General features: G+C 39.5%; 1 protein-coding gene and 1 long non-coding RNA gene across 3 annotated transcripts; one reads left to right on the top strand and one right to left on the bottom strand.

Moving 5' to 3' along the window:
* Positions 1 to 27,555: 27,555 nt before the first annotated feature.
* INHBA (inhibin subunit beta A) lies at positions 27,556 to 48,709 on the bottom strand. Of its 2 annotated transcripts, none has more exons than XM_009568479.2 (3): positions 48,630 to 48,709; positions 45,438 to 45,954; positions 27,556 to 34,398 (listed from the first exon to the last, which is right to left on the bottom strand). In XM_009568479.2, the coding sequence occupies exons 2-3, from the start codon at positions 45,823 to 45,825 to the stop codon at positions 33,512 to 33,514; spliced, it is 1,275 nt and encodes a 424-aa protein (XP_009566774.1). In that variant the 5' UTR covers positions 45,826 to 45,954; positions 48,630 to 48,709; the 3' UTR covers positions 27,556 to 33,511. The 2 variants fall into 2 exon arrangements, with proteins under 2 accessions (XP_009566774.1, XP_053916208.1); XM_054060233.1 differs by lacking the exon at positions 48,630 to 48,709 and adding an exon at positions 48,513 to 48,627.
* A 1,698-nt stretch (positions 48,710 to 50,407) lies between these two features.
* Positions 50,408 to 55,005, top strand: LOC128851427 (uncharacterized). The gene is made up of 3 exons (XR_008448808.1): positions 50,408 to 50,627; positions 51,159 to 51,267; positions 53,960 to 55,005. It is a non-coding gene; the product is annotated as an uncharacterized LOC128851427 (long non-coding RNA).
* The last annotated feature ends 17,084 nt before the right edge of the window (positions 55,006 to 72,089 follow it).

Genomic DNA, 72,089 nt, shown 5'->3' with positions numbered 1-72,089 from the left:
GATCAATTTGAGACCAAAAATTGTTTCACAAGCTCACCTCAAAATGTTAAAGCTGCCTTTGCCCTCACAAGGGTATTTTGAGGATTAATGTCCTGTCAGCACTTTGAAAATGTAAAGTGCTAAGTATATATTATTATAACCCTTTACATTTATTACTTTTATTGATGGTCTCGTGGTTTCCATGACGCTATGTTGATTTGCACGGGATTTTCCTGCAGTGTGCATTTCATCTCATGAAGAGTAAAAAAACAAATAGTTCCTTCTAGGCCTTGTGCCTCGTTGGATATCCTCCAGTTACTGGGGGACTTGTTTATGACCCACTATCTCTGTGCCATGAAAGCCTTACTGCAATACATTATGCAGCTGTTGTTTTTCAACTTTGTTTTCTCAACTGTATAAGCCTCTGCTGCTACTGAGACCAGTATGCAGCTCCTAACTGACTCCTAAGGGGTGCCTCAGTGAAAAGCAAACTCTTACCACCCACTGAACTCCCTGTGTTTTTTACAGTAGTTGCCTTTTTCTGATAGCTGCTTCAATGTGTTCAAGGAGTGGGGCTGAAGCCAAGCTTGTCAATCACTAGCAATCAGGGAATATCTTGCTTGTTGAAGTTCAGTCCAGTTTTTTCTGCCTCTTCTGGCACTGGCATTACAGCCAGACCTCCTGGTAACCGAGCTTTTCTGACGAAAATTCCAAACTTTATTTCAAAATTTTAGATTTACAGTTTGGCTCAGTAATATGTCTGTCTAGTTCCCAGCCAAGTCCCCAGGCGGCATTTACTTTTGGAGCTGTTTGCCTCCTCAGCTCTGCTTTCCTGCAGACTTCAGGGATCAAGTTAGTCCAAGAAAAGCCAAAGGCATATGAAACCACGTGTGCCTTTTGCTTCCTCCTCTGCTGAGAGTCTCAGCAGGGAGGTTGGCCCCGATCTGTCAACAGTGTTCCCTCGGCCGACAGCCTCAGCCAGGTGGGTTTTCCTTGGCCCTCATCTCCCCTTAAGAAAAGACATAAAGAGAGTTGAAACCCACGGCTATAGGACAGCCAACTCCCCTCTTAACACAGATGGCCATGTGACAGGGCACAAGTGGAGCAGGTTGTGCCCAAATGTGTGGACGAATTGCCAGACAACGCAGATACCAAACCTATCCAAGTCTGTGTTGTTGTCACACCTCTGACAACATTATTAGAGCCTGCGCCAGCTGCTATGCCTTTAACTATACCTCTGCCAGCCTATTCCCCAGGGATCCTGTGAGCATAGGGTTGGATGAAGTCAGAATGCTTTGCAAAGTCTCTTGGAGCTACCATGTGTTGTAAACTTTCATGTCCCTTGCTGAATCATACTGCAGACTGACACCTCCAGAGGAAACACAGATTCACCTTTCTTCTGTGAAGTACAGGGAGGTTTGTATCACTTAGAACAGCAGACCTTAGTAGGTTGAAAGGGACCTCAGAGTCACGTATTATATTATCCTGCTCAAATCCACCCTAGGTCTGATTGTAAAGGCTGTCTCCAGGTGAGTTTTTAATATACCTGCAGATGGATATTGCCCTACTTTTCTGCCTACCTTGTCCATGCTGAAGAATTCTTTTCTTATATCAAGCCAAGTTTTTGTGGCTGGTTTTGCAGCTGTTGTCTCTTCTTCTTTTGCTGTGTGTCTCTGAGAAGCATCTGACTTAATCATCTCTATAATTACCCATTAGTTAGCATTCAGCCCTATGGAGCATGCAATATGTCGTCTTTGCCAAAAAACTATCCTCAACATTTTTCTAGAGCATTTTCTTAGCTTAGTTTTGTTTTCTTGTCCAACCTAAAGAAAGAACATGGAGTGCAGAGAGAAGAGAGACGAGAGGGAAAAAAATGCAAATAACGCAATCATTCATTGTTTAGCACCTTTAAGGAATAAAGCAGGAGTAATCAATATTGAAGTAGTAAGACCCCAAATAAGATGATTCGTGTAGACAGCTCTCCATTTCCAGCAAAGCTATTTCTCATCTTAGTGGGAGACCGCCCAGCTGTCCAAACTGGAGAAAAGAGTAAAATATTCTGGCTTCTTAAAATGCGGATTAAAAAAGTTGAACAGGCAAAGGCCTGAAATTTATGCAACACAGCTTAGAAGTTTGTAGCTCCTTGTTCTCTATAGGGAAGAAGAGCAGTGGTTTTGTGACACACCTAAAAGGTGAAATAACTAATTTACATGCCTGTATGCCCTGCTGTATGCCTTTCTTGAGCTGTAACTCCAGAATCTTACTGAATTGTGCCTACATTATTAGCAGGTTGCCTGCCATATCTGGTTGTCACCCTCCTTCTGTGCTCACTCCGTGTGGCTGTGATGTTGACAACGGCACAAGTCCAGTCACTGGGAAAAAATATGGACAAAAAGGAGCCTTTCTTGGCAGGACATTTTTGATATGAAAAGGAGAAGGCATTCAGTAGGGCAGTTGGCTGCTCAGGACACAATTCATTACAATCTTTGGGCACAGCCCCTTCAACAGAAATCAAGTGTCCCATCAGAACACTCAGAGTGTCTGACATGATTCTCATCCAAATCAGACAACCACAATCAACTTTACCTCAAAGAAGAACTGTCCTGCTCCTAATGGAGATTATGCCCTATCTCTGTATGTACTGTCTGCTGAGAGAGAAGATAAACACCGAGGCATATACAGAGGTATTGCATGCAGAGGGAGCTTTCTTGCATAGCTTTGTAGGCTGGTGACTGATCTCTTTGGCTATCAGGACAGCCAAGACAAGAAGCATCATGCAACCTGTCTGCATCTTCTGATCTCAGATGTGAGTTGTTAAATGATACAAAGTTCAAGAAGTTTCTTGCTCTATGTGTTCATAGTCCATGCTTTCCGTTGTTCCTCAGGGTAATACTGAAATAGGAAAGAAACCTAGAAACAATGTCATTTATGCCATACAGTCTCTGGTGCTTTGACTCTAGGCCAATTGAACAACACATACCTTTAACCTTAGAAGTGCCAAAGAAGAGAAAAGGACCCATATTCCCTCCAAGACCAGACAAATTTAAAAATAATGGGTAAATGAATTCATTATTGCTATGTGGATCCCAATAGTACAAAGATGTGGTGTTTGGTGGATTGGGGTTTTCTTATTTGTTTGTTTTGCTTTGTTTTCTGGATGAGTCTAAATCTATTGTTGAACTAATATTTTATATTGGTGAAATCTAACCAGTGGGATGAATTGTCCACAAACACAAATGCTCAGAAAGGAGGCTCAAGTCTCTTTCAAGAAAAGGAAATTATCTACATCATACAACATTAAAGCTGATATCCTTAGGATATGGTTCCTGTGTATCAAATCCTCAAATGTCGTAGAACACAACATTTAACCCTCTTTACTACCTAGAGTAATCCTCACAGTGGATAACATTATATTTCATGTGCTGGAGTACATCTTCTCAAACAATACCCTTCTGTGTACTTCTAGTTCTGACACCTGATCTTCAGAACTGCCATAGCATTCATTCATAAACTACTGGAGAAATAGTTCTTGAACTTACAAAAGTATCTAAATTCAGTGTTTTACATTATTATGGGTTTTGGGACCCATGGTATTAGAGTCATGTCCCACAACTTCAGATGTGCTCAGTAGTCAGCTGGCTATGAACACACTGATTACTTTAAATACCAGAAGGTGGTCAAGACCATTTTGTATTTTATACATTGCTTTTTTTTCTTATTTTAATCTTTTTCTTTTTTTTTCCCATCTCCATAGATTTTCATTTAATCTACTTTGCTTGGATATCCATGTACAAAAACTCTTTTCCACACTTCCACATCTGTACACGTGTGAGAATGTGTTAAGAACTGTACATCATAGTGTGAAGGAGAATAAGGATATTTATACCTACACATTAACATTTTGGTCTTTTAAGTAATAAGATTCACAAATCTTACTTTTACTGGAAACAAGTATAATCCTAACTAGAAAAAAAAAAACCACATTGAAGTCCAAGGATTTAAGTTTGTTCTGGAACAGAAGCAGTTCTTTGTGCTTTTTCCTCATGTTGCTGAAGTGTAGTTAGCATGAATCATGATCTGGGAAAATATATCTAAGTTAGCCTGACTGAGCAGATTACATCAATTAGAGGGAACATTGGGAGGCAGAGAACCCTCTGGTGTCAATGTCTTGAAAAGTTAAATTCTGTGCCTATGCATTAAGCAGGTAGAAAAACAGCCTGTGGAATGGGCTTCTGTTACATTACTTAATTGCAATACATTTTCAGCTGACCAAAGATTAATTTTCCTTTATTCTTGTTTTGCAGAAAGGCTGAGAATTCATTTATGTTACCTAAAATCACTTCAGAAATGGTCATTCTAGCCTCTAAACCCTTTGACCTTATTTCTGTAAAATATGTCTCTACTATATGTTAATAAGAGCATTGGGTCTTTGAAAAAGTTTATCCATACTCTGGACTTTAAATGAAATAAGAGACTTTGAGTGGGTCCAAGTTATTTGTGTTCTCAAGTTCTTTATAATATCAGATGAGTCACCTTTCTGTTCTATACCTTACACATAGGACAAAACAAAGTGGTAAATGGAAATAGGAGCTTGTTTGTGGGCTATGTAGAAGCATTGGCTACAGTGAATGGGTGTCACATATGACAAATATAAAGAAGATTACAAATACCATCATATGCAATGCAGCTTAGTTTACTAGTTCTAGCAAGACTTTGCAGCAAGACTTTGCAGCAAGACAAGTCAAATCTGGACTATAAAATAAACGATGTTAAAGAGGGAGGGTAACACCATTATTTCTGCTTTTACTATATTTGTCCAGTCTCTGGAGAACGATCAAATCTTCTGAACAGTAAAATCTTGCAAACAAAATAGCTTCAATGTATGTGCCTGCGTATGCTAAGCTAGAGCAAGTGCTTTATGAAAGAGATGCAGTTCAATACATCTTTCCTTTTACCTTACACATCAGAATGGCCCCAGTTATAGGACCACAGAAATGGAAAAGACCTGCTAAATTATACATTTCCTTGCCAGTGAAAGTGTTCTCTCAGTATACAGTATTTTCCATCTCAGGCTATTAGGCATCTATCCCGTCACTTGAGGACTCTATTCCATAGCACAATAAAAACAGTGTTGGGAATTTTTCCCTACCACTTAGCCTAAAAATGAATTTGGTTTTTCATATTGCTTTACTCACACCTGGAAGCCATCTTCTTCTGTCTTTCCTACTTGAGAGTTCAACCATCAATCTCTTGTAAATTGTCATCACATATATTCCAACCTCTATAAAGTCAACCAAGTGCAAAAGGAAAGTGGGAAATCTGCTTCTAAGCTGAACTTACAGGCAAACTGTTACATTTACTACAGGTGAAATATCTTTCTCATCTTTCCTTTAGCAAAATTTCTCACTTGTATCAGTTCATAGCTATTTGGTCCAACTGTTATCCTTCTCACTGTATTCCCAAACATTTAGATGACTCAGAGATGACAAAGACAATTTTACCAGTGCAGTTCTACACTTGAATTTATTTCAACAGAATTGCATATTTGACTTCAGAATTTACTCAGGAAGTGTGTTTCTTTCATGGAAGTGTGCTACCTTGTTTAATATCAGCTCCACTTCCTCTGTTCATGGAAACAGAATTAACTTAGCAAGCAAAAGCCCTAGTGATCATGTTGTGTGATGGACTGGAAGAAATTTGACCACAACTCCATACAGCATTTGGAGTTTCATGGGCTTTATAACTCATCTGTCAAATGGTACGTTCAATCATAGTCTTATTCCTTCTTTTCAAATCTGAATTTATTTTGTCTGAATCTTTCCCTTAAGATCTTCAAGGTAGGTAAAATGAACTGTATGCAAATGGTTAAAAAAAAGACATTTGAAAGGTGCAAAGAAGATAGAGGTAAACACTCCAAATCCCCTTGTTGGAGAAGGGCTGTGTAGCTAATTTTAAAAAAAAGAAAGGAAGCCACCACTGGTTTGCATGAGAATTTATGGGATGGTTGCCCACTGTTAAATTAAGTTCATCCATTCATTTCCAAGTATTTTCACCACACTACTTGCTCTACTTTTTGCAATGGATACCAGCCAGGTTAAGGATTTACAGCCTTCTGTGGCTACTCTTGCCAACACATAGATCTTGAGAAGGTGATCAGTGTGTAAAAAGAAGCTTTAAAATAAAACTTGTTTGCTGTAGGCACACACTGCTCTCTCTCTTTTCTTTGTCTCCTTTTTCTTTCTGCCCCTCCGCCACCTAAATTTGTCTATGGATTTGGCTTCTTTGTTCTTTCATGACTAATATTACCATCTGTGACATTACATATCAAGATAGCAATGCAACATATTTAGCACAGGAAAACCCGGAATGTGTGAGCTCATCCAAGCATTTGTTGCTTAAAGCTCCAGCATTACTTGCAGCCACCTGAAGCATCCCATAGTTTCTAAAAACACATTGCAATAAATCAGCAGGTTTCTGTGTTGTTATTGAAATGGAGGTATAAAATCTTATTGGAGCTGTCTTCTTGAATCCAATCTCGGCAATTTACTTACACTTTTATTTTTCACCAAGGGCTCATAAAAAGACCTTTCACTTTTATGGTGTCAACCTAACTACCACCTAGGGCAGTTCAATTTAGGAACTCCCCAACTCACTTCTGTTGAGATATAATACAAAGGAAGTGCCACTCCTAGATCAGACCTACCACCACCGCCTGTGTGAACTATGCTCTCATGTAGCAGGGACTTAGTAACCAAGCAGGACCATGAACAAGTGCTTATTTGTACTAACTCTGCCCTTCCAAGGATGGGGAAGTGGCAGCAGGTGTGGAGAAAAATCTATCAATTAAAAAATGTATTAAAATGGACACATCCTGAGATGCAAGATCAAAATCAGAATGGAGGTCTCTTCTCCTCATGCTTCTTGTATAGTTCTAGACAGATTCAAATCTCATTTACCTAATAGGGATTGCAGTAACTACTAAGATCTGATATTCCAAGAGACACCTCTTTCCCTCCCACCCTTTGCTGATTCTTCAGACAAATAGTTGCTTCACAGTTTATCTCAAAACCTGTAGTCATCTGCAGACATCAACTTGTCCAGTTTTTCTCTGCATTAATAATTTTCAGCTTCAGGTTCTATTATCTGCATGTAGAATGGAATATTTAATAATTGTATGCTTGACACTGTATCTTATTTGCATTATTGTGTTCTCCTTTTTAAAAGAAAAAGGCTGCAACTATAACACAATAACAATAAAACAATGAATAATAAAGATTCAAGGCAAGGATAGGAGTGTTTCCTGCATGTCTACATTTGAAGTCGCCTGTTACCTCCTTTCTAGTTTATCAAAACTGCCAGTTGGGACAATTGAGGTGGGAACAGGCTTCCTCCCCTCGTCTTGTTTGACTGTAATACCAAGAGCCGCTGAGGGTTGTGGAGTTTTTGAATCTGCTCCTCGTGGTGCCATGCAGTTGGGTTGAGTTTATACAGAAGTGATGATGGGAGAGAGGGCAACTATCATCTGTAATTAAAATAGATCCAAAGCTAGCTGTAGTTCTTTCTCAGTTCCCAGACTAGATGGGAAACCAGAAAGCAAGAACTGGCATTTAAATTAACTTCATTTACTTTGATTTGACCTTAGGCTAGGCAAGCAAAGTGATGCGTTGCCCTTGCCCCTTATTTAGGACAAGTTGTAATCTAATCCTCTAAACTATCTTTACGGCATTTTGATATATGAAATATGTGTGGGTATGTGTATTATAACTCAATATTTCTATATTATTTTTAATTTTTTTATGCCCAGATATTTCTAAGTCTTTCCTGTCTTACATGACAAATATTGTAGTAGTTTCCTGTTGAAAAAAGCAAAAAAATATAAATATTCTTTTTTTTCTGAAGCCATAGAAATGTGAGAAATATTATATCAGGTAGATATAAAGAGAACTATGTCACTATTAGGATTTGTTAATTTGATATTCATGATGATAGACTTGGAATAACATGTAGTAGTGGTACTGTTCAAAGGAAGGAAAAAGTGAGCTGGAGGGAGGAGGAAACTGGAAGAAAAGGTGGGGAAAGGGAAAGAACAGACAGCAGGGAAAGGGGAAAAGTGTCTGCTTAAACAAAAATCACCTCAGCTTTTGCACTGGGCCTGCAATCAAACTTGCAAAGCCAAAGTGTTTGCTAATGATGATGCCACTGGCCTGTGGGGGTACTGAGTTATCTATGGCCACTGTGTTGACATGCTGTGGTACATGATTTATCACTACTGCTGGGTCAATGATCTTGCTCTAAACAAGAATTTAATGATAACCAATATGCACACCAAGCAAACACACACACAGACTCACACCTGTGCTCAGAGTGCACACATAACATCATATATAAAAACCTGTCTGCATAGAAATTGATTCAGGTATATATCTTGGCTCAAGCAGAGCTACATTTTCAATCTGCGGCACACCTGGTTGTCTGTTGTATGCACATGGATTGAAATACGTGTGTAATTTACTGTAAGTTTTGGCATTAGGATAAGAGAGACAGAGTGATATAGAAAATATATTCAATATTCAATTTACTTATATTATTCTATTTCTTCCAGCTGATGACTTTACACCTTTAGAGTAAAGGAAATACTACTGATGGTATACCTAGGGATGACTGGAAAGGACACATGGTTAACCTCTGGTGTACAGCAGTGTGACTCAAAACCATCTTTGGGAACAGGCCACGGTTAAAGATGATGGCAGCTTCTGTTTCTCTGCCCATTTTTGGGTGGGAGGCCGTGGGACCCCATCAGCTGAGATGTTCTTCAAGGAGGTGGGGCTAGTCGGACAACCTGCAGCTATGAACCAGGTTGCTCTACCACACCTCAGATGTTTTCCACTCTGTCACTTCCCTTGCCCCATGGACTGAGGAGCTGGGAAGATGAGGCATGGGAGGCTTTCCCCTAACCGTGGTAGCTCCTGGCCCCAGGCACTAGTGAGGCAGCAGCAGGCCCTGTGGAAACAGGACTGGGGAAGGCAGGTGCTGTTCCCACGACCACAGCCTGGCTCCCATGAGTGGAAAGCGAGGGTCAGGAAGTTAGCAAAGGTCGGCCAAGTCCCGCTGGCTCTTCCTAATCCTCTTTCCCACCCACAGCCCCTTGAAACTCCCCTGATTCCTCCCAGTGCGGTGTCCGGGGGAGTTGCTCTACTGCTGCAGGATTGAATTTATTTTGCTCACTTCTAAACTATGCTTCTGCGGAGTCTCAAATCAGCTTTGTTTCAGCTGGTGTCAAGAAACACACAGGAGACTTGCGGCTCTACACTGGTTTGTTTTTCTTTTCTTTTTTTTTTTTCTTAACCTTTTTTTGTTTTTACTATTTTGACAGGAAATCTTGCTCATTTTTCTCTTGCATAAGTATGAAGTAACCCTGTGAAAACAAATATAGTTACTTGTTTACGTGCGTAAAACTGAAAGGACAGTTTTGCTGATCAAGTTAGTTTTCACTAACCTGAAGACTACAGTTGTATAAAGAATTTATTTATTTGTATTCTGGCCAAACCAAAAAATCAACAACAATAAAAATATTTATTTTGGTCCATCCAGAATTAAAATTTGACAATTTTCTTGCCAAACAGCAACAAACATACAAATTGGAAAGAAATGTCACTGCAGGTCACACATTTCATTTAGGCTTTTTAAAATTAATTGAAACTAAATATAGGTAAATTTAAAAAAAACCTCTTGTTGCAAAGTGAGAAGTGGAAAGTTTCAAAATGTTTCTTTTGACCCAAGACCGTAATTCTGCTCTGATAAAAATTTTTCTTCATAAAGAAATTAGACAAAGCTTTTTGATACAGATGATGCTTCCTTCCAGAGAACTGGAAAAGTTAAAAAGCAGTTCACTAGCAATCTTCTTAGATAGAACTGGAAAATGTGCTTTCTGCTTTTGGCTTTATGCAAAGCATTTGGGCATTGAACCAAATTAAAATATATATACTATAATGTCAAGGGAAAGTTTTATCTAAACAAAATTTAAATAAATTCATGCACTTCACTATGTTAAAACATCAAATAAACAAATAATTTTGCACACATGTAATTGTCTCAACATTTTGTCATTTCTCTTCTGCTTTTAAAACAATAAGACCCAAATGTGGGTAAAATCATTTTACTCTTCCCACTCAAAGTGAACAACTTTTTCCAAGTTCTTATGTTGAAAAAATGTGCTTCTTAGGAACTAATGATTAAAACTATATAGAATAAGTGTTTTAGTGCTCTAGTTAAGGAAAAATAAACAACTGCATTAGCTAATCTGAGTTAAAATAAACAGATGCATAAACTGGGCTATTTCAAAGCAATGCAGAACTGAACAGAGACCATTAACACTCAAAACCTTCGTAAGGTTCAGAGATGGTTAACCTCTTCAAAACAAAATGTGCCCAGATCTTGTATGGCTGCACTGAAGGAGTGAAGAATAACATCTCTATGTAGTGGCAAGCTGTAACTGCAGATTTGCTGAGCATGCATGCTGGTAAAGAAGGTGGTTTACATGAACTTAATTTTAAAGATGAAGAGAACAAAAAATATAGTGTAATTTATTGCTCACTGCAGCCAGTAAAGCTGAGCAGATATGGTGGCTTTCAAAGTTCTTTTGAATCTCAGAAAAGATCTAAATTTTCAGGAGCTTTATCTCCCGCGTGCCAGAGAAAGCCCCTTTGAGATATTGCACAAAATTTTTGACATGGTCTTGACCCTTTCTTATTTAGTGCTCATGAAAAAAACTTTCATGTGCTATAGACGAATTTTAGATACCTAAACAGCTTGGTAAGAGAGGTGGAAAGCACAAACTTTGTGCTTTGGTGAACTGTGGATTCTAAATCAGATCTCCCCAGCTTGTCACAACTCTATGGACTGTTTCCACAGCAAAAAATGGCTACAAAAAATAAGGGTCGTATTCTAGTGAATTTATTTTTGAATATGAGATAGAGAGAGTGTGTGTGTGTGTGTGTGTGTTTAATACAGAACTATTTGAATTAACAAAGTACCGAAATATTTGTGTATAAATCTCAGAACGTACAAGAAATATAAGGGCCTTGTTTGGTCAAATACCAGTGATATACAGTTAGGAAAAAAATGCCTGCCAAAATCATTTAAACATTCTTGTGCAAATGTTTTAAATTCATAGAATCATAGAACAGTTTGGGTTGGAAGGGACCATAAAGATCACCTCGTTCCAACCCCTGCCATGGGCAGGGACACCTCCCACATGATCAGGCTGCCCAAGGCCCCATCCAACCTGGCCCTGAACACCTCCAGAGGTGGGGCATCCACAATTTTCCTGGGCAATCTGTGCCAGTGCCTTACCACCCTCATTGTGAAGAAATTCTTCCTTATGTCTATTCTAAATCTGCCCCTCTCCAGTTTACACCTGTTGCCCCTTCTCCTGTCACTACAAGCCTTTATGAACAGTCCCTCCCCAGCTTTCTTGTAGCCCCTTCAGGTACTGGAAGGCCGCGATAAGGTCTCCTCGGAGCCTTCTCTTCTCCAGGCTGAACAAGCCCAACTCCCTCAGTCTGTCCTCATATGGGTGTGCTCCAGCCCTCTGATCATCTTTGTGGCCCTCCTCTGGATCCGTTCCAACAGTTCCATACCTTCTTACATTGAGGATTCCAGAACTGGACACCATACTCCAGACGAGGTCTCACAAGAGAGGAACAGAAGGGCAGAATCCCCTCCCTTGACCTGCTGGTAACACTTCTTTTGATGCAGCTCAGGGTATGGTTGGCCTTCTGGGCTGCAAGAATTTCAAACCAGCATGGATTGCTCTATATTAGTTTTCTATTCAACCACCTTTCGTCATAGCTCTGTAAAATAATTCAGAATCATTGTCCAACTTATAAAACTCTAATATACTGAGGGAAAGGGATAGACATTTAACACTTGCTGAAAAGCAGCCAAACAAGAATTTGTTCCCCAGGAGTTCACCCCAGGTTTTACAGAGACTTCAGTACACCCCAGGAGAGGATTTTGATATTTCAGCCAGCACTATGTGATTACACATAGGAGTGTAGACATGATTGATAAGGCTCCTGGTTACAGAGGTCACTATTAAAACCTTTACAATTGCTGTTTGTGCGTAATTAACATTACCACAGAGTTTACAGTATTCCCCACACTATTAAATGCTGCTGTAAAGATAATTAGGTAAAAGTTAGGATTGTAAGAATTTTGACTTGTGTATTCCTTAATATGGAGTTTCAATGCTGCGATGTAAGGAACTCCCAATAACAGCAGAGGCAGCAGGTGGTTTTGCATGTAAAAGGAAGAGGAATAGTATTTCTTTTCAGAGCTACTGTAAACTATTTTCCCACTTACAAAATCCTCTATAGTCTATAGTATTATAGCCTAAACATTCTATATCCAAATTTGCATACTGTAATTATTTTTTTCTGTTATAGAAACATCTGTTTCTTCTGTTATAAGACATTTACTTGGAAATTTCAATTTCAGGATTTGATAAAAATAGCTGTAAGAACTCCTGATGTTTTTGAGGTCAGAGCTTTTAAATGGGTTTTCAAATTTGACAGTTACTACAGCCCATTTTAAAAATCTGTGCTGGTGTCAGAAGCCCAGCTGTGTTGAAATGATAAACATGACTAGAGATGCTTCAGACTGTGGATAACCTCTTCAAAACACAGGAATGAGGCTTGACTTTTCAGGCAAGAGGAGAGCAGCACTTCTGGCTCCCTAGGGACTTCCTGCATTGTCCTAGGTGGGTACTCACCTGCTTGCAGAATGTAGGCTCAGGGAACAGCCACACCACACTAGTAAGCTATGAGCTACCTCAGCTGAGATGTGGTATCTCTACATCACCCCACAGCCTGCAGTGTAGACAAGTCGTGAGTGTGTTTGAGCTGTACAAACATAACCACAAGCTAAACAGTTCCATTGTTCAATACAGATTTCCGCTGTGCTTGGGAAGTGAATTATAAATGCCTTTTCATAAAAGCATCCTAAGGGTAATGGATGCCTAAAATACATCGGCTCCATTATCAAGGAGTAGATTATCCCAGCTGAATACACAGTATCAGAATTTCCTGATTTGTATATAATCTACATTCTTAACATTTTCCTCGAGTGCTGTTAGTTTGGGTTAGTAGGACTTACTGTACTTTCAGCGCTGAAAGATGAATAGGGCTATCAGCTGAACAGTATAATAAATTTTTTAGGCTGCGCATGTCGTGCTCCACTTCTCCCTCATTCTTCATCGAGTATAATGTAGCCTAATGCGATATGACAGCTGTTAGCAGAAAAATGGTGCACCAGCCATAAAAAAGTGATTTATGTCTTATTACTGAAGGAGCTAAAATTAAGAAGCTGGTGTCTGGGAGGGCAGCAAACAAGTGAAATGTGAAACATAGTGTATGTATAGATATATATAGTCATGAAACACAGGAAGCTGTGAAATGTTTAAACTGACAGTGAAATTCTCCCTGGATATCCACCGCAAGGTCAGACTAATAAAGGGGGTAATTGGTGGTGATGGTTGTGGATGTTCAGAATTGCCAACATGTCACAGCTGCTTATGCTGGAGTATCGGAAGCATGTTAAATACATCTCCTGACATGAGCCCAAAGATCCTTACTACCAAATGACATAAGAAAGCCTAATTTAAAGTGGCAGCTGGCAGAAAGAACAACATATCCAGCAGGAAAGTTGTTCTTAACAGTCACAATGTAAAGAGGAAACAGTGGTATGGAAGAAATAATGTGGGCCTCATTCCCTGCTTCATTTTTCTGCTGGTGTAAATCCCTCAGTTTAGGGCTACAGTCATGGATTAGGGATTTCTCCCTGGATGCTGAAACTGCGAGGATCAGTGAAAAACACTGTATTTGGTTTACAACATAGCTAATGTGAGTAAATGTGATCATGTAACATCTTGTCACTTTTGCCACTGAATGACGTAACACATTCATCTAAGACATAGTGAATTATAACCACCACATCAGATCACTCCTTAGTTTCTGTTCGACATACACTGTGTATATATACTATACACACACAGATGTTTACGTACGCATATACTCAGGCTGCTGCTAAGTGTGATGTTTTTGATTTAGTGGGTGGCACTCTTCCTTCTGAGTCAGTACTAAACTGTCCCTTCCCCTCATGGTGCTTAATGAATAGTAGAATATGGTCAGGTCAGAGAGGTTAATAGCCCTACTTCTGTGAAAAGTGCCAGGAGATCTTTCTTAGCAAGCAATGAGAACAGTATATTAAATATCATCTGAAAGACAGCCTGGGACCTGCTCAGAGTCACTGACTGGGATGTTGCTGTAATGCAGAAATAGGAGGAACCATGTTACAATATTTAAGTGACAGGATTGTCCTGCCCCAGTAGATATTTAGCAGATGTAGTGAAACTTTGTGTATGTGGAGTCACAAAATAATAACCAAGGGTGGTATGGCTGGAAAATACTAGAGCTTCTCTTTGGCATTTTGATTTAAATAAGTATCAAATAAGTTTTTGTTTGGTAGTGTATAGTCATGTTGTTACTAATTAGGGAGAGGGGAAGCTCTCAGATGCTTTACTGTCTTACTCTGGATGCATTAAGTACTGAATGAGCTGCAGAAAATGAGACGTGTGGTAAAAAAAATTTCTCATTTTGTGCAGTTGCTAGAGGCCTTGCCTTGGACAACGACTCTAGTCTTTTTAGGGAAGGGCTATGGAAGCCTTGATTCCTATGTATTAGATGTCCTGAGTGACTTTCTAGCCACTAAGGACAGAGATTATTTTAACAGGAAGTCTTATGTTTATATCATATCCATAAGTGAAACAGCCAGGACAACTCTGTTTTGTGAAGCCCTTTTAAGCTTTTGCCCTTTGCAACTTAGTGTGACTAGAAGCTGCACCAGCAGCTGTATGGGCCCTTGTGAGACGACAGCTACTGGAATTTGTGTGACTACAGGGTTACGTACAGGGTTTGCAAATGCCAGCAGTGCCTTAATATTGTACTATAGAGACATTTGTAACTACAGAACATTTCTGTACCTAACTCCATAGAGACCTAGTAGGTCACAGCTACCACACCAAATTTTTCAGTCACGGTTCAATTCAGAACCAAGTCCTCAGCGAATCATTTCCCAAGAGCATCAATGACACATCATCCTCTAACACTCTGCTGACCAGTTTCTTCAGGGTTCAGCTTCACACATGGCTCCTCTTCCCTCCCCAGGGCTTTCTGTTCCAACGCACAATGAAACCCTTTTGCGTGTGCAGAGTAGCCCAGTCTGTGCCAGCCCACTGATGGTGACTTCTGCTTCCACAAGCCACTTGAGCATTAAAGCACCAATTCCCGCTACATGCTCCCATCTTAGAAGAGCATTTATGATTTTCTGCAGCGGTCCTGTATGCCTGGGGGAAAGAACATTGCCTTCCACCGAGATGGATTGCTTTGCTGCAGTGTTATGCCAAGGAGATCATGCTGCTTCTGCACCTGTGACTCGTTTTGTCTTTGCACCAGGCACTCTGCATAGGGACCCTGTTGCTGCTAAACATGGCAAAACAGCTTAGGAATGATCTTGTCCCACTGAGGTAAGGGGCCAGAAGTGACAAGAAACATGTACCCAGCTCAATGAGACTTCTTAGGAAAATGACTTAACAAGGAAAGAGGGATTCATCCTGCTGCCTCTGTGGGATTAAGACACCTCATAATTGTGTCTCTCTGCTATAACTGTTTCCAGAAGCTGAATGATGGAATTCTACTGTGTAATTAGGCTACCATGCTATTAAACATAAAATTTTTCATCAGTTTCTCTTCAATCTCTCTATTAGAGAATCCAAAATACTATCTTTACATTTCTGGTAAAAAAAGCATTAATAAATCCTTCTGTTGGTCAATATTGAAATAATATTAATATATTTCTCATAAACACTTTGCCCTCACCACTTGCCTCCTGAAAATTGTGATTATCTTGGATGTCCAAATTAGACGTTCAGACTAATTCCAAGGACACGGTAGTTTGTCAAAACCCAAGATTTTACATTTGTATGCCCTGTTACCTGAATAGATTCCAGAAACCAAGCACAAAGCATGTTAGGAATCATTTCAGCTGTCATTGCTCAGTGGCAACCAAGGTGAAATGAGGAAACTTTTAAATAGTGCAAAGTAAGATTGCATAATAATTTAGGTCAAAAAGTGAGTAATTTGTCACATAACTAAGATATTAGATGAGCAGAATATGGTGAACGTAGAACAGCAAATGTCATGCATCGTTATCATCATTCTAGATCTTTTTCGACCAACTGTTTCTTGCAGTACGAGTAATGAAAAATGTTAGCATTGCTGCCAGAAGCAGTTTCTGCAAAGAGAAAATTTCATGGCAAAGGATACTTTCTATTTTGATGGGTACCACTTAAAACAAGGTTAAAGAGTCAAGGTGCGATGAGTGCACATATATTGAAAAGTTACTTTTCTGCTCACCACAGAAAGATTTTTTTTCCCAATTATAGAAGGGCATGTGTTATAAGAAATTGAAGCAGTGCAACCAAACTGAAGCAGGCTGCATTTCTTTTTCTTTCCTTTTTGGAGTAGCTGTGCAGCACACATGGATCAAAGCAAAGGGTCCTGTGTGTGGCTGCAGTCTCTCCCATTTCTTCTTTTATGCAAAATTACAGAAAGGTCTTCAAAACAGGGCAAATTTTGCCAAATACTCCTAATCCTATGAAATTATGATCAGGTGAACTTGTGCTATATAATGATTTTACTGAACCATTTTTTTTTTTATTAGCTATGAGTTATATATCAGCTTGGCCAAGTATGCTGCTAAAAGAGAGTGTGTTTCTGCCTTGCAGGTCAAATCTATGCTTTGGTTCTCTGTCCTTACAGCTTTGTATGAATCACTAAAGCACCAAATCTTTTACTTTTCAACAACTACCCCAGTGGATGCAAGGCTTCCTTTGAGGAAAGCACCATAAGCACCTTGTTTACAAAGATGAAGCATAGGCACATGTGTAATTTCGCATCTAAACAAATAAATATGAAGTTTATATGCAGCCTCATTTCCAGATCAGAACTTCTATGCTAGACTTCAAAATTTGTCTTGTTCTGCTTGCTATGTCTTGTAGTACTTTTCTCACCTCCTGTCTCTTTACTCTTTCATCTGATAACTGTACAGCAAAGCATTGTCAAAATCAGCCTGAGAAGTAGCTTCATGTTCTACTTCTACCTCAGAGTTTTCTTCAATAATACCCTGAACACCATTGTGGCAACACAAAACTAGGGAATTTCTTCAACAGAACTGAGCCTTAGTGACTCTATTCTTTCCTGGCTCAAAGTACCTGGGGTTGGGTCCAGACACCAGAAAGACTTTTGGGGAGTACTGTGACTGTGCTTGCATAACTTTTTGCTTTATGTGGCTTTCTTTGGTAACTTTCTTCAAGTGCTCCACAATGAAGGATATTTCTGCTCCATTTATTCCACAGTTTGCTAGATCCTGGTTTCAGTTATACTTGCCTACATCAGAAATTATCCTAAAGCAATAACTTCAAATCGTCTCTGGTGGCCCTGAGATCAGGTCTGACTCACTTCTATACCTAGTCTTTAAAATCAAATCTGTTCTTTTTCTCTTTAAAACTGTCATTATGTTCAGCTGTACTTTAAAGTGAAGTATTACTTTTAAAAAAAGGAGCATAAAAATGACATTTCAGGGTTCTATATTTGTCTGAGAGTTGTTTCGATTGCAGAAGTGCTCAATTTATAAGTTCAAAAGCTGCCTTTCTTAACACTTAGCCCTGCAAAATGCTCAGGGTGTTATGATCCAAGCTGTTGACACAACATCACCAGATTCTGCTACCCATGTAGGCCATCTCATGCTGTAAAGGACTCTTTCTGCTTGTACCACCCTGTCTTCTACAAATCATGCCCTTGGGGACACTGCCAGGTCCTTTGCATTGCAGATTTAAAGGATTGCGTTATGCAAGGAAAATATATACAGCAGAATAAACTGCAGCTCAGGCTTTGTATTAGAATGGCAGGAATAATGACTATCAATAACAGTAAAACTTTACTTCTCTTACCAGATACAAACTTCAGGTCATTCTCTGGGGGCCAGGTTTGAGGCACAACACTTTTAACATTGAGATCTGGTCACCATTTTGCTAAATGTACCAGGAAAGACTTAATTTGATCTCAAAGGAGTGCCTAAGAAATTTAAAGCCATACCTCTCCATTTTGCAGAAGTGGTGATCTGTTCAGCTGCTTTGGCAGGAAATGTGTTGCTAACGGTGCATAGTCAGCACTCAGCCAAGGAAGGGGTTAACTGAAAATGGTGGACGTAGTACATTATGGCACCAAGCAAACTTCCATATCTCCTTGCAGTCAAAGGTCTGTCTTTCATTTTCTTTTATAAAATGTATGAATTTGGCATTAGAAGTACAACTTTTGTCATATAGAGAATAACAATGTGTTATAAGACAAAGGAACAAAGGCTGGAAGCTGAGGGAAACTAAAAAAGGGGAGAAGCAAATAAAAAATGAAGATGTGAAACAGTTGTGCTTAGGTTTTTTTAAAAAAACCACAACAACCTTCCTTTCTCTTCCCTTCCCCCTTGTCTTTTTTTTTAATATACTTGAAAATGAAACATTTGGAAAAATCTACATGTGTTTAAATTTAGGCTTTGTCTTACTTTATTCTGCATTTCTTCATCACACTTTGGTCATCCATATATCATTTTGTAGAAAGTGTATGTGGCAGACTGATGCATGTTTTATTTTATAAATATTTATTACCCACTGGTGTTTTCCTATCTTTGAAGTTACATCCACTTCTTTTCAGTCTATGTTCCCTCTTTTTCCCAATTAAAAACACTCTTGTCAAACAATTCTGTTGATGTGGAAATGGTATGAGGGCTATTTAATTTTGTTTTCAGCCTCATCTGTATTTTAGCTTGCCTTTCTTCCCTTCCTCCCCACCTCCATTCCTTTACTTTTTAGATAGGATAGGCCAGGAATAAAAATGTAAACATCTTAATCTCTGTTGCATGAATGCAGCAAGGCAAACCTGACCATTCACAAGCTGACTGGCCCATCAGTCTGTCTCCCCAGGGACTGGTATGGCTTGTGTAATTGAAACTGCTAGGACTTGAACTTAAGCTTGAAGGAAATAGTGACTGGACTTTGAAGAAAGGGCAGAGATAATCATCACAGGCTGTCGCTGCTCAGCCATGAGAATGATGCAGTTTTGTGATTTAGTAGGAAGGATCATAAAAACACGTATTCTTAAAAAAAAAAAAAAAGAGAAAGAACAAAAACAACTGGCTGTATCAGAAGGCTAACCAAGCTGTCTGGTTTGCTGCAGCATAAATGTATTTTTGTCTTGTGGTGTTGAGCGGATTCTCTCTGTATACACAGGATCAGTGTCTGCTCATAACCGGATCCTTCATGTTATTCTAGCAGAGAGAGTGTGGTATTATACTGAGGTAAAAGTGACATAACTAAGGGAGAATCAGCAATGAGCTTTCCCAATCAGAAACATCATGACCTAAAAATAATGTCTTGGTTTTCTTCCATTTGTCTGTCCCTCTAAGGAAATTGTATGAGGAGAATTTGAAGGAGCTGAACTCTCACAGCCTGGAGGAGAGAAAGCAAAAGGGGCCTGATTGCTGTCTTCATCTACCTAATGAGAGTTTCTGTTTTACCCTTCCTTTCTGTTTTGATACCTAAAGCCGTGTTTACATTTTCCAGCTATCCCAGCTGGTCTAATAAGAAACTAACATCATCTTGCCTATTAATCCCTAATATTCAGCTTGCTTGTCATAGTGATGATGAGCATTTAGATGACACTTTTCATTTTAGTGCTCAAGTCCATTTCCTGAGGTGCAGCTCAAACCTATGCATGTGAAGTTAGGGTTGTTATCTCCTACACGTGTCCTGTGTTACGTATGTTACTTTACAGTTATCAATACTGATTTTCAGCTTTTCTTTCATTATTTTGTGAAGAAGTTCTGCAACTCTGTGCCAATAGCCATTGCCTTTGCTATTTGATTAACTTAGTATTGTCAGGAGACTTTGTCATCTGAATTTTCATCCACTTCTTACATTTTTAGGCTCATAGAACAGGCCCTAGTGCAGAGCAAGACACTAATGACATATGTCTATTTTTTTAATCTCTTTGATTAAAATTATTAGTTATGTGTGTGCTGCCTTCTTTATCCTATGATGGGCCTGTTTCTTTAGGAAAAGTTAGTGGAGGTCTTTATAAATTCCTCCTGGAAAATCCAAGCTGACAATACCAGCGTGTTTTCCTTCCCGTGAACTTGTTGATTCTTTAAAAAAAAATGAAACAGGTTTTCCACATACAAAGAATACATTGACTCCTAATGCATTTTTATTACCTTTTAACCCATTCTTAGATATTATGGATTTTGCAGGGTACTCAGATTCTTTTCTAACCTTCTTTAATATGTTTTAGAATTAACTTGCTGAGTTTTCTGGTTTTTTTTTTTTCTTTTGGTTTGCTCCCTTTTTTTCTATTTTTCTCACTTAAATATGACTTTATCCTGCTGACCCTTCACACTGGCTTTTTGGGTCTTTTTCAGTACTGTGCTTCTAATACGTACCCTTAAATTGCCTGCAAGATGCTTTGAAATACTTTACCGTTTCAGCTGTTTCTTTTAGTTTCTTGAAGCTTTTTTGAAAACACACTCTGCTGTAGCAGAGGTAGGTAGATGGAAAGACTTACATGTATGACTTGAGTAAGAAACTCAAGTGTGGTACAGTTACTGTTTCAGAAGAATTTTTTGATAATATATTCTTGATCCAGGTTCTGCATAGCAGTTAGCTCTTTCTCTCATGGATCCTCTGCCTAGCTGCTCCCCAAAGAGGTCATTTGTGACACATGGAAATAATTGAAACCACTCCCCTGTTGTTGCATTTCCTCTCCCTACAGACCTAGGTGCTACACAGACCCTCTTGGTACCTGGGCTGGGTCACTGGCAGGGCAGGTCTAGTACTGGGCTTCTCCTGTTTAGACCTGGAGTTTCTATTCACAGATATTTTATTTGTTGACATAATTAACTTATCTGATCTGTCTCCCACCTGCCCAGACATATGGGTGTGTCTTAGAACTCCTGTGCCTGAGAGTATTTTCTTAGGCTATGGAAATACAAATGGAGAAGCAAAGCCTAAGGCCTAAACCTAGAGGAAGTTTCGCCACAGTGGCTGTGTACAAATAGTCAGGCTGTCCACTGAAAGCGTGAGAAAGGAGTAGGATTTGCACAAAAAGGTATGCATTTGAATGCATGACAAATTTAAACCTGATTCATACTAAGGTAACTTACCAGTGCTGAGACAAGCCTGAATTGCTTCTAAGGGTTGTGTCGTGTTCTAGAGCTTTCAAAAAATTGAAATAGTTTGATTTGTCACTTGTTAACCAATCTGTCTGCCCAATGTTTAAATAGGTGTGTGGCCTCTGTGCACTCTCAGGGTAGCAAAAGCAGCAGTGTCTGATGCCTGAGAGTGGTGCTGCATCTTCTTCCTACATTGCACCATTTCTGAAGCTTGCATGACCCTGGGAAAAGCTGTGTCTGTGAAGTAGAAGACGCACAGCTCAGATGAGAACTAAGATTTAGACCTTTAAATGGGCTCCTTATGTAGAAAGAGCCTGTGAAATTGCATTCTGTAACTCAAGATTTTCCAGCTCTACCCTGATTTAGGTTATCTTCGCATTTTTCCAAGGCGTTCAACTCTGATCACTCTCATATGCAGTTCATTAGAGTGCCCACGTCATCTACAATTTTACTCTTTGCTTTCTTATACTCAGTGATCTTTCTCGAGAACTAGGGCTTCATTTTATTTTCAGTTAAGTCATCCAGTTCTGCAATGCCCTGCTGACCTTATTAAGATCAAGCTCGGGCCTATAAACTGCATCCTAACACAGCCGTAAGAAGCATTCTTCTATCTGCATAAGTTGTGGAGGAGCAGTCTGCTCAAGAGCCCCTCTAGAGACCTCTGCTAGTATCTTGCCAACTTTCTCCCAAATGTTTTTCTTGTTTGAATAAAGCCACTATATTGTTTTTGTCTGCTATTATATGAAATTCTGGAGGCCATAACTGGTGATTTACATTTCTGTTTTCTCAGAAACGAAGTAATAAATAACTTTCTCATATAGTAGATACTAGGTGAGTCAGACATATTAAATAATTGTTATGCTACTTCCTGATGTGGTGTTGTGATGTGTTGGTTGAACTTGCTACTGTGACCATAAGCTGTACTATCACTATTCAAAGACAAAATAAACCCATTCGCTCTCACAGTCCTTGTAAAACAAAGATAGTATCTATTCACGCAGACATTTCTCCAAACCCTTCCACTTCAGGTCCACAGAGTAGCTGGCTGTTGGAGGGGAAAGGGAAACCTCCCTACTCACTTAAATCTGTACTGCAGAGAATATACGGGATGCTCTAGCAGGTGAGGATTTTCTGTGCTCTTTTCCCCAGTGAGTGCAATTCTAGCAAAGCTGATGAGAAGCAATAGTAGACAGGAGAGATGCGATCAAATGGTGACAATGTCTGATACAGTTCTTTTGAAACCACGAAATGCATAAAGGTCATAGAAGCTGGGCAGCAGGTATTTGCAAGCCATGGATTTTATCACTGTGCTGTATTTTTTGACAGCAGTAAAAGGGAGGACAGTCACTCTGAGCCCCAGGCAGTGTTTGAAATCAGTCTGTGGTTGTATTTCAGGGAGACAGACAAACTTAAGTAAGAAAGGGATCACTGAGGGCAGCCACTGAGACTACCAAAACACAGACTCTTAGCCCTGTGACAAGCACAGAAAGAATCATGATAGGCACTGAAACTAGCCCAGTGACTCAGTAGCCCAAGCAGCAGCATGAAGATATTCCTTTAAGAGAGGAAATCCACACAGAGTAGACACTATCTTAGCATCTGGTTTGCAAAATCATTTGGTGTTATCTGCTTTTGTTTCGATATTATTCGCTTGGTGTAATTTCTTTAAGACAGGTTTGTTTCAGCTTTAACAGATTATTCTGCTCATGCGAAAGGCAGCTCTTAGATCTCCACTGTTCTTTTCAGATGGGCCATTTCACCAATAACATTCTTAAAAAAAAAGAAAATCAAGTGGCTACAGAAAATGAGAAAAAATCAGTACTGCACTTTATGTCATGCCAGAGAAAGGGTAACTCCCCATTTTATACTTGAAGTGTAAACTTCATTGACAGCAGGTTGAATACAATAGCAGTTGTAATCAGGTAGCCCTTGTGATGTTACTCTTTCAGAGCAACTTCCAAATCCAGTTGGATTTGTCCTTGCTGGGAATACTAATAGTGATCATAACAAAGGAAAGAAAGTAAATATTCAGTTGTATCTTAAATATATTCAAAACAAAGGCTTTCTCTTGCTCTGATTGCATTGATTGATCGGCATTGATGACTTACAGCACAGAAAGCTGAAAGCCATTAAGAGAGACTTCAGGACTCTAGGGAGAATGATGGAGGGCTCTGGGGCACAAGTAGTGTTTAGTTCCATTCCAGTCCTAAGGAATGAGGAGCAGGCAGTCAAAGACAAGCAGTTGATTAATGCCTGGCTCTGAGCCTGGTTTGAGGAGAGAGGCTTTGGGTTCTTTGATCATGGGGTGACCTACGCACCCCCAGACTTTCTTACTAGGGATGGAACATGCTTGTCTCCTAGGGGGACTAAAGTCCTTACTAAAAATCTATCTAGGCTCTTAAATAGACCTTTAAACTAGATGTGAAGGGGGAGGGGGACGAGACCAGGCTAGTTGGGAGTGAGCCTGGAAGTAGGACTCGAGTGACTGAGAGATGGTGTGCTGGAGAGGACCGCCAGTACATCACCACAGAGCAAGTGGGGGCGATTACACCTGGGGACAGTAAGGATGAAACTGGCACTGTGGCGTTAGTTATTCCAAGGACCAGTCAATTGGGAATGAACTCTATTCTCTTTATGAGGGCTGAAGGTTTGCCAGCCCAGCTGAAGTGCATTTACACCAATGCATGCAGCATGGGTAATAACAAGGAGGAGGTGGAAGCTGTTGTAAGGCAAGTTGACTACAATGTCGTTGCCATCCTGGCAACGTGGTGGGATGACTCGTATAACTGGAGTGCAGCCTGGGGGGGTATAAACTCTTCAGGCAGGACAGGAAGGGTAGGAGAGGAGGTGGGTTAGCCCTTTGTGTTAGAGAGTGCTTTGATACTCTTGAGCTCAATTACAGTGAGGAAGGGACTAAGTGCCTGTGGGTTAGAATCAGAGGAGCCCACAGGAAGGCAGACATTGTGATGGGAGTCTGTTACAGACCACCCAGACAAGAAGAAGCAGCTGGTGATCTCTAAAACAGCTGGGGGATAGTCTGTAGATCACCACATCTTGTCCTCGTGCAAGACTTCAATCTTCCAATTATCTGCTGGAAGTACAATACAGCAGAAAGGAAGCAGTCTAGGAGGTTCCTAGAGTGTGTGGAAGACAACTTCCTCACAGAACTGGTGAATGAGCTGACAAGGAAGGGTGCCCTCCTGGACCTGCTGTTTGTGACCAGAGAAGGCCTTGTCGGGGATGTGACAATTGGAAGATGCCTGGGACAAAGTAATCATCAGATGATAGGGTTTCAGTTCTAGGTGAAATGAAGAGAACAATTAGCAGAACAGTCACATTAAATTTCCAGAGGGCAGATTTGGACTGCCTTTCAGAAGGCTGGTTGGAAAACTCCCATGGGAGACAGTCCTCAAGGGCAAGGGAGCCCATGAGGGCTGGGCGCTCTTCAAAAATCAAATCCTAGCAGCTCAGGAGCAAGCCATCCTCATGTTCCAGAAAAGGAGCCGGCGGGGAGAAAACACAGCTTGATTGAGTAGGGAGATCTTGAGAGACATTAAAAAGAAGAGGAATGTCTATGAGCTTTGGAAGAAGGGACAGGTGTCTTGGGTGGACTACAGGGAGGAAGTGAGATAGTGCTGGGAAAAAATCAGGAGGGCTAAGACCGAACTAGAAATTAAACTGGCTAAGCCTGTGAAAGATAATAAAAAATCTTTCTACAAATACATTAACAAGAAAAGGAGGACTAGGGAGAATATTCAGTCCTATTGAATGCAGAAGGAACAACAGTGATGGGATAAGGACAAGGCTGAGGTACTTAATGACTTCTTTGCAGTCTTTAATAGTAAGGAAAGTTGTTCCCTCTATGTACAAACCCAGGAGTTAGACGAGCAGAATGAGGTTCCCATGATCCAAGAGGAGTTGGTTAGAGACTTGCTTGCCCAGCTAGACACCCACAAGTCTATGGGGCTGGATGGGATCCACCTAAGAGTATTGAAGGAGCTGGCGGATGTGCTTTCCAACCCCCTTTCCATCATCTTCCAGCAGTCCTGGCTGACTGGGGAAGTTCCACTGGACTGGAGGCTGGCTAAAGTCGTGCCCATCTACAAGAAGGGTTGCAGGGAGGATCCAGGGAACTACAGGCCTGTCAGTCTGACCTCAGTGCTGGGGAAAGTCATGGAACAGGTGATCCTGAGTGCTATCATGAAGCATATGCAAGAGAACTGGGTGATCAGGCCCAGTCAACACGGGTTCACGAAAGGCAGATCTTGCCAAACTAACCTGATCGCCTTCCACGACAGAGTGGCTCGACTACTGGATAGGGGAAAGGCTGTGGATGTAATCTTCTTGGACTTCAGTAAAGCCTTTGACACAGTTTCTCACAGCATTCTGCTTCAGAAACTGTCTGCCTCTGGCCTGGATGCGCGCACACTCTCCTGGGTTGAAAACTGGTTGGATGGCCGGGCCCAGAGAGTGGTGGTAAATGGAGTTAACTCTAGCTGGAGGCCAGTTACAAGTGGGGTTCCCCAGGGCTTGGTACTGGGTCCAGCCCTGTTCAACTTTGTCAGCGACCTGGATGAAGGCATTTAGAGCACCCTTAGCAAGTTTGTGGATGACACTATGCTGAGTGGAAGCGTGGATCTGCTGGAGGGTAGGGAGGCCTGCAAAGGGATCTGAACAGACTGGACCACTGGGCTGAGACCAACGGCATGAGGTTTAACAAGGCCAAATGCCGGGTCCTGCACTTGGGGCATAACAACCCTATGCAGTGCTACAGACAGGGGGGAAGTCTGGCTAGAAAGCTGTCTGGAGGAGAAGGACCTGGGGGTGTTAGTTAACAGCTGACTGAACATGAGCCAGCAGTGTGCCCAGGTGGCCAAGGTCAATGACATCTTGGCTTGTATCAGAAACGGTGTGACCAGCAGGTCCAGGGAGGTTATTCTCCCTCTGTACTCGGCACTGGTGAGACCTCACCTCGAATACTGTGTTCAGTTCTGGGTCCCTCACCATAAGAAGGATGTTGAGGCTCTGGAACGTGTCCAGAGAAGAGCAACAAAGCTGGTGAGGGGACTGGAGAACAAGTCTTATGAGGAGCAGCTGAGAGAGCTGGGGTTGTTTAGCCTGGAGAAGAGGAGGCTGAGGGGAGACCTTATTGCTCTCTACAACGACCTGAAAGGAGGTTGTGGAGAGGAGGGAGCTGGCCTCTTCTCTCAAGTGACAGGGGACCCAACAAGAGAGAATGTCTTCAAGCTCCACCAGAGGAGGTTCAGGCTCGACATCAGGAAAAAGATTTTCACGGAAAGGGTCACTGGGCACTGGAACAGGCTGCCCAGGGAGGTGGTTGAGTCACCTTCCCTGGAGGTGTTTAAAGGATGGGTGGATGAGGTGTTGAGGGGCATGGTTTAGGGATTGTTAGAAATGGTTGGACTCGATGATCTAGTGAGTCCTTTCCCACCTAGTGATTCTATGGTTCTATGATTTTTTGAAAACTTAGTAAGAAGGAAGCACTTGAGTTCTCCAGCCTTTCTAGAAAGCCTTTCAGTGTCTGATTAATAAAAGGCCTTGCTTATAGCTGTAGTGGCCTGTGCTTGAACACCATGCAAATAATCCATCGAAAGATCAACCTCAAAATTCTTTTTCCCTGATTCTCACTCCATCGGAATGTAGCAGGACCCCATTTATCATCGTAGGAATGCAATGACTGGTGAAAACCCTTCATAAGTTCTCTTTACTTTCAAATATGAAGCTATTCAGATAATTTGTCATTCAAACCAGGGATCAGCTGCCTGTGATCAGTCCTCTTTGATCACTTAATCTGACTACCAATCAATTTATAAACAAGAGCGTATGCAATTTTGTCTCAGAAATACAAATTCTCCTTTTATCTGTGTAAGCATTTAATTCTGAATTGTTCAAGGGAGTTGCGGTGATAGTAGTTGAAGATGTAATAGCCAGCAGGCAAAGGGAAGTTGCAGTTTGCTTTAGCTTTTGTGGCCAATACATTTCACAAAGAGAAGTGAACAACCTAAATTTCCATTACATGTAGGGCTATGAATTTGTATGTCCATTTAGCACTGTCACACCGAAGAGAAAAGCATCACATTGTTCAATGCGAAGAGGCACCCACATGTTTCACTTCTGAGGTTAATTTTTTTTTGTTATTAACCCAGCTGCCATGTATTTCCCAATCAGGAATGCATATTAAGGGACGATTACACAATGCTTGGTGAAACTCCCTTTATTTATTTCACTTATGTTGTTGCTGTTGTTGTATACGAAAGAGCAAAATAACAAAAAGAACGAAGTAAAATAAAATAGTAGCTGACCCAAACATTTTTAACACGTTGAAATCCCTTTCCAAATGCAAAGACTCTTTCTTTCTTTCTTTCTGCCTTTTCTTTGCATTGATTTGCACAAGTATTTTCTCTGTGAGCCAAATACATCTCTGGTATAACTTCACTGAAGTCACCGGACTTACACCAGAGGTGGTTTTGGTCCTCTGTCCTGGATAAATACAGTAGGAATAAATTGGTCACACAGGCAGAGTGTCTGGCAATAAGTGCACTGAGTGGTCCTGGCAAACCATTAGGAAAGATCTAAAATAAAAATCCCAAACAGGTCTTTTATTTAATATAGGGCCTAAAAATCTACCGGGAGCTGCTGAATATTGCCCACTAACTGTACAAAGTATAGGTAGCATGCCTTCCAAATATCAAAATACCAGACGGAATGCCGTGAAAATAAATAACTTCTAATATAAACAAATGAGAACATATCAAACTGTTACCTCTTTAAACATAATGTAAATAAAAAAAATACCAGTCCTTCTACACAATAAATATTAAGAAACCATTGACATAGTTGAAATGTACTCATATAAATTAACAACTTTAATTACATTAGCCAAACAGACATTGGTTAAAGCACTGCATGTAGTATGCAAAATAATAATAACAATAATAATAATAATATCAACAACAAAACACAGAATGATAAAAACAAAATAGGCTTCATAATATCTTGGCTTTCATAATTTATATATATATGTATATACATATATATATAGTTGTGTGTATATATATACTGCAGATACATATATGTATGTGTATATACATACATACATATATCTTCAACCCATCGTCAATGTGTTGTTTTTGAAAGTATTTAAATACAAAGAAACCCATTGAGAATTAACACAAATTCACTGTATCTCAAAAAATAAATAGCTATATAACTCAGAAGTGTTGTTTGTTTCTGCCCATGAAAATGTTGCTTATAGTTGTTTGCAAAAGGTCAAAATACATGTTTATTTACTCATACTGAAAACCTTTCTACTCCACATGTATTGCAGTGAGAGCAGATGAGGAGTAAGGCTTTTTTCAGTGTAAGGAAAGTGATTAGTATCTGATTCTTATAGTGATGCACACTATTGACATGAGGTTTAACTTAAAGAACTTAGTAATTTCCGTCACATCTCTTCTACCTACACTCTAGGAACAGATTTTGCTCACTTTATTGATGCTGACTGATAGCTTTCTAGGAAAGGAGAACCTCTGAAATCAACAGCATTGCTTACAGAGTAAGGCACTATTCCACACAAGAAACTACAATCCATAAAAATTTTCATTTTAAACTTTAAAGATGCCTGAACTTCTCTACGCCAGAGATATTGCTTCTAGCCTCTATATAACCTTGTCTGTCACAGTTGAACGAAATTGATGGCTTAAACCTCAACTAAATATAAAAAATTGAGTATATACTTCGCTATGATTTGCAAATAAACTGTTTCTATTGAAGTCAATGGCAAAACTCCCATTTCATTCAGTTCTACATTTTTGGGCCCAAGACAGATATTCTGCTGTGACATATGAATGCAGAAAAATTATAAGCATCTGTAAGCATTTCCTTTTGCTAGACCATGCAAATACATTCAGCCCTCCTCCTGAAGAAACATCTTATTGTGCACTTCTCCAGTTTCTTAGGCCTTGTAGCCAGTGAGGATCCGATGTGGAGAGGCGGAAAAAAAGTCAAATGCGGTTGATTGTGAAGGAAGAAGTTTGGGGGTACTAAACAAATACTTTTCTATGGGTAAATATATACTGAAAACACATTTTCAAGATAGATAAGTACTAGGTTGCAGGAAAAGGAAAGTGTTAGTAGTTAAAATGCTCTTTTTTATGGAGGGGATACAGTCATACCTGAAAGGAGAAGTAACTTTTGAGGCTGCATGACCTTGAACAACTGTTTAAATATGGTAACAATTTCTAATGCTATTTTAAGTACACACAGATTTAATTAAATTGAATTATCGGGGGTGGAGTGCTTTTCTGGAATCAGTCAGTCCTGATTAACATACCAATTTCCTATTTTATTTCATCATATAGTTTTTCATTTCCACTTACTTTAAATAAATCTGACCACAAACCAAAACCCCATGACTGAATCTAGAGACTGGAGAGAGAAACTTTTAAAATTTGTGACTAGAGTGCACACACAAACGTGAAAGCTGAAAGCAGGGTTTAGGAACAATTACTTCTTGAGTTGAAAACCTCCTTCTGGTTTTGATGTATCTATCACGAAATATGCTCACCATAGCTAAAATCCTGTTTTCTTTCCTCAGTTGGAAGTTGTCTCAGGCTAGTGTCATGTTTTCCAGGGTCAGTCCCTATTCACCACACAAAAGCTGGTATCAAACACAGCATCAGACTTCTTTTTAACGGCTTTTTCTTCTTTGGCCAGGAAAGCAGTGAACCTCAACATATTCTGCTTGAAGCCAATGGGAGTTTTGCCATTGCCATTTAGGGGAAGATGATAGGATTTCAGGTCTCCAGTGCTCTCACATTTGAGAATAAGTTTTACCAATGTGAGCCATTTCACCTGCTTCCCTTGCCACTACATTCAGAGATCAACTATGACACGAGCAGCATGGTTTAAATAACTGAATTAATTCTGGATATTGTGACGTTCATTCAAAATCCTGTCTCTCCCTTCACACTGCCCGCAGCAAAAGGAACCTGTGACTCACCCTGGCTTACCTTTACTTATGAAAGTAGTTTTACTATGCTTGTAAGGAGATCAGTGGATGTCAAAGAGCCTGATGACATGAGTAAGGGTTCTGGGGTGCATCCAATTTTAAGGCTAAGTCTAAGGCCCAGTGAACCAGAAGTTACGCTTCTCAACAACTGCCACAGACTATGTCCCTGCTCCTGCTGTTCTAGGGCTGGCTCTACTTCTAGAAAAAAAAAAAAACAGTAATACTGCCACTTGCTTTGCATGAAGAAGGATCAGGAACTTAGGTTGTTTAAGTTACAAAGATAAATTAGTTGTGCATCTGCTTTTTTTTTTGTACTTTTTTAATTATTTTCCTACTAGCATTTGGTATCCCTCCCTTTCCCTAGGAAGAAAACAAAAAAAACCCCAACAAACTTCTGCAAATAATTTAAATCAGAAAGCCTTGATATTTTACAGAATACTTTAGTGACAAATTTAGTGTTTAACCAATTGTTATAATTTTTTTAATTTTTTTTTTTTTGCAAATTGCAAACAAGTCTGTAAAAAAATGCATTGTATAAAAAGTACATAAATGTATAACCCATTAGCTGTACTATGCATTCTAAATACTGTGGAATAAATTAGATAGAAAACTTAGCTATAAGCATGTACGTTGATATCTATTCAACGGAGGAAAGGGCTTTTTTTTTTCTTTCTTTTTTCTTCTTTTTTTTTCCTTTTTTTTCATTTAAATCTCTATCAATACATACAAATACAGACATGCGCCCATGCGCACATATGTATGCGCACACAGAGAACACACACACACACACACACACACATGCACTCACAAACAGTTTTGGCTGACAAAAAATGAAGGCCCTGATTACACTGCTTAAACATGGTTCTCGCCATGAAGGTGCTAACACGCTATCCCTAGCCAATGTGACTGGGTTAAATTGTGCTATCTTTTTTTTTTTTTTTTTTTTTTTTAAATCTTCTTTTTTTTTTCTTACAGATTGTGCTCTCAGCAAGGTGGGGAGCCGCGTTAGTGGTTCTTTCTGTGAGAGGTGTTTTGAAGCCCGTCCCATCAGAAGGCAGCTAACAGCAGCTTCATCTTGCAAACCTGTGAGAGGCTGAAGCTTCAGGCTCAGGGTTATCAAACTCAGTGTAAATAGGGCCTAAAGGATTCTCTCATTCCCTCTTATCATCTCCCCCTACCCAAAGACAATTGTTGTAACTTTAACATTCTTTTAAATATGACAGCGATAGATTTTTTTTTAAAAAAAACTACCTACCTATGCCCTACAGGTTGGACCCTTCAGGTTAGGTGTTGACACTGAAAATTAGGTCTTACAGGTAACATGCAAACCCATTAAGAGTTGTCAAGCTAGAGGGTGGTGGTTGAGACAGATGCCCTTTTGCTGAAGACTGCATTTCAAACAGAAATCCTACCACAACTGCCATTTTCTGTATATCTGCAGGGGCGATCGTGGGCAGAGCCCAAAGCTGCTTGCAATTTTACATCGAGACTTTCCAAGTGTACGCCAGCACTTTAGGTTTCTCTCACACAAATACCATTTTGAACATGTAGCCTCCCACTTGGTAGTACAAACAATCTTTTAACATACTGTGCTTTGCACACAAACATTCATTGTTTTAAAAACATTAAAGTGAAGCCAGAAGTGCTTATACCTTGTGTATACATACATATATACATACAGAAATATATACATATATATATGTATATCCCTTACATAAAGTTGTTTCCCAACAATGCACAGTTGCTGTGCCTCAGGGACAACTCTTACGTTGTAAATGCAAAAAAGTACAACTATGCTTAGATGGACCTTGGATCCAAATCCCAGGGCTTTTCTGGGTTAGTTCAAATGGCAATTTTCTGTTGAGGGCACTATTTGAATTTAACTGGTTAACAGATATTCTATCCTGAATGTAATCAACCCACTTATCCTTAATTCAAACCCTAACTTATTACAAGTGAATGGTACCAACCACAAACAGACTTTTTAGAGGCTCGCACAAATGTCTTTGGTGTATGTGTCTATTCATTTTAAGGTACAAAATAATAATAGTTATTATAATAATAAAAATAGCTATTTTGTGTGCTGTAGCAGTTCTTGTATAGCTCACAATAAGTGCAGCTCAACCCCTCCCACACCCAACCACCCTCCCTTGCAAATATTTGTTAAATAAGGATTAGACAGGTCAGACACCATTGTAGTGCAAATAGTAAACGATTAAAAATTTTTTTTACAAAATATAGAAATGTTTGGCTCCAGTAACTGGACAAACATATTCCTTTCAAGTATCTCTCACTGAAGAATTTTTTTTTTTTTAAAACAAGTTACTTCCATTTAAAAAAAAAGTCTTTTTGTTTTTTTTTTTTCTTTCTCTCGCAGGTAAACAGTTTCAAACCAACTAGGTTGCATAGTTCTAACGTTGTGAGCACCTTTACAAAATGTAACTTTTATTCTTTCATTCATTATTCTTAATCCTGTTTTTTTCTTCATTTTTCTTTTTTCCTTTTTTCTTTTTTTTTCTAAGTGTAGTGCAGAAGATGAAGGTGTATACACCTGCACAATATTGTCCCTTTACCAATGTTAGGTATATGTATGTATATAGTGTCTTTATGTATAGAGATATGTCTATAAATACATAGACATATATATACACACAAACACTACACATGTACTCAGTTCTTCAATAAATTTTGGGGGAAAGTGCCAGTGAATGTAGTGTTCATACACATGGCTTTTCAAGGAATTTCAATGACGCTTTGGACTTTGTCCAGATTGATGCAGGTTAGATGAGCTGCTACCACGGCTTGAACTGATGGGTAACTAAGGGAGGGAACACAACTCCCCTAGTGATAACTAATGGTTAATATAGTCTGTAATAAGATAAGGAGCATACTGAAAGGAAGGGGAAATCCCCAACCCATACCACCATTCAGACGCGTTTCCTTCAAGCCCAGGTTCATGAAGATTTCTTCCTTTTTGTAGCTGAAGCCTTTTCTGATGCTCCATAAGTCCCCCTTTTTTTCCCTCTCTCTCTTTTCTCTCTCTTCAGTTTTTGTTTTTCTTTCCAATGATTTTTTTAATTCAAAAAAAGTTATGCCATGTCCTTTTCTTGGGCTTTTGATACATTTTCTTCTCAACTTAACGAGAAGGGTCTTGTGCACACGTGTCTACGAACACCCACACTCCTCCACAATCATATTCTGTATGTCTTTCTTAATGATATTCTGGCCATCATCATAGTACAGCATGGACATGGGCCGCAGTTTGGTGGGCACACAACATGACTTGAGGTTGGCAAAGGGGCTGTGGCCCCGCATGCGGTAATGGTTGATGACAGTGGAGTGGAAAGATAATGACGAACCAGATGTGCCTGCTATATGGCTGGGGCACTCTCCTTCGCAGTAGTTGGCATGATAACCTGTAGGTGCAATGATCCAGTCACTCCATCCTATGTCCTTGAAACTGACAAAGAACTGCTTCTTGCAGCAGATGTTGACTTTGCCATCACACTCCAGGCCTCGTCTGCGTCGCCTGTGCTGGCGGTCCTCTGAGTGCCGCGCAAGCATCATCAGAAAAGGCCTATGTGATTGTTCCTTCTCCTCTTCTCCTGTGAATTCTCCAGCTTCCTTTTCTTTCCCTTCACCATCATCTTCCTTTTTCTTCTTCTTGCCCAGAAGCACCAGGCTTGCTCCAGTCTCTTGGCATAGGTCACAGGCAATCCGCACATCCAAAGAGTTCTTGCCTTGGTCCAGGAGTCTCTGGACACTGCTGGAGACAGGGAAAATATGCCATGTGCTCTTACGAGTGTCCACTGCCTTTTCAGAAATCAAAGTCTCACTCTTCTCACCTTTCAGCCCCCCATCGTCCATGTCTTCTGCTACTTCAGAGTTGCCTTTTGGCTGCCGCTGCTGTTGAAACAAGCGGATGGTGACTTTTGTCCGGCTACGGTTGGCCTTGGAGACCTTCAGGAAGAGCCACACTTCGGCATGTTCTACCACTGATAATTCACTGCCTTCCTTGGAAATCTCAAAGTGCAACATTTTCTTGGCTGTGCCTGATTTGGTAAATGGAAATAGACATAAAGAACTTGTTAGTATGTCTGCTTGCATTCTGTTAAAGAGAATTCTGTTACTGTCATCACAGGCATGAAGTTCCCTAGGTTTCCCAGTTGGCTCTTTAAGCGTCTATGATTCTTCTATTCTAAACTTCCTTCACCTCATACCCTCCTCAGTTTGTCTTTCAAAAAAGTTCACTCTTTAGAAATATATTTCTTTACCAATTATTTTCCAGTATTATATTTTAACCAAAGCATTTTGTTGTAGTAATGATATAGCCATTTATGTAAAGCAACTCATGTCAAATATGCATCAATAGCTGCTTAGAGTTGATTTGCCTAACCTGTCTTCGTGATCACCACTGGCTGAAAGGCAAAAACGCTTTTGTGGTGACAGTCCATTACCATATGTACCATACATATGCAAATCTTGTGCCTAATAGCTAGCCCTGCCAATTCTTTGGCAATATTTTGGAAATTATGTGGGAATGAGGTATGCCCTTTCTCCCTCCATAAAATGCCATTCTTCATATCCATCTTAAAATGAGTTGTTAATGTCAATTGCTTCAGAAACAAGGAAATACTAATATATGAACCTCAGCTTTGAGAGGTTTGCAGAGTTACATTGTAAAGAACTGCAGAATTGCAGCAGGCAGACTTCATCCTGTGAGATATTAGCTGTAGATCCTGTTCTTAATTTAACACACTGTACTCGCTGTGATTATAGTAATGGTGAATACACTGAGAAATGAGCTAAAGAACTGTATAATTATGGGGATGGTTCTCTGGCATAATTGTATCAACTTGCTGAGATGTCATGATGATGATTATGATGGTGAGGGGGTGTTTCTCTGATACAGAGCTCATATCCCTGGCAGAAGTGGGAATGAATAATGAGGGCTGTTTAATGATTTGATCACTAGAGCATGAAAAAGTCAAGAGAATGAATTAGCGGGGTGTGTGGGGGGGAGATTTTTTTTTTTTTAAGAGAGGTACTTTTCTCTTTACTTGACAAAAGAAAAAGCCATGTTGGCATCTTTTGTTCTTTCTCAGCATGGAGGCCAGGTGGACTAGTCTCACAGATTTGAAATGCAAAGATATCTGACCTCAGTGAGAAAGAAACGGTATTCAAAATTATCAGTTTGTCATTGATATTATTCTCAAGTTACCCACAGCTGTTGACCTGACTCTCTTGCAATGATTCTGCTTGTAAGGGAAACAGAACTTTGCAACCTAAAAGGGGAAACGGTGATCAAAACTGAAGTGGTTCAATGCATACAGGAAAAATTGCTCTCTTGGTAGCAAGGCTTTCCTCCTTGCTTCCCTCCGCCACCAAACTCCACTACTACAGGCTCCCAGACCATCTCCCTGCTCCCCCATTCTCAGGTGAGACAGAAGTGGGGCCAAATTGCAGGAGATACCTATCCTCTATTCACTTGCAAATTTAAGCGTTTCTGGTTTCTAAAGTCTGTAGGCAGGCTGTGCTGCCCCACGAGCGACCTGTTGCTTTCCTTTTCTGTGAAGGTCTGGCACTGAAACATTCAGCTTTCCCTGGTGGCAATCCCAGGTCAAAGAGACAGATGTTTCTGAAGTAGAGTGGGCAAGGGGCACAGCATTTTGGTTTTGTTTTCCCAGTAAACGAGAGTGCGAAATTGTAAACTTTAACTGTCACTGAGATAGGGAAACACATGGTTTGTGTTAACTAATTTCTCAGGGAGCTAAATGAACCAGTGGGACCGCGCCTTGAAAAAGCCAACGGCTCATAGAAAAGACAGAGCAAGCTGACCACTACTGTGAGACATGGTGATGTTACAGTTTTTCTATTAATTTTTAAATAAGATTCATTCAATAATGACTTGGTTTAAGGGACATGGTTTAAGGGAGAGTTAGGAATGGATGGACTCGATGATCCAGTGGGTCCTTTCCAACCTAGTGATTCTATGAGTCTATGAGGCTATGACTGAAAGTTAATTAGTCAGCTCTTACCACATAACATAATTATTTTCCATTCCAGAAGTGAAACTATGGCAAAGCTGCCAGCTCTGCTGGAGCACTGAGTGGATCATAGACATTAATCCTGCTCTTGTCTGGATTTCAGAGCATTAGGAGATGTACAGTGACATTCCTCCAGTCCAAAGGAAGTCTAGTCCAAGTGGCTGGTTGCCTTGTACATAGGGGTGTTACAAAGAGTGTTCTGTATGAGAATGGATACTTTTGAGGTGTGAGGACCAACCAGCCATCCAGCCAGTGGTTTCATTCCTCTCAGTTATCTCTTTTAAAGCAAGCTTCTAACTTTAACTTCTCTCCTTCCTTGTGAACTCTTTCTGAGGGGGGACCTAGGCTTCAGGGGAACCCTTCAGGAAAGGTTTCTGCCTTCAATATTTGCCTTCTAGCCCTTTCTGCTTGCTGTCCCCTGGGGAAAAAAAGGAAACCTTGGTGGAAAAAAGATGATCCAGGCCAAGCTGCACCAGCAGCATCTTCGCAGCTGCTGTCTTACCCCAGAGCTCATAGACTGGTACAGGGAATAGGCTTATATTGCTGGGAAATGCAAAATTTATTCTGTGTTCCTCAGGTACCAAGGGGGGCACAGACAGTTGTTCTGGCTCTAGGAGGGATCCTGTGCATGAGCAGATCAGTTGTGCTGGACATGAACATGGAAAATTGTCCCAGTCATGTGCTCTGCAGAAAGGAGCTGGGCTGCATAGGCCTGGCTCAACCGGGGAAGAAGCTGTATGGCCCTTCTGATCCAAAAAGTCTGACAGTCCTGCATTACAGAATAACCTAATGTTGTTAAGAGCCTAATGCACGATATTTCACATTCTGTTATTTCCATGCTAGTGGAAGTTAAAAATAGTTACAAAATGATATATCTCCAACAGCAAATATTCATGTTACCTTACACACTGGCCGGAAGTGTAGCAGCACAACAAAGGTCTTTTTGACAAAAAAGAAACAGGACCTCTAGAACTCTGTTAATTAGTTTTTCATATGTTCCTGCATGTGTGAAAGCTGAATTCTTCCTCATTACTAGAAATATCACAACAGCACAGTGAAAGTACAGGAGTACTTGCTTTTTCTTCACTTGAGGAAAGTGAACTTGAGGAAGTTAGCATAAGGCATGCCCTTATACAGGGATAACAGCCTCCCTGTTAGTTGTCAGCTACAAAACCAGCCTGTCTGGATGTGGTTAGCTACATTTTTACACACAAATGGTAGAAGAAAAGAAAGATGACGCAGGAAGCTTCTATGAGCCTCATATTTCTGAAGGAAACAAAATCCTGAATCCTCAAACCTGCATACCTAATAAAAGGTTTTATACCAACTAAACAAACCCTTCCCCTTTCACAGATCTTTTTAGAAGGAAACTGGAAATGGCGCAAAGTTGGGGATAAAAAGCATGCTTTCACATCAGGAAAAAACAAAGCTTTTCTGAATTCTCTCCACATTCACAACTAGTTTGTTAGGATCACACAGCACAAATGGTATGAATCCTGCAGTCTTTAAGAGGTCACTATGCTCAGACAAGCACATTTTGAAATCAGTTTGGCCTGTGTTAAAACTGAATTGGAATCTTTGGATCCGGCATGTTATGATTATACATTCAGTTTATAACAGGATCTTTATTTCCAAAAGGTTCAGTGCTACAATAAAATAAATTCTTCAAGTGTTCTGAGACAGAAAAATCACCATATTTAATTTTCGGCAAATATTGCTTAGGGATTTAGTAGTCTTTCCTTTTTGGTCCGAGTTAATGACCAGGTTCAAAGCTTTGGAAATATATGCTGTTCGTCAAACTAAAAATAAAAAGGGAACCTTCCTGAAAGTTGGGGATGGGATGGTATCAATTCCATAATTATACTTTATTTATCCCCTAGTCCTGCCTTTTCATCTGCCACAGCTGATTTGCAAGGGTCTTTTTCCATTTCTAATCATCCTGCTCCTCCTGCCTGACTCCTGTGGAAAGACCCACAGTCCAACAGTGGTAATGCCTTCATCACTTCCATGCTCATATAAACAGCGATGTCAACAGCCTGGATTGTTATCATAGCGAAAAGCAACTGAAAAAGGAGTCAAGGGATTACTTTCCACTCCCTTTGATTGCTTTTCCTCGTCTCCCTTCTCCAAAGCCTTGGAGAGGCCACCTTTCTGCTTTACTGCTGAGCAAAGTCCCTTCCAGGAAGAGGGCTGTGACGCCAAGGGAGCAGTCTAACACCACAAATGACACTGGCAAATGCTGTGAGAAATGGTTAAAAATACAAGCCTAAGAAGTAGTGCATATATGGTAAAAGGTTTACTGGAAGGAGTTACTGAATGGAAAGAAAGCGTATCATCAGTATATATAGCAAGAGTGTTCGCTCATATCTGTTTTTCTCTTCAGTGGTGCTTGCACACCTTTTTAGGAGAGAAACCTGCACATGCAAGCAGAGGGGCATCTGCACAGGTACCCTCCCCTCTACCTCTAGAAGGGCTACCCAGGGCTCACGCACAGGACTCTGTGCTCGGTAGCTCCTCCCAAGTGGCTCCCAAGTGGCACTTGGTGGCAGGCAGGATGCAGGAGGATGCAGAGTGACAGTCAGAGCCCTTGAGGGCCCAGGCATGGGGATCCGGTGGGGGCAGCCCTGCACGGGGTGGCATGTCCTGAGCTCACAGCAGGAGCCTGCAGCTCTAGTGCACTCTTCCTCTGAGGCTATGGATCCTTCCTTCAGTATTGTTGGCTTTAACTGTGCAGTTGAAACTCATTTATTTGTAATTTCCAACAGGATTTAAGACCAAGCCCTGTTAATTCAAGCTATATACATATACAAGGTAGTGTGTAAGCTTGACAGTTAAGAGGATCTTTTTTGAGTAAAATGCTGATTCTTAAAATTGTTTTTCTTCTTTTTCAAACTATATGCTGTTAAATTATTAAAACTGTTTTTTTCATAATGAAAGTGATATATTTTCTGAGATTATAATGTAACTTATTCTTAATTACTCTTAATACAAAGTATTCAAATTTTTCTTTGAAAAACGCTCGCTCACTGTGTAAGAAGGAGCTGTTACTTTAAATTTCTATGCTTTACCCCTGCTTAGTTTTGAATCGTTTTTACGTTATACTGTAAGTGAACTGTTTTTCCATACAAAGCAAGGGTTTTTTTTCCTTTTTTAGTTGCTAACTTTACTACTGCCTATGTTTAGATTTGGGGGAATTTGTACTGCGTGCCAATCTGTAATTACATTCAAAAGCATCCTTCTCTTCACTTCTCATTTCCGTTCCCCAGGAGACAGAAAAAAATAGGTTACTAGAAAGGTTCCTCTAAAGAGAGTGAAGAGAAGAGCATGGTTATTGAGAGATAATTGCTCAAAATGTTTACTAATGAGTGACCGCTAGAGTTAGATGAATTGTTCACAGCATAGAATTTACTCAGTGAATTTAGCACTGTTATCGCCTGGCAATTATCCCCTAGGCAGACTGATTATTACAAATGTGTTATTACGGCAGTTAGACTGTGGCCGTTTCTGTGAATGCATTTCAGCCTATGGATCACAGGCAAATGATTTATTCTAACTATTCATCACCCCTCATATGTGACTGGTCATGCAGGTTGCATACTTTTGTTCCTGCTTGCTAACTGCTTGACAATTGTCTCTTACAAAGAGAGGAGCAATTATGACATGAATAACAAACACCTTATCTTTATGTTCACATACCCTTCACTGCCAGGAAAAAGAAAATTTTTTTTCAAGAAAAAAACAAACTAAAAAATAAAACCAAGAAAAAGGACTATTCCCTAAGCATTCATGGTGAAAAAAGCAGCAGCAACCTTATTTAAATACGTTTTCTTGAAAAGTTAACCCAAAGGGGCATTGACAAGGTCATTCAGAATGTGAAATAATTCAGTTCTGGTGAACCTTGACTTTCCTCTGCTATTTTGTCAGGAGGGAAGCACTTTACATCCACAGCCTAGAGTTCTTTCCAAATTGAAAGCCCTTCCCCCATGTCTTCAAATATTCAGAAAGAAAAAAGGTGTCTGTTTGTTTGATTTTTTTTTTATTTTTGCATTTGTGTCTAAAATAGCTCAAGTGAATTTTAAGGTCACTTGCACCAATAACATGTTTAAAGGTAAAGATTATACTAAGTCTTAGAATTTGAGAAAATAGAAAGTGGGGGTTTTGTACATACTTTTAATAATTTGTTGTAAATTCTAAAATTAAGTGGTTCTGAAGCTGTCAGTCTGTTTTCATTAAAAACGTAGTTTCTATGCACTGAGGCCCACATCTCAAGCTCACTGAAATGAATAGAAAAATTTCCAATAGCTTCCAGTAGACTAACCTTCAATCCTAAATCAGTCTTGCAAAGCTCTGTTGCATTAAATGAGATTGCTTTTTCATATCCTTACAGATATATCTAGATATAAGAACTCAGAATGAATCGTTTATACATATGCAGCTTAGACATATCCTGCACACAGGACATCACATGCATGAACATACTTATCTGCAGGACCTGTTCATATTACAATGGTACAGCTACAGACATTTTATATACACCTGTGTCTTCCTTAGAATACCCATACATATGGACATAGGTGTGTTTATGCACTCATAGAGGCAAATGCATGTTCTGATAGTCCCAACTGTATTTGCATAAAAAGCTGTATGTGTGACTACACACAGTGGTGGACATATACAGTAATTTCTGTTTCTCTCTCTCAGGTATCTTTTTCTAAACTGGTTCTCACCTTCTCAGATTCATCTGTGCTTTCACAAGTTGTTCTCAAACCAGTCAGCCTCCCTGAATTCTCACATTTTGTTACAATGAAACAGATTAATACAGAATGGCTTCCTTCTTCTGGAAGTAACTTGCTTTCACTCGCTAAACTTGAAATCTTTAATACAGTATGCCAAAGGAAAGAAAAAAATCAAGAGGAAATAAGTTTGTTTTCTAAAAGCCAAGGAGACTGCATTAAAAAAAGATGTGAGAAAATCAGCTCAGATGATGATTCACAGTCACATTTCCCAGTATCTTGTAAAAAGTAATAATGATTATTTCTCATCTCTCTAGATTTCCAGAACTTCCAGCATCCATCATTTTTTTCCCCTTTCTCTGTTTCTTTCCTGCATTATTTCACTTGCAGTCTTCCACTCCAGTGAATCTCTGCCTTTTAAATAAACTGGAAGAGAGAAACAAGAGCACCACTCGTAGAAGCTGCAGATAAGCGTAAAGATCTCTAGGATTCAGGGTCCAATTAGGTAAAATAGGAACTTGCAGGAAGATTGCCTTGCGTGGAGCAAAAAGCCTTTGGAGTGTGCCCTCTCGTGGCCATTCTTAACTCAGCACGGATATGTGTACCATTAAATACATCTGCTTTCAAATGAAAATTGATGGAATGTTTTAAAAAGGTATAGGCAAGTCATCCTTTTTTAATATCCTGATATGCCAGCCTGGATGTACAGGAATAGGAAAAGGAATGAGTGTGTACACACACATATCTGCACCTGAAAATAGGTATCACGTTATCAAGTCAGTTCACCTTGAATTCAGTATGAAGCAATACAAAAAGGTAGAAGCAGTCTAAATATCTGTCAGAATTCTCATTTTTCCTGACAGTTCCCCTAATGATAAGCCTTTGGATTTTGGTATTTTCATCAAGTAATTCCTATCACCTTCTTGGGGGTCGATGTTAGCAGCTCCTTCCATTGGTAGTCTAGTTGCCAGGATCAAATTCACTTGGCAAAACCCTAGGTCTGCCTAATAAACTATCTACTTTACATAATGAAAGAGTTAGTAGACAACTGTATTTCAGGAACATTGGGTATTTCAGTTATAGAACCTGTTGGATTTGCCTGTCACAAAATTATACGACTCCCCCTTCTCAAAGGACAATTTTTAAGACCTTGAAGTAACCCACAGAGCTCTGGCACAGCTACCCTCATAGCAGAACTAATCGAGGTTAGTAATCTTAGTTTGATATGCAAGTAGAAAATCATTTTCATGTTTTACTTGTAAGAGTGCCAAAGGACAGTAGGGTGCATTTGTAAACTTTTGCCCAATGCTCACGGTCATTAGTTTTGCAAAGATCTGCCTGGATTTGTTAGCTGTGAAGAGTACCTGCCAAATATTTTGCTGATTTCCTGAACATAACTACACCTGTGCTTCAGACAAGTTCACAGCATTCAGTTGGCCCTCTAATTGTCCGAAGCCTGTGCTTGTTTGAATTTTGATCTGGTTTGGAAAATAGCGGTCCCAAGCCAGAACCATGTGCACAGGGTACTGTTTGTTCATTCACTCCATTTCATTGTATGTCTGAGGATATGGCTGATGAAAGATGGAAATACTACTTATTTATGAAGGCAAGTAGTAAATGTGGCTTCTGAAAAGTAGGGAGAATGGCTGGTTTATGTCAAGTCATACCCAAAGGAACAAAAAGCCTAAAGTTTTATTTCTCTTTCCATAGGCATTTTTGATACAATGTGAGATGTTTCCATTCATTTTCATTGATTTCCTATAGCCCTCTTTTGAGACAGAGTGAGTTTCACATTAAAAGCAGGAAGAATATTAAACTGGCTGTGAGGAAAACATGTTTATTCTCCTTCTTAGTGTTTTAAACTTATCCATACTCATCCCAGCTCCCACAGAGTGAAAAGTGGGGACTGTCCATCTGTCTATATTCTACTCCTGTCTTTTTAACTCATACTTCCTATATGACATATGTCACTTGCCTTCTTTTTACCTCACTTTCCTCAATAGGAAAAATAATACTGTTTTAATATTTGACACACAATACTGCTGGTGCATGAGTGGAAGAGATCCCAGGTAAAATTTACTGAAATTGTTACAGCATTGGCAGATGTAAAGTGTGGTAGATTCTCTGATCTTAGCAAGACATCAAGTATGAATGGCTATAGATGAAAAATATGTTATAGCAGTCTGAAATCACTCCACAGAGTGGAGTTATCTTTTCAATTATAAGCCCAAAGCCTAGAAATCAGTTTCTAAGTTGCTAGTTGCTCCTCCCTCCTCCCAAATCACAGTGTAGCAGGCATGGGAAAAAGGGTCAGAGCAGCCGTCCTGCATTGGCTTCCAGGCTGGGCTTAGCACGAAGGTGAAGAACAGCACCAGGGAAGAAATGGCATGGGAACACAGTGGTTGCCCTGGTCCTTCAGCTGTGCAACTCTGTATCATAAGTCTTCTCAAATTAATTTGGCTAGCAGTGGTAGGACAACACTATGTAAATCAAACTAAGTGACGTGTTAGTGTTGGGTAGTTTGTGGCGGGGGGATTGGTGGCTGGACTATTGGCCAGCATGTGGGCAATGGCACGATTTTCGCTCCTCACGTGACCCTGAGAGCCAATGGCTTCAGGAGCCACTGTTGGAGGGTGTCGTACTGAGTAGGCATATATCAAATTCCAAATTCCTTTGTGTCAGAGCTCAGGAGAGACAATAATGTGTTTACAAATGATTGGGACGCTCACAGTTAAGAGAAACCACTTCTCACGCCATATGCGTTTCACTGGGCTTAGAGCGAGCCGCTGAAAACCAGGTGGGGAATCTGACTCATAAACAGCTTAGAGATTTCCTTACTTTCAAAAATTCATTTCTAAACTAACATTTAGCCACCTTTGCTTCTAATGACCTCTGGCATTGAGACCTTCTGCCTGGTTTTTGAAGTGTAATGGATGGAAAAAACAAAAAACCTGAGCTTTCAAACTGAAAAAAAAATATATATTATGTACATTGACAAGGACTCCAAAGGCAAGGGCTCCTTGTACAGCTGAAAATCGGACAGCCAGCAGGAATGTCTGCTCTTAAAAGCATGCACACTTCTTGTGCATGGCTTCCCTGCAAACAGAACATCTGAGTCAACAGGTTTTCAGGACTGGAAACTCTGAGTGTTGTCTTAATTGTTTATATTGCTGCAGCAAACTTTTAAACAAAAATGCTTGGAGTTCCTTTGCATACTTTGCCTACCATATGCTGTACCAAACAAAACAATGACATTCTTTTAAAACCGTCTTGGCAACAGGAAAAATGCTTTGGCTAGACAACATCATAAAAAGTTGTTGTTAGATGATAGAGTTACTGCAAGATACTGCTATTGATGCATGGATAAACATACTCACATATACTAACAGATATATATGCACATAGTTATACATTGATTTCAAAGAGGTTCTGGTCCCATTCATGTAGGAACAAGATAGTAAAGTACAATTTTAGTGCTATTTTTTACAGGCAGTTGACATGATCTTAAGCCATTACTTAGTAAATATCTATATTCTGAGCTCTTACTATATATGAGTTAAGGAAAACAGAACTGTGAAAGAGTTCAAAATAAACCCTACCAAGATTGCATTTTTTTTGGCAGGATCGTTTTATGAACAGAAGCTTTTTTTTCCAGTATGCAGAAGTCTGCATTACAAATTGGATCAGCTACAGCAACTTGTCCGGTTCTATTGAAGTCATCTGACAGTCCCTGTGACTCTTTATTGCCAACGATGCTGTGTTAAATTGAAATAAAAAAAAAAAAGAAAAGAAAAAAAAAAAGAAAAAAGCAAACAAGAAACCTCAAACCTTTCAATTCTAAAAGTTAAAGCTGCTTCATCTGATTTTATAACTTCCACTAAAATTCTCACATGAAAGAGTTGTTTCTCAAGTAGTTTGCAGCTCACTTTCTGTCTTGATAAACTCCTCAAAAGGCTTCAACCCTTTTCCTTTCACTATCAGCTCTGCAATCCAGTACTTCACTGCAAGTACTCTGACTCCACAGACACAGTTTGGAGGACCCTGCTGCAGCTTGACTTTCTGATCAAGATTGGTTAGAGAGCTTCCTCCCTGTGTGGCTGTCTGCTTAACAAGTGTAATCTGTAGCCAAGACTAAGTCTCAAAAATCAAATTCCTTCACAGTCCTGTCCCCCCATCCCACTCCTCCTTCTCCCTTCCCTCTGGTCTCATTCTACAAGTTTGCAAAAAACATTATTGCTGAGGAGAAGAAAAGGAGTTAATTGCAGTTCTGGCACAAAGGATATTTTACAGTTTTGCTTTTCAAGCACTCACCTGATTCCGCAAAAGTGATGATTTCTGAGGTTTGCTCCACAACTTCATTCATTTCAGCTCTTCTTCCAACATCATCCTCTATTTCCACATAACCATCCTCTCCCACCTTTCCCACATGGAGTTTCTTGATGGCATTTAAAAGTGCTGCCTTGGGCACCGGCTGGGTGATATTAGGTCTGTCCCTCAAGTGCAACATGTTCAGTATGTGCTTCTTTACTGCTTCCACCATCTCAGGCTGTGAGCTGGGCACATCCTTTGAGAGCGTGGTGAGGGCACATGATGGACAGTCAGTGACTGAACTGTGCCCCTCGGATCCTGGGGTTGGGGAACTCCTCACTATAATCCAGCAAAGCACCAACAAAAATCCTCTCTTCCAAAGCAAAGGCATCCTGGCAGCAAAAGTTGTTGTGATTCCCTTTTTAAAAGGCCCTGCTTTTCCTCCCCCTTCACGCACAGTTTTTTTGGGGCTGGTTTGTTTTGTTTGTTTGTTTGTTTTTCCTTCTCTTCAGCAAATTCTCTGGAACAAGAACCAAAAGTTTTCTGTGAAGTTTTGTTTGCAGGTTCCCTCTCTGAATGTAATAAGTGCTGTAGATGTTTGTGGCTGTCAGGGAGAAGAGTTCTGACTCTGTCTCAGAGTAGGAGAGAGACACAGAGAGAGGGAGAGAGAGAGAGAGGACGGATTGGCCTAAAGTGAGTGAGTGAATGAGAGAGGGAGGGAGTTTTGTCTGTGAGTAAAGGCTATGATTAGGAAGGGGGAGGAACAGGCAGGCTGGCTTCCTTATGCTCGTTGCTCCCCTAACACACACCTCTCTTCAAATATCACTACTCGTGGTTTCTGCCCTCCCCCCTTTCTATAATCTCCTTTCATTCCTTTAAATTTACTCTTTTTTTCCTTTTTTTTTTCTCTCCGTTTGACCCTCCTGGCTCCCCCTCAGCTGTCATTCCACCTCTTTTTTTTTTCCTCTTTTTTTTTTTTTTTGTTTGTTTTATTCCTTCAACAGTATCACTGGCTTAACTAAAGTGAGGAAACATGAATGAATGAAAAGAGTGAAACCTTTTATCAACGAGTACCCTGCTCTTGATCCTGCCTGATCTTGTTAGGGATATAGCAGGAGATGTTAAATAGCTTGTGAATGAGATGGGGATGAGGGCAGGGGGTCCGGATAGTTTGGGCAGAACATTATTCTGCCTTGAGTAGAAGAGAAAAGATCTTTTCTGCTCACTTCTAAATGCTGGAGGTTATCAACACTGGCAAGAGATCTGACGGGAGCAAAACAACACTGTTTGGAGGGCTATATAACACATGATACACTCTCCAGCTGCAATATGCGGTCAGGCACTGAAAGTCTAAGCAAGAGCTGGTACAGCAGCTATCTGTGTGACATGCTAAGGTAGTGCCCTCACACCAGAAATATTCCTACTTCTATGCTAGTCTGTGCCTAGAAGTTCTCAGGCAGATATATTTAGATACGGGGTTAATCAAGTAATATCTGAAAAATGCTTTGAGGGTGAAAAGTGTTACATGTCATCTGGCCAAATCATACTTGCTCCTGACTCAGGCAAATTGCTTGTCGATGCCAATAATAATTCTGTCTGAGTGAAGGCTGAGTAAGATCTTCTACATTTGGCCCGTTGTTATTAGAAGGCACTTTTTGTTTCATTCATTTAAACTACGCAGAGCAATCTTAATATTAGAATAAGACGGTAGGAATGAAAAGCAATCTAAAACACTGCTGGGAGCTGGAGTCTCAACCAGTGTTGGTTGACCCTTGCCAGTTTATGCCTGTAAGAGTTTTGCTCTGCAATGGAAAGGCATTCTCTGTGTCACTGCCATGGTTTCATGTCACCTTTACATTCTGTAGCATCTCTGTTCTGTTTCTTACCTAGCAAGGGTGAAGTTAACAAACTCCTTCACATTTGAACTTGGTAATGGAAAATGAGAAAACTACAGCTGGTAGTCTCTAACTTTTGAGGTTCTTCCCCTCCAGACTTTAACTTGAACAGAACGTCTTAGGACAGCGTCTGCTTTTTTTAGTATTTAACCTCTTTCTTCTCCTTCCTTTCATTCTCACACGCACTTCTGTCTTCTCAGGTGTTCTTACCTTCTACACAGCAAATATTCCCCTTTCACTATATGACTGTCAACCCTTGTATTTTAGTGGAAAGGAATAATTTATAAATATAGGCATTGTAAGGTCTCTAATTTCCATGAGAAGACCACAGGCACATGGGCTGAGAGACAGGCAAGGAATTATAGTTAGAGTAAATGAAACATACAGAAGTAATTGAACAATCAACCAAAGTTTTAAAAATGTTATATATTGCAAGTCCTTTTCAATTAAGCTCTTTTTATAAGTCTTTCACTGTTATAAGGCATCCACAGTACACCCTCATCTGTGTTTTACTGACCTCAGTTGCTATACTGTTATACACTGTTACACTTACAGGTCTGTCAGCATTATAAACCCTGCAGCCATTCTTATAAACACATCTTTGTAACACAAACCTCGCTATAATACATCCAAATTTCTTGGATCTTGTGAACAGCCTAAAGCCTGCTGTAATTATACAAAGTCTGAAAGTCAGCTTGAAATAGAACTAAAAGTTTAATTGGACGAAAAAAATAATTTCAGATGAAAATATGCATTCATGATTAGATGTACTAACAGATGACATAATTAACGGTGTTATTTATAGTTCTAATATAGCACCTATCCCAACAGTGTCTGATGAAAATTAAGGGATAGGCATAAATCAATATAAAATACAGATAAGTATATTTGGGTTCTTGCTGTGGAGTATAAGTTTCTTGCCATATATAACAGGAACACTTATCACAGACAATCTCTGTTACATTAGGGATAGCATATTTTACTTGCATGCCATGATGATGACAGATTTAACATTAAAGCATAACTTTCTAAAACCCACTGTCTTCTGAGAACGAGTCTGCGGAAACCGCTGATCTATAGTTCACTTGTACTTACACCCATACATGCATATACATACACACAAAAATACATAGCGTTGGAATAAACATAGAAATGGTGGTTCAGACCCTTTCTGTAGTATTACCTGAGTTGCAAAGCTCTGTATATGCCTTCCTTCAGAATAGCCCTAACAGTATGCAACAGCATGCACAGGAATTAAAAGTTTCAGTTTTAAAAGAAGAAAGCTGATTGAAAGTTTTACCTCTCTAGTCCTGACTCTCAGAAGGAGACTGCTGTATTGTGCATTAAGAACTGCTGAAGTTCCTCTTTGTGGTATTTATAATGCGAAGCTTTATACTGTACTTCTCATGTGTACACTCACATATAATGTCTGTCAAAAGTAAGTGGGCCGGATCACTGTGCTGGATTGGTTAATCCTGTTACATCAGCAATTGACTGTTTTTCCTGTATGAGGCATACTTCTGGTAATTATCTAATGGAAACTCCTAATTGTCTAGCATGACAAAATACCATGGATTCAATTTGTAGTAGTGATCTCTGTATCCATTTAAAGAATAGAACTTAAAATCAGACTGAAAGCAAACATTATGAGTCAGGAAGACACACTCCAACTTGTTTTATTGCATAGCTAGATATAGATATTATTAGATGTAGATACCACTGATTTAGCTCAAAGACAGTATTTGCCAGATACTTAATTACTAGCTTGCAAATTGTTTTCATCTTCTTTCATACTTAAGGATATACCAGATAATCTATTTGCAAATTTGGATCCTATTCAAATTCAGGAAAATGCATTCGATTAAGAATCCTTTTTCTGTAGATGAATTTTTTAAATTCAATCTTTGTATAAATATGTCCTTCTGTTAACTTAGGGATCCCTTTAAAGCTCTTCAAAAATGAATCATATTGCTCCTGTCCAAGTCTCCTGGCTTCTTGATGTGCAGATTGCATCACACTATTAAAAACTGTTTAGACATCTAAAAATAAGGTACAATGAATGACAGGTCACATTTTTGCAAGAGTGATATTAACACATGTGGAATAAATTAAGATGCACTTTTCATTTCTGTTTACATTTGTGAAAATGAGAAATAACTGTATGCCAATTAGGCAGTACAAAAATGATACATGTAGAAGGTCAAAAGTAAATTCAAAATCCATCTCCTTTCTTAAACACACATAATAGCTGGCTTTATGTGGTACCGTTTATGACAAATGGCATGATCATGCAGTCTTTACTCATTCAAAACACCCACTGATTACCAGAAAATCCCCATCCTTCAGATTTTTTTTTTTTTTTTTGGCCTCAATTTTACTTATAATTGTATTTTTATGTCCTGTTGGTAGTGTAAGTCTAATCTGCCTTGGAATATGGCTGATCTGGATCAGGGAAGAAATATTTAAAATTTGAATTTACAGGGATACCAGGGAGTCCTTACAGCAGTATTAATTCCAACTGGTGTGTGCGCTGTATTCACACAACAGCTTCGGTAGAATGAGCAAAAAATCAGGAGTTAATGGGAAACATATGACCAGATAGGTTGTTTCCCAGGTTTAATGTGCATATAATAATTTTTCAGGCTGTAACATGCTGTAGATTGAAGCCTCTTGAAACAGATTTCAGTAGCTTTCCTGCGATCTGACATCAATAGTTCCAGTTGCTACAAAAAACAGCTTTTTTTTTTTCCTTTTATTCCCCCCCCCCCCAAACCCCTCCGTTCAGGGACAGTGAGAGGCACATTTGAAAAAACAAATAAACAAATAACGTGCATGCTCACACCTAGTTATTTGCAGGACCATATTTCTAATGGGGATCCCAAAACTGAGTTTTGGGAAAGGACTTTTCCAGCATGGAATTCTGTTTTTCTCAGGACCAGGCTGAATTTGATTTTAACTTGTATCCTAAAACTCTTTGAAATTAGTTACACACTGGTAGTGCAGCGACTCTCATAATTTGGCAGCAGACATCAGCTCAGCGAGAGACCTTACACTGCATTGGTTTTACAGAGAGTGGAAAAACTGCCCTGAAAGTAACAGAGTTATATTCTCCTTGGACTCCGAGTAGCGCGGTGCTCCGTTCGCTGGCGTGACGACTGCTGACCATCACACACCTACTGCTCGCACACCCAGCCAGCCTGTAGCTTCTCCCACAGAGGCAACAGGTCAGAGAATTCCCAGTGCAAAAGTGTGTGGTCTGTGACAAAAAGAGAAGGCTACCGAGTGAAGTGCTGCAAACGTAAGTGATTTATAGCACGGGATAACTTCTGAAAGGAGATTAGAAGTGAAAAGCATTATTCATTTCAGAGCATGCTCCTTATTGCCTCGGGGAATTTGTGTATAGCTTTACCAAAGGCCTAATGAAAGCTTTACTCAGTGACTAATTTTTTTTCACACCTATTTCTCTCTTTATAAATATTTTTCTCCCCACCCCTCCACTTCTTTTCATTTTGTTGAACACAGCAACACCTGCTGGCAGTGGTCCGGGAGTACTGCTGGAAAGACCCACTGATCTAACTCTTCAGACCAGCTGCCATTAAGCACTGCCAAGCCATATTAATGAGCTGCCTCTATTTTTACCCCTTCCTGCCAGAAAGGGCAATTGCTCTTGGGAAAGACTGTAGCTGGTGGTTTGGTTTTTCTGTTGTTTTTTTTTTTGGTTTTTTTTTTTTCTTTTCCCTCTTTCTTTTTTCTGGCAGCTTCAGAATCCAGATAATCATTGTTCATTTAGTGAAGCTGGGATTTCTAACTTAATTTACCTCTTTTTTAGACCACATAAAATATCGGAGTGATGCTGAGCCTGTCTTGCTGGCTCGTAGGCATGTACTAGTGCCCTGCTGGATCAGAAATATTGAAAGGAGTAGGTCTGAGAGAGAAAGGTTAGTATTCCAACCACCTGTCTCTTTTTTCCCTAATTGTGGATTTTATCTTATAAACCATTAAAAGAAATGGCCCAGTGACATTTCATTATTCAGCTAGCAGAGATTTTCTGATTAACTGGCTATTATGGAATTACAAATTGTACACAACAGTATTTGTGCATCTTCATTCCTGCTTTGAAGAGCAGTCACTAGAAAACACATTGCCACAGATTTCTGTGCAAATCAGCTAGAATCTTACTCTGTTGTACCTTATTCTACTGTAATAGCAAGAAAAGATATGCCAGAAACTTATATTTAATATAAGTTTGATGTAAGTGGACCAATTAGGGCCAGTCTTGCAGTTGCTGCTAATTCTAATGCTTATGTGCTGTTTACAGAGGCCAGTGATTTCAATCATAATTAGTGAGCTAGTCAAAAAATAAAGTTCATCTGAGGATAAGAACTCGTTCTAGAGGGTGGGGTAAAGAATAGCTCTCAAGTTCTCCTCTTTTTTTTTAATATTAATGGATTACACTTATTTTAAGGGGGGGGGCAGAATAATTATAAATATTCTGTTTTCAGAGAATTTTATATATAAGTCAATCTGACTAACACAAGCAAGAATGTCAATTTTGTTTCCAAGCCATACCTGTGTCTTCTGCTATTTCATTCATTGATCATTTTTTTTGACAGCTCATGGAACAGTGAGCTTTTTGTTTAAAAGGAATATTTTTATGTCCATGTTATTCTAGCATATGTATCATTATTTTATACTTAAATATAGAAAAGAGGAGATATAAATGCAGGTAACACAGATGATGTTATTAGTGTGAGATGGTATGGCCCAAATGTGTTTTATTTTCAGAATTTGTTCAAAACTTTGCATTTGGGCCAACACCTATTTACAAAGATAATTTTCTTGAATTTATAGAGAGTATGGAATTAAGTTATATCTGTAGAGGACAGTCCAAAGAACTGAAGTCATTCACACAGCTTGTTCATTTGACAGGTAATTTTTCAGAACATTTCTGGAAAAGTAATTTTTTTTCTTGAGAAACACTTGTGTAATATGTAAAATGTCTTAAGTGATGCTGTCTTCAAAGAGGTTTCCAGAGGTTATGATTAGAGTCACATCAATAGTTTAAACCAAATGGGGAGAAAGCCCAGTTGACAGATCCTGTTCAGTTCCAAGTAGGGTGAAAAAATTTATGCTAAAGTTGGAGCAGCATTTAACATCTATATGTAAACGAAAACTTTTATTGAAAGGTAGATTCCACTAAATTAATTTACATGCTGTTGAAAACTTTGACTATTGCACAAAATTTACATCAAAATCATTCCTCAGTTTTATGGAGGACATATTTGGGCCAGCTGCAAAATAAGGGGAGGTGGTTTTATTTCTCTGCAATCCTTGAATTCTCTGTTCTGTGCTTCTTTTACTACAGTTAGTCAAATTACAGCACATATTATGGTGTGAGTACAGACTCCTGTTAACTTTTATCTTTTAGGGCCAGTTCTCGATGCCACTGAAGTCAGTGTTGACTGTGGGAGCAGAAGGCAGTTGAATTAAGCTTTGACTCTGAAGGTTAACATTAACCATGGGTGGATGGAAAGAGAAACAAGAAACTGAAACGTGGATAAAAGCTGTTCAGATGATTATTCACTAATGTACTTCCCAAAGTAGTATTGCCTCTGGATTTTAGAAAGATTTATAACCCTGTTTGCAAGACAAGGGCTGGACACTTAGTTAATGTAAACTGGGGTCACACTCCTGACTTCAGAGACACAATTACATCAGTCGAAGCTCTGATCTAAAGATTTGAAGTTTTTTTTTTTTTTTTAACTTCTACATATTAATGTCTTTTTTTGTTTGTTTTTGGCTTTTCCTTTTAAAAACAGATCCCAGTTTTCGTAGGGTAAGGAAGGTCCAATTTCATCTTGTTTTAACTCCCTAGATGATGGGGATACATTTTGCCTATTATGTTTTCATTACTTCTAAATCTGCTGACGTGTGGGAGGGAATTGAATGAAGCTTGTAAGCCTGCCACTTTCGTTGAGTTGAACTCAACAAGAGGTTACGCTGGCAAATCTTCCAAGGTAGTGATCATGCACAGGCCATTGGGAAAAACTGTAGTGTCACACATCGACAGATATTCCCTCAATATGACAGTGGCCAGGAGAGAATTGTCTTAAGTGAATTACTGAGGACAATAACATGTGGCTTAAAGAGGATATGTTGATCTTGTGCATTGTTGCTCCTTTGTCCCTGATGAATCCCCTATGGAGCAAATCACCATGAAAAAGTAAATACATCCTGCAGTGAAAATAATAAGGGGAAGTCTGACTGCTTACAACTGTTTACTGTCTAGAGTATTAGATGAGGACCCAGGAAATCTAGATTCTCTGGCACTGCCCTCAAGTTCTGTGTAAAAAGAGAAGTACCTTATTTCCCCTCCTGTAAAATGGAAAGAGTTAAGGTCTCTTCTGAGATCTGTGGGTCAGAATTGACAAACCAAGTCCTTGTTGTTGTTGGTTTCTTGTGACCATTTGGGATCTGAACAAAATAAGTCATGGGGGAGGCAGGGTGCAGGTGAGGGCACAGGCACTGAGTTTGACATCAAGCAGAGTGTCAGTGCTCCCTGTGTGTTCTGCATTTCCATGGAACAACCTTCTTACCATCTTGGTACCAACTTTCCTTTCTTTCTTTCAGTGCTGCTTACTGAGGCACCAATTTGCTTCCAGGAGAGGCATTTCTAGCCCTGCATCACACAGGAGGACCTGCTCGGGCTCTCCCAGGAGCGAGCATGTACAAGTATCTGTGTCTTCACTGAAAACCTCAATCCAGCTTTTTTTGCCATTAGGCACCTAATTCAGAAGCATCTTGAGTTGACATGATGTCCAGCTAAAGCACATCGTGTGCAGTGAGCAACACCATGATGTATTCTTACCGCCAACACTGTTTTTCATGTTGGTTATTTAAAATAATGTTTGGACTCATGTCCAGTAAAAACACAGGTAACCTCTAAGGGTTGGGTGGGGTTCAGTGACTATTTTTGGGGAAACACAGGAAACTTCTGAGACAATTTCACCTATGGGGTGGTGAGAAGAGTAAAATAAAAAGTCATCATTTGTTGATGTAATGAAGCTTCTCCCCTTCCCTACAGACACACATGTAAACACACACACACACATGCACATATGCGTTGTTTTAACAAGCACTGGAGATGACCCAGAGTTTCCAGTTTCAAATGTAAACTTGTCTAAGTTTTGAGAATTTATCTCAAAATTTTCCTCAAATCTGGGTTTACAACACTTGAGGTTTGACTTGATAGCACTGAGGTTAAACCTTTGGAATAGATAAGAGGTCTTCAAATCTGGATTTAATTCACTAATCCACTTCTGTTAATTTTTCTCTCATAACTTCACATATCATGGTTGAAATTTTATACCTGTAGTCCAGTGCAGGTGGGAGTGTAACACACAAATAAATACCTATTTGCCTGGTATCTTTGCCTACAGACTACAATGTGCATGAACAATAACATTTAAGCCTGTTAATCAATGAGTACAAAATTGTACCTGCCAAGCAAAGACATGTTGTAGAAATGCTTTTAAAATGAGCTTTATAATGCCCCACAACATTTGGGGGAACAGAGGGTTGATAGGCAGCAGTGATGGCCAGTTGCCTAGAATATCAGTTCCTCTTCAATAACTTCTGTTTGCCAACTATGAATTTATAAACAGTTATTTTCTTTATTCATTGTCTGCTTATTGGTGTCATGCCCTCGTGATGACTCCTGCTAAAAGGGGTGACATAAGGTAGCTCAGAATAAAGTTTTTGTGTGCAAACAGGCCTCATCTGTGTGTCCATGCACACATTTTTTAATTGCTCCTTTGAAGCTGCCCATTCAGGGACAGTAACCAAGCATCTAGGAAGTATAAAACCAACAAAGAAGTGTTCAGATGTTTCTCATGAGGCAGATTCTTTTTGGAAGGGTAGCTGTGGGTTTTGTTTTTTTCCCCCTTAAACTGAATTTAGCTCCTGTGATCAGAGCCAAATTGTCAGCTTTGAACAATAATGTAATCTGCTTGCTCATGGGGGAGGTGCAGCAGGGACAGCCACCAGACAGCCTTCCTCACCTGTGTTCCTGGGTACAGAGAGGCTAGCTCATGCTCTCAGTCCAACAAGTTCTCAGGACACTCAGCAGAGCTGCCTGCTGTTGTATCTCGATTTGAGTGGGAGCTGAACTGAAAGAAGTGAATTCTTTCATAAAAATGATCAAAGCGCCAATCCAGAAGTGACGTTCAGGGAAGTACTACTGAGGGATACCTGCAACCTGAGGAAAGAAGGGTCTCAGAGGTATCATTTAGATGTCTTCAAATTTACAAAGCTAATGTGAAGTGCCAGCCCAAAAAGCCACCAAAATGTTTGCTTGCTGAGAGCAAGACAGAGGGCACCATTTTGCCACTATATAAAGCCTTGCTGCACCCACAAGGTAGGTGGTGTGTGCAGTTCTGGTCTCTGCATCTCAAGAAGGACGTAGTAGAGGTAGAGAAGAGACATTAAAATGATTAAGGTTGTGGAGAAGCTGCTTAGTAAGAAGAAATTGAAAGAGAATCTTCAGCTTGGAGAAGAGAAGGCTGAGAAGAAGATATGCTTGGCATTTAGAAAATCATGAAGATGGCAGATAAGGTGAATGCCAAACTGTTATCCACCAAATCCTGCAGTACTAGGGGGAACTCGTTGAAACTGGTAGGAGCAGATTTAAAACAGATACAGTGCTTACACAATGGAGACTGAACTTCTGGGATTTGTTGCCACAGGAAACTGTAGAGGCAGACAGTATCAGAAGACTCAAAAAGGTCCATAAAAAACTACCAGAGGGAATAGGCAGGGACATATCCTTTAACATCCTTAATACAACAATTGTGGATGCTGGGGAGTTTGAAGGGACAGGCCTGCAGAAAGCGGCCAGGCTCACATTCTCTCTTGAAATAGCTTCTACTGTTTCCACTGTTGGAATGAGTAAAGGGGGTTAGACAGACCACCAGTGGGACCCTGCAGGGAGTTTCTATGTCCCTACATGGTAGTGAGGCTCTCCTGTCTCCACGCTGTGTAAAGAAGAAGAAAGCTCCTGAAGGTGATTCAGAATGAGACCTAACTCTTCCTACCCTGAATCACCCTCAGAAAAGCCTATCTCTCACCATCAATTTCAAAGGAAATCTACCCTAGACAGAAGTCTTGTGAATAACCACATTAGTCACAACTGACACAGGTTGGGTTTGAACTGCTGACCTAAGAAGTGAAAGAAGTGTCATATTCAAGAACTCAATCCAGACCCCTCACAGTCATTTTAGTGAGTGTTTAAGAGCAAAAACACTGTACTAGAGCTCAGTATTATTATAATGATTATTGGTTAACTTCGCTCACAAGCAATTGGAAACATTTCCTCAGCCAGTGATGCTGAAGTACTACGTCAAGCTCTGGTTAAGACGAAAAGTTAAGAAAATATCTTTTGTATACATTAAACTGCTTTCTCACAGTCTTGAAGCTGAATCACTGGGAAAGACTGCCTCTGCTGTCTAGCTGCAAAGCTGTTCTGAATTGCCCAGGTATGGCCGGATATCTTAACATTTATGGGAAGTCTGCTGCATGTCACCGCCTGGAAAGAGAAACAGGCTGTGAGGCTGGAATTACAGGATGACATTTGACTCAGAAAGAAGGGTGAAAGTCAGGAGGTGATTCTTTTATGTAAAGCTACCCTAGTATCTTCCTTTGAGCGCTCCAGCTCATAGAAATTAAACAAATGCTTAAGTGACAGTTTAATATTTCATTACCTTATCTCTACATACAATGGGCTATTTAGACATGTAAATACAGACATTTTTGGGCATACATTGCTAGAATTACAGTTGTTAGACATTTTTAGGCATCAGCTGAAAATCTGATCACAGAACCACAGGTTCTCAGAATCACAGAATGGTAGGGGTTGGAAGGAAACTGGAGATTAACTAGTCCAAGCCCCCAACTAAAGCAGGTTCACCTAAAGCAGGTTGCACAGGAATGCATCCAAGTGGGTCTTGAATATCTCCATAGAAGGAGATTTCAGAGCCTCTCTGGGCAGTCTGTTCCAATGCTCGGTTACCCTCCAGTAAAGAAGTTTTTCCTCACGTTCAGGTGGAACTTACCATGTTCGTGTTTGTGTCTGTTGCCCATTGTTTTGTCACTGGGCACCACATCCTCTCTCTCAGTCTACTCTTTTCCACCCTAAACAGACCCAGGTCTCTCAGCCTCTATTCATCAGAGAGATGCTCCGGTCCCCTAATCATCTTCAGGGCCCTTTGCTAGACTCTTTCCAGTAGCTCCTTGCCTGATCAATGCAGAAAAAAAAAAAAATTGTTCCCAAGCATATTCTGAGATTCAAGAATGGGCTAAAATACAGTAAGAGCTGCAGAGAATGTAAGCTTGTCTTTTAAATGTGTTACAAATGTGAAGTTTGGTATAAAGGACAAAATGGCTTATCACTGGTAGCATGAATATTTTGTAATCAGATAGTATGTAGATCTTTTCACCACTATATCCTTTGTAGTAGGCATGTGGGTTTTTAACTTGGAAGATACAAGGTGGGAGCTTGGTCACAGTCTCTAATTTGTTGTCCAGGGCAGGGCTATCAAAGAAATCTGTGGTCAGTATGGAAACAGAACTTGACATGGTTACCCAGCTTTTCTCCCTACTTGCTAAATATGTTGCTACCTACTTCTGAGCCATGTAAAGCTGATCCAAGCTACAAAGCCCTCTAAAGAAAATATTTAGAATACAGTAAACTGGTCTGTGGTTGAACATTTTGGTATCTGTAATACACCTCAGCTCATCTTCTGGGCGAGTTTCCAGATACTACCATTGGGACTATTATTTACTGATTCAGTTTAGAAAATTCTGTTTGTTTCTCTCACAAGATGTCTTTGTGAAAATAAGAAGCACGGTGTTATTAGTGTTTGGATGAGTAAATAGCTAGCTTGCACACTCTATCTTCCATTTATTTAATGTTCAAAAAGTGCACTTGAATTGTCCCAGCTCTGAGACCTTTATAGTAATGTGATGTCAAACCTCTGCAGCTCCCATTTGGAACCAATATCATAGTGCTTGTGGGATAGGGAAGCTGAAAGTAGTGCGATGTGCCCTTTTTGTCAGTGCAAATGTTGTCCACCTCACATGAAAAAGTTAACTTGATAGAAAGAGTCCAAAATATCTGCCCTTCTCTCAGGACACCTCATATATTCAGGGCTGCACAATGCAAGTGCTGTTACTTTACAGGGGTAAGAATTCAATTTACACTGGTAGTGCTTTCACAAGAGCATTTCAGTTCAGTTGGTAAATCTTTCCAGGTGGCCCCTAATTTTAGGGAGGACAAATTTGCAAATGTTAAATAGCAGGCAGGATTCCTTTAATTTTCTATCAATCTGAAAAAAAAAAGAAAATGGACTTAAACATAGCATTCTTCAGGAGATTAACTGGAGGCTCAGCATTCTACATTTCATGTCTGCATTTTTTGTGTTGTTGCTGTTGAAATCCTTGCTCCAAATATGCATAAGTTCCTTTTTTAAAGATATTCTGGAATTAGCAATGAAAAACCCCCTTATTATAATACCTGCAAATAAGGCAAAAAATGGGCATCAGGCAGCTTTATATTGGAAAGGTCATCGGGGTAGTTCTTGACCAGTTTTGAGTTTGTGTGTGTGTGTATTTAACGAATAAAGAGAGGCACGGACTTGCTTAGGCCAGTTGAAATATCTTGCAACTATAAAATGAAGCAGAAGAGTTAAAATAATGGCTCCTATTCAGATGTTCCACCAGAAGCGTCCTTCCATTTTCAAGGGCCCTTTGTGCTGTCAGATGCTGTTAGCCCCTTGTTAGTCACTGCTAGAGAAAAAAACCCTCCACAACACACAACTGAATTTGGTCAGTTTGCTCAGCTGCTGTTGATGTCACCCCTTGCTCACGACGAGTAAGTTACTGTAATAATCCTCCCCTTTTATTAATCACAACTTTGTAGAAAGCAAGAACTGGGTGACATCATTGTTGAAGAGGACTGGCTAACTCATGCTCAGCTTTCGTCAGTTTTGCTATAACATCTCTTACGTGTCATCTGAAAATAATTACCAGCTCTCGCTTTCCATGTCTGACCAATCATCCCCGTTTTTCCTCTTTATGAGGCTACAGGCCTCTACCTATTTCAAACACCTGGTGTAATCTATTTAGAGATGAAAGGGAATATCTCTAACTGGAAGCTAGGACATTCCAGGGGATCCTCAGGAGCAAAAGTCATTTGCCATATAAAACATTAGTGGTATTTATTATTGAGAAAAAATAACCTTCCACAGTATAAAATATTAAAGCACTCAGACAGAGGCTACCATCATACTCTGAATGCCATTTCAGCATTGGTACATTCCAGTATCTGTTTTCTGCTCTGCTTTTGTTTTGAGTAACATAAAATGTTTGTCTGCTTGTACATCTATCCATATAAAAAGGCAAATAAGCCAAATTTCAAGGGCAATTTTTTCATTGTTGATTTTGTGAAGGATATTTAGTTACTTATTTGCTAAGAAGCCAATGTCTTTCTAGTCTTGCTGACCTATTGCCTAAGACCAAGGAAAAGATAGACTCTACCCTTCACTTTTAACTCCACATTTCAGTGATTTTGAGGCCAAAAGATACCTTCTTACTTCAAGAGAAGTGCAGTTGAGTAGAGGAATTCAGAAATATGAGAGGGTTATTTGATTACAGCAAGTGATTCATCCACACCAGGGAAGGAAATACAGGCAAGACTTCAAGTTAAACAGCCTGCATCTGTTAACGGTCACAGAAAAGAGCAAAAAGTAGCCTGAATTTAAAGGAAGGACTAGGCAGACAGGTTGAACATACATGTAAATGAATTTCCACATGAATTTCCACCTTGCAGTCTGAGATGGATATTCCTACAGCTTTGGGTTTTATTTTTCCACATTGTCTGTTAGAATGAGTACATTTGATTTTGGGCAGAATACATTATTGGAGAGATTGGTCACAAATGTATACCTTTATCTCTAAAGATCTAACTTAATTTCTGTTACAATCAATAGCAAAACTCTCTTGGACTTAGCTAAACTGGAGTCGGTCTTGCGTTTGTCTGTGCTTATTATACCAACAGCCATTTCTAGCTCTTCAGCTTTGTGGAGTTTGAATCTACATGAAATAATTGCAATGGTCTCTCTCTTTTACAAGTAGGCTGGGTAGTTCTTTGAGAAAACATCACAACATGATATAATTGCAGTGTAATATATTTAACATCATATGACACAGACTCACTTCCTGCAAGAGAAAAGACATAGAATTTCACTCACTAAGACCTGCATTCCCATCTCTCCAGTGTGACCTAGCACTGATTTTCACAGATACATCCATTCTTGATAACAAAGTAGCTAAGGACCATATTTGTTGAATCTAAACAAAACAAAACCAAAGTAAGACAGATTCCTTGGTCAATCACTTGTGTGAATAATTGCCATTATTAGCAGGCAAACACACCTTGGTTCCAGTCTAAACTTAGCTAACATCAGCTTTCAGCCACTCTACACTGCTATGTACTCGCCTGCTAGTTAGAGAAGTTTTACTGTCCGATACCTTCTCTAGTTGTAGGGGTTTGGAAACCATTCTTAGAATTACTTTTTAACATTCCCTTTAGAAGGCTGATTTTTTTAAGCTTCGTGAGTTTACCTCTGGGGAATAACTTTCCTAGGTTAAGTCATTCTTGTATTTTTCCTGAAACATTCTGTGCCCCTGATTCAAAACCTCTTTTTTTTAAAAAAAAGAAAAAAACAAAACTATATGAAACAAGACTGTAGTTTCACAGACTGAGGAAACAGTAGCTTCTTACTTCTTAGCAATGCAATACAAAGAGCTTAACTCATTTCATATATTCACTGTGATGTCTTCATTTTTTCCCTTGGGGTAAAATGCCACATCCCGTTAGTATGGGATGTATTGCATTGCTCTCCACAATGCTAAGACACCTGTAATGCCCATGAGCAGAACTCATGAGGTTGGGTCAGACTGCAGGACGGGTCACCCACACAGATCACTGTCAACTGAGTATTCTGTGTAAGTGATCTACTATTACAACAGCACCAAAATTTCACTACCTTTAGCCATTGCCAATAACAGTTTAATGTCACATTCCATGACATGTATAATTGCTATACTAAATAACTCTAAGACACTGGAAGATTCAATGAAATTAAAATGAAATGTCTTGATTATGCAGTTCCTCATGAATAGTTAAGTTTATCAACCAATTGTTAGTTTACTATAAACCCACTTAATGTCTCCTGCATTGATTTTACCACATTGATCTTGCATTCCGAATATTTAGCAATATTCCATAAAAACATGCAGATTGGTAATATTTATGTTTTCACTCTTTAATTCTTTTACTCAATGAATTCAAATCAGTTATTTTGCTCTGTTCGGTACCCAAGCACCCAGTGTGCAATAGCAATTCTCATCCTATATGCCTGTTTTATACATAGGAAAAGGTAGTTTGACTTAGCTGAATCTTTAAGAATCAGAGTGTGTAATGAAACTAAGTCTTTTTTTCTATTAATATGAATTTTCTCTTTATTTTATAAATATAAAAAAAACCACTTAGGTGATAAGGGAGCACTAAAGTCAACTCCTTCAAAATTGCTTGGAAAAATGCAATTGGATTGAGAATGGTTAACATAAATACATTGTGGCTAACAACATCTGTAACTACTGCTAAACCAGAAAGTAATGCACTATAAAACATGCATGCAGTCTCTCATTTTCTTTTTTTACAGAAAAATACAGAAGAGAAATATTTATCATGCACATTTGCCTTTTTCAGTCACTACTGCTGACACAAAAAGTCAAAATAGAATTTGAACTGATGTATTGCTAGTGTTCCTTTTCTGCATGATTTATAAACTAGTTGGGTCAAGAAGTATTTGTTTTTTCAATTAACACCTATTGATGATGGAGTTTCGTTAATACTTTTAGATTCCCTTATCAATTATCTGCATTCTTCTTTGTCTAATTTATATCCATCAAAACCAGAATGTTGTTCAATATTTCAGGCAAATCTGTGTTTTTAATAGGTACTACAGGGTTTAGGAAGAAAAGAAAATCATATCACTAAAGAGCATCTATAAACTAAGGCGATTTAGAGAAATACATATTTTATAGATAAGAACCACTTAACCTCATATGAGCTGATTGTGCTTAATCTTTTGATTCACTTAGGTTAACTATAAGCTGCCATAATGCTTAAATGTCACTCCTTCCCAAGGCTGTCTGATTCATATTTAATATTATGTTATCACCATCTATACAATTTTATCTGATTTTCTACTCCATTCTACTCCATTTTCTACTCCATTGAAATACTCTATAACCTTTAAATAGAAGGTGTGCATGTCAAACTTGGACAGTGTTGCTAGAAGAATGTAGGGAACTTGCACTGCTTCTGCCTGTAATGTACTTTTTTTGTGCATAAAGGAAATGTCAGTCTTCAAACCATTAATCTGGCACCTTTCATGAACATTGAATACACAGCCAAAAATCATTATCCTAGGAAATAAAGAATTCTGAATCCATTTCAAATCTCAAGGAAACCATACGCAGTCCAAAGTTAATTGCCCAGCTTAGAATTTGACTAGAATTACTTAACATGCTTATTGATAAAATTCAGTGCATCTAGGTTTGATAACTTACCCCTGCAAAATACAATGCACCTTCAAGAGACGTTATATAAATTAAGTTGTAAGAAATTTTATTTTCTCTAGTATTTGCTTTATTAAGTGAGTTTTTGTACGTTCACTTATGACTACATCTACAGGCATATATATGTGTACATGCATAAGTGAGCATGATTTTGTGTGCATGTGAAGCCAAGTGCTTCATTAGCCAAGTGGTAGGAAGTTCCTTAGAAATTCCAAGCATGTCTAGGTGTATAGTGCAGTGGGTTTTAGGGTGGTATTTCAATTTAAGCTTTTTAAGCACCATTTCTTTGGCCTGTGTGTACACCACAGATGCCATATCTCATTCCTTCAGACCAAAAAGCAAGGGCAAGTTTAGTGAGTTTGCCTTAATAGCACTGTCCATCTTCCTAATGGTTGTGATAGTAGGGCAGAGCAGTAAGAAACATTGCACTGTAATATTCAAGTAGACAAGACCCACTGTTGATTTCTTGATTTAATTTAGTCATCTTATAGAGTTATAGATGACTGAGATTGCCTTTTTTCACATTCAGGTGCACCAGGCCAGTAGAGCAGTACTGATTTGGATGGTGCCTTGCTAAATGTTTTCTTGCCACTTTTCTTGCGATACCTCCTTTGTCAAGCAAGGGCTTTGCATCTTTTAGTTTCAGCCTGTGACATTAACTTAAGATTAGTTTTGAGGAACTAGCCCTTGTGGAGTCTCTTCTGAGATTCTTCTTTGAAAATATGTTCCTGCTTTTCTTGAAACTAATCTCTCCTTCTGTGCTACAAGGCAGAGATTGCGCAGTAGGAACAACATACTTCTTAGAGCTCACAGTGCGATCCAGGCTGATACAACTCCTGCCACCTCAGGCGGAAAAATGCACAGACCACTGGAAAGACTGGACATTGGTCACCACCCCTCATACTAGTACAAAAGCAGTCAAGGGACTTCTGAGTTTATCAGAGGCATTGATGCTGAGCATGGCTGTCACCATGGGTTTGTGAGATCCACCAGCTGTGGTCACACACCACGTATTTCCATTTCATTGGTTGTGTTCTCAGTGCTATCAGATGTGGCATGTTTGATAGAAGACTCCAGCTGCTAAACTGACCATTTCAGTCCCATCACTTTCAGGGAAGAGTTCTCTAAATCCAGTGCATCTCTAATGCCTGCCAAGCTGGGTATGACCCTTGACTGGCATCTTTGTTCTTAGGTATTTCTTCTATGTATCTATGTATCTATGATTTAAATTCTCCTCTGATGACAGCTCAGATTGCCAGTAATATAAATATCATTGTAAGCATAATCTCTGGCCCTTTTAGCTGCTTTTCAAAGGTTTGGTTTTTTGGTTTTGTTTTTTTTTCTAGCAGTCCTTTGTTAGTCCTAACTATTCACAGGTCCTATTTTATCCATCATTGCTTCGTATTCTTCTGGGGTTCCTGAAGACTTAATTAAGATGTTTTATTTTCCAGATTTTGTTCCTGAGAAAAACACTGGGGAAGAAGTTCTACTCATCATAAAGAAAATGTGAAAATATCAGTGCTCCATATTCTGTTCTGGGACATCACTGCTCTTAAAAGCACAATTCCTCTTAAAAATTCCTAGTAATTTCTGCTGTAGCATCATACCAAATGTTTTAGTGAGATACAAACTGCCTCACTCTTCTAGGAAAGGGCTGTTAATACCAAAGCGAGCTTGTGGATGTTCTGGCACAATGCACCTTCAATGAAACCCTGTCCACTTTTTACCTTTTTACTACTCAGCTACATGCTCTCTATTTTAATTTTCCTTAAACTACTCCTGAGATCAAATGCCCTTTTTTCGCCTGGATCACACTTCCCTCCGTTATCTCTGGCTGCCACATCCAAAATTCACCAGTAATTCAGTGCTCCCACAGCGTGACAGATTTACAAACAGATTGTTACCAGGCTTACTGTTTAACAGGCCAATTTAAAAAAAAAAAAAGAAAGAGGGGGGGTGGCAGTTACCTTGTGATTTGAGCATGCTTAGTTGTTTCAGTTTTGGTTTTACTTCATGTGTCCATTACAAAACCTCTTTTGCATTCACTCTATAACCCTGCCCTTTACACCCAATAGCTGCATCTTTGACAAAAACTGAGGCAACATAGTTCATTTCTGAAGCCATATGTTGAGTCCTATCCCAGCCTTTCTACACAACAATAATTCTTGTTATTTTATTTGTATTGAACAAGGGATCTTTTGCTGTTTGTTTTAAGAAAAGCCAGGAAATCCATCAAGTCTGTGTGATTCAATATTACTTTTGGCAATTTTTACTTTTCTTGACCTCCACAACTCAGTCTTATTTGTGTATAATTAAATCCTTTTCTATAAAAGTATCTCTACATAATCCTAGTTTTCTTCTGGTATTCCTGTCCATGCAGTTAGATCTGTAGTCTTTGTCAGATATCTACTTGTCTTTTACGAAACACAACTCGCTGGTTAAAGAAAACTAAGGGTTTTGTCTGTGTTCTCAGGATTGGCAGAAAAGTTTAAGGCACAAAAGATGGCAGAATTTTTTAAAAATTTCCAGCCTGCAACAGAATGAAAAATCATACTGGGAATTAAAATAAATAAAGGCCTGGATACAGTATTCAGTTTATGGCATTTCCAATCTGCTTCAACCATTTTTATTTTTTCTAAATGTTCATGCTATTGTTATTTCAGAATGTCATTTGAAAAGTGTTTCAAACCTTATTTGTCAGTTTCTAAATGATTGGCACTTCTCCTGGGACAGAAATTGCAGGTATTTTTCCTGTCTTTGTTTCCCAGTAAAGAAGTTCAGGAAAACTGTCCTTTTCTATTAAGCTCCAGTTAAGACACATCAACTTTTTTTTTTCTGGAAAAAAACTTGCATACGATCAAAAATTTTCCATCCAAATCATTTCATCTGAGCTTTATTCCTCAGAGCTGCATTGTAATGTAGTGTCATATTAAGGCACTACCTTCTGTCACTTGGCTGGCCCTTTCATTTGACAAGATGCAAGTTCATTACGTGCTGTAGCATTCTGACTCGGAGGGATTTAATCATTCAAGCTAAGGTATAAAAAGCCTAGCAATTTGCCTTCTGGTAGTCCCACCACTGTTTGTTGTATCCAGTTAAAATTATATGGACAGGGTAGCATTAGGTGAAAGGTATCTGTGTGAGTGGAGGAGGTGGATGAAAAAGAGGTTCTTTCTCTTGACAGAACATGTACCCGTATGTCAGAAGCTGAAAGGATTAATACTAGGATAGAGATAATGTCTTTGGGAGATCAGCAAGGCCAAATTTCTGCCCACTTGCAGTGGTTGTAATGTTCCGAGCTTAAAGGTGATTTCTAATAATGATCCTCTTCAGTCTTGCCTCTTCAATTAGTTCTCACTTGACAGTAACACCCCACTGATCTAACTTTCCTTCACAGCTCTACCTGCATGGTACCCTTCCCAAAGCCTTTCAGCACAGCAAGGTTATAATGTTAGAAGTTGTCATCCTTCACTTCTGAACATTAGCCCAACTAGTAGGAATAAGATTGTGTAGTCAGTGAAGTGCACAGTGCTCTGTTTCATTACTGATTGTAGAAGGACCAGGTGACTTCAAAGCTGTGTTAATAACTTCCACAAGTCTGAGTGTATTTCTAACACCTGTCTGCTTAGTTTCACCTTTTCTGTTGCACGCAAAAAAAAAAAGTATGTGTAAAAAGTATGTGTACCTCAGTGAAATTCAAAATGTGTCTGTTCTTTGAATGCTCCATAGAACAGTGACTGATGCAGTGCAGAAGTTCTTATCTAGTGTGGAGTCAACATGCCTTACTGACTGGGAACTCAGTATGTTGTGAAATATAACAAGGTTCTTCTTTCCATGCCTTCTCATTGGAAACTGGAAGTCTCCTGAGAATAGTGCCTTAGCTGATAGAGTACCCTTCTTTTTACGATTGTACAGCTCCTAAATAAAACTCATTTATAGCTCTTGCTTCCTTTCAGGCAGTAATTTGTATCTTGAAACCTAAGACCACTAACTCATGATTTGTACAACTTGACCATTTCTGGTCAGGAAAGTCTCAAGTGTGAACTCACACAGAGGCTGAATTATCTCTGGCCCCACGAGAAATAGTCCCTCCAGGTCATGATTGAGGTCATTGTTAGAGTGTTTTAAACAGGCTTGTCAGTATTCAGAGCTTACTGTTTGCTTGTTCTTGGCGGATTTAACCCTACAAAGTGCTGAGCACTTCTGATGGATACTGAGCACCATCAGCTTTCACTTGGATTAAGATAAAATCAAGGACACTCAATCTGTCTCAAAAATGTTTAGTATTTCATGAAGCTGAACCCTGAATGACTATTTTTTTTTCCACTTTACAATCCCTAAAGTATCTTAAATTTAATTACAGCAGTTCTGCTGAAGCTCATGCAGCATGGACACTCGTACATGCCAATGGTAGTTGAAACTATCTATCAATGGAGTATTGAATTGCTCAACCTGGGTTTTAATAACTTTTTCTAAATCAGGAAAAATATATTATTTAAATCCTGTATAATGTAAATGTAATTAAAATGTACTTTTAATGCAAGACTGTGCATCCAAAAATTGTTGGATATCTCTCCTGTACTTAGGGGAAGAAAGACATTGGGCTTAGGAGCTCTTTTTAAAAGTCTAGTGAGGGTTTAACATTTCCCTATGCACTCCTTGAAATCAGAGATAACCAAATGATGAGATAAGTGGATAGCTTTTTTTTTTTTGTTGTTTTTAATTCAGTGAAGACCTCCCAGTGCATATTCCTGTTGGAGTTGATGAATAGCTCCTTTGGGATGCTGTAAGCTCCACTCGACGTGTTTGTGGAATACCTTCCATTTACACAGACATTTTTCATGATCAGCCCATAAGGATCAGGGGAGAGACAAAGAAGCAGTAGGCCTTTTTTTATTATTATTTCTGGACAGTTGTTTTATGTTCTGCTTTATGATTTTGGTGGACTGAAACTGCTGGGAGTCAGTCTGGCCTTAACTCTGGAAGATAATATCCTCCCAGCCCCCGAAGCCATCCTGTTAAAGGGTCCATCAGCCATTTTCTTTTTTAGATGAAACAGTCACTCTATGTAAGAAAGACTTACTGGGAATGAATGGAAAGAAAGGCCACCTTTCAGCTCAGCCCACAGAACAGCGGCATTTTTGATGCACAGTTTTTTCAGCTATACCTTTAACATAGCCTCAAATGCTTCTCATATTTTCTTTACAAGGCTACTGGCAGCAGATCAGTTCACTGCAACAACACCCTTAAATCTTTGTAGTACACACTCAGATCATGTGAGTTGGCCCTGAGTTACACTTCTCCTGTACGGGCTTCTCTAGCTTTTTCAGACCTGCCTGATGGCTGAAATACAGTATCTGTAGTACTGTTGAGGGGAAAATGAAAAGGAGATGAATTACAGGCAATAATACATGCTTCCATCATGCACCTTTCCCCTGTAAGTTAGTGGGAGGTGAATTTGGTTCACACACTCCAAGCTAAATGGATTGCAAGTTTTGAAGTAAAGAAGAAACCTTTCCCTGGGTCAAAGCAGTGAGTCAATGGCTTTTTTTTTTTTTTGGTTTTACCTTCTTACAACAAAATTCATACTTTATTTATTAAAATCATTCTGCCCTAAAATTATCATAGCCCCCGGTACTCAGATGCTGATGATGCTTGATGCTGCGTTCTTTCTATGGCACATTACAGTTCTGGATGCTCATTATTATTCATCATCTTTCTTAATTGTATCACATAGGAACTGTTTTATGGACTGTGACATGTGGAGTAGATGTTCTATGCACTGTTTGCAATTAAACATCTAATTCATAGTAGCCTACAGTGTGAGGAACGGCTCACAGATGGTTCCAGATGGTCCTTTCAGTTCTGTGTTCTCACGTTTCTATCACAGCTGAAAGGTAGCAGTAGCAAAAGGTAACTGGCAATCTCTGCAACCTCTTCTATGGGTTTACAATACTCTCCAATCTCCATTTCCTTTGAAAGAAAGAAGGAAAAATATGTGACTTGAAATCAAATGCAGAAATGAAATACAACGTTAAAAATAAATAGTAAGAGAAATTACTTTGCCAGCTATGGTTGGTTAAAAGGTTCTTGCTACTGTATTTTTATTGTTTTGCTTTGAATAGCACTGCTTTGCTCTGGCTACCAAACCAAGAGCTCACTAAATATTTTCATCCTTCAAACAACATCTAAGAACAATGTCTCACCTCTTCTTGGGTATCAGTCGATTTAAATTGCATCACCCTGTGCATAGGAAAGTGTCAACATTTTCCAAAACTTTACAGATGCATTTTGATATCTATGTCTTTATCTGAATCTATGGCTTGCTAATAACTTGCATGTGAAACAGTCCATTATCTTGCAAAACAGACATGACATTTTTGCTGCTGCGTAAATGCTCCACATTGATGTACCCACAGGCTTTACGTAACACACACACATGCACGCTGATGCAGAAGAGTGAAGCAACCTGGTAGGGGGAAGCCTCAGACCAAAGTGGGTCACTGAAATGCAGAAGTGAGAGAACAACAGATCTGCTACCGGAAAAGTCCCAAACCTTCTCTACAACAAGTAACTTCTGCACAATTACAACAGTAATCCATTGTGCTGTGTACAGCTTGCCCACGTTGGACACATAAAAAAATATCCTAGTTAGGAAGACCATGATAGTACTGAATAGTTCATTTTCCACATAGTGCATAGCACTGAGTTTCATGCTACTTTAGTCATTAGTTACAGGGATAAGGATCCAATTAAGCCCATATATGTTTAAAAGCTCTGATTTGGGGAAGTTTCTGTGCCTATGTTTCTGTGACTATGTTTGTAATTGTCAATTTTTATATTAGAGTTGGTTCTGAACAAAACTCTAAATCCATTATTAGGGACACACAGGGTGAATTTTGGATTCAAAGCAGAATTTTGTAGACCCATCTCTGCTGTAAGAGTTTGTGGGGTTCTGGATGAATGGTGGTGCTTATTGGTACCAGCACATACAACTGTGTATCGTAAGACTCTGAAACAAAAGAAACGAGGTGGCAACAGGACAGTCTTGAGCTTCTGCTGGATCATAATTTTTTTGAAAGGCTCTGCTAGTGTCACTCTAGCATGTTTTAAAACAAGGATTTTCTGTCTGCTAGCACTTAGAAGGAAAATCTCTGTCCAGTGGGTTAAAAGCTAGTCATCCTTGTAATTTATCAGCTTCAAGTGGGACAGCATCTCAGAGCTGAGAAGGAGAGGATAAATCATGAGGCAGTTCTCTCCTGACACCCCAGCAATGTAAGGCAAATAAGGGTCTCTGGTTCTCTCCGCTCTCAAGATTAACTGATTTTTCCCTGAAGAGTCAATCTTTTGAACCAAATCGATGCCCCAGTCCTGTTCCTCAAGGCATTCTAGAGAAGGTAAATTTGGCCTGATATGTAGAAACTCATTTTCATTTTCAGTATTTCAGTTTGCAGGAGTATTCAGCTGGAGTTAAAACATTGGCTTTTGTGGGTTTTTTTTTTCTCCATTTGGATAAGTAATGGGGAAAGAAACTTTAATCTTGCATCTTTTTTTCTGTCATGGATTTCATACATTGGATTTTTTTGTTTTCTCCTCAGTCTGTCAAGGTCTCAAAAGTGATCTTGACAAGAGATTTCTCTCACTTCTGACTGTGAATAATCCCAGTTATTTCTGTGGTGGTGGTTTGGCTTTATTACGGATTTCCTTGAGCCCAAGAAGCTGGAAATAATAGCTTTTATCTTAAATTTGATTGAGTCATAATAAGTCTGTAGCTGTCTGGGTATGTAGTTACATATCTGAAGGCAACTATATGGCCTTGACTGGTGCAGTCTTCAAGCATTTTGCAATCCAGGCATGGTTTTACTCCCACTAACCCTGCCAAGCAGGGAAGTATTAAGTGCATTCTGCAGATGGCAAATCGAAGTGTGACACAGAGCGAGTGGCTTGTCCAGGGATTCCCAGGAAGTCCAAACTGCAAGTTCACAGCAGTGTGCACTGGGTCAAGCATAGGCTCTTATCATATTATGAGAGTGCTGGAAAAAAAGTAAAAGCAATCTTGTTTATTATATATTAACCCATTTTTTTTTGTGTTAAATTTGCCCCCTCATAGCACTGACAATGATTTAAAAATAGCGTGGAGAATGTTGTTCTTGAAAAATACACCTATGCAATTAAATCAGTTTGATACCTAGGAGCAAGTTTTCCTACCAGGCTGTAACAAAAGCAGACTGATTAAGCCTCAGGGACTTCAATAAAACAATTCTGGACTGATGACGTTGGAACTCAAAAGAGTGAGTAAGCCAGCAGGTGCAAACCTGAGCAGCTGCAGTGACAAAATGTGACAATACTTTGCTTGCTAGCATTGAAAGAAATTTCTTCATCATTTCAAATGAGACATTTTTCTAGTTAGCCCATCAGCAAATGGCATAAAATGATGGATCTAGACCATCAATTTAGTTGCTGATTTTCATATGCATGGTGAATTCAGGAATGTAACCTATATATAATCTAATGTAACCCATCCCACCCCTTGTTTATGGAGTTTGTGAAAGAAATGTTTACAGGGTAGCGTAGGGAGGAAGGCAGTGGTTTGCTGGGGTTATCACCTAACTGGTTCTGTTACAGGTGGCTCCACCTGAAACTCTTCTAGTCCTTGTACTATTGGTCAAAATTTACTTATTTACTTCCCTCTCTATACCCTTCTCTTTTGCGGTGTGAAATCGGAGTAAAGAGGCTTTATCTGTACTTATCCAGCTCTGAGAATCATGGAACCATTTGGTTTGGAAGGGAAATTTGGAGGTCACTGCCCAACGTCCTGTGGAGCAAGGCCAACTTTGAAGACAAAGCTTCAGGCTTAGATAGGGGGGCAAGGATGTCATTTCTGCCTGGTATGTGAGATACCGGCTGTATCAGACTGGGGGAGCCCGTGGGCCAGGATCACCTGCACTTTGGGCCCTGATGCAGGCGTTCGAAGGTCGCTCGGTGTCCTGAGAACCATCGGGGGCCGGGGCTTAGCCGTGCAGGTGGGTGGGATGTGGGCTCTGCGCTCCAGAAGCCC

Source organism: Cuculus canorus, chromosome 2 (assembly GCF_017976375.1).
Source record: "Cuculus canorus isolate bCucCan1 chromosome 2, bCucCan1.pri, whole genome shotgun sequence".
Lineage (NCBI taxonomy): Eukaryota > Metazoa > Chordata > Aves > Cuculiformes > Cuculidae > Cuculus > Cuculus canorus.
This window is presented reverse-complemented; position numbering and strand designations above follow the sequence as displayed.

Excerpts from the sequence above, each read along its gene's own strand:
- INHBA (XM_009568479.2), bottom strand. The coding sequence starts at position 45,825 with ATGCCTTTGCTTTGGAAGAGAGGATTTTTGTTGGTGCTTTGCTGGATT. Across the intron at positions 34,399-45,437 it reads CATCACTTTTGCGGAATCAG|GCACAGCCAAGAAAATGTTG; the intron begins GTGAGTGCTTGA and ends TTACCAAATCAG.